Raw genomic sequence first — 69,532 nt, 5'->3', positions numbered from 1 at the left:
GGCTGCCGGTGGTGGGTGTGGGGCGCCTCGACTGCCCCCGCATGGGCTCCCGGTCCCGGCAGAGCCGTGCTTTCGGGCTCTCTGCAAACACAGGAAGGGCTGGGCACGAGCATGGCATGGCGGTAGGTTGGTGTGCGTCCTGCGGGGAAGGGGGAGCTCATCGTGCCCGGGTGGCACCGGCACTGCGGTGGCCCAGGGGTGGCCAGGTCCCCCCGGGAGCGAGGTGGGCTCTGTCCCCAAGGTGTGTGTGCTCTCGCTGACCCCCTGGGTGGCTGGCAGGGCACCTGTCCGGGCTGCTGACTTCGGGCACTGCCTGTGCCAACATGTACCAAGGCTTCTGGGACTGCGTCCTCAAGCTGGGGGCAAACATGGCCACGTATGAGGAGGCGGATGGCATGGAGCTGCAGGGCTTGCACCGAGTCTGTGGGTGAGTACGGCCCCGCGCCAGGACCCCCTGCATGTCCCATGCAGTGGGGCTGTTTCCCAGAGGATGGCGGGTTGGGGGTGTCTCTGTGTTGCACGGCCAGCATGGCTTTTGGGCACTGCCCCTGTGCCGGGTGCTGCTGTCTGACCCCTTCTCCTGCTCTCCTGGATCCCATCGGTGTGTGCAGACGCACACGTGCTCCCCACCTTGCTCTGATTTCAGACGGACCCGGTGAGTCCCCTCCCTCCATCCATCCATCCATCTGTCAGTCTGTCTGTCTGTCTGTCTGCTGCATGGCTCCAGCCAGCCTAACCCGCTGCCCCCCAGCAAAGGCTCCCCTGGACCCCTGGGCTTCAGCCCAGGATGTGCAGGTGGCCGGGCTGTCCCCGGGTCCAGCGCTGCAGGGAGCAGCCTGCACCCAGCCTGGAGTTGCGTCCTGCCGCCTAAACCCATCCTTCTCCCTCCCTGCTGAGCCCCTTCCTCCTCCCAGTGGGAATTGGCCTACCCTGTGAGTCTGTAGCCGGTGCCCCCAGATGATGGTGGTGGGAGGAGGTGACCTTGAGCAGGACTGAAATAACAGCAAGAGTTGGATCCCGAGGGCTGGTTTTGGGTGGGTTTGGGGAAAGCTCTGCTTAAAAAGGAAACGGGCGGAAGCGGCTGGTGGGGAAAAGGGGGGAGCAAGCAGAAGGGTAGAAATAAGTGTTTATGGGGATAAGTGGGGGCAGCTTCGTGTCACCAGCAGTGAATTGTGGGGAGTGGAGTTAGAAGGAAATGGAGAGAGCAATGAAGGGAAACGCCGTGTGCCTTTGGGAGGTTGAAACATGGCAGGGCAAGGCAGGGAGCTGAGTGCCCCGTGGGTCAGCCTTTCCAAGCTGCTGAACCCCTCACCGTGGGCTGGGAGGGTAAGGCATCACCCTTGGCAGTGGGGTAGAGGCTCGGGGTCCCGCTGGGGATGAATTCCACCCACCACGGCTGTATCCGACCTGGAGGACATCTGCACTGTGCAGATTGACTCTCTGGCTGCTTGTGGGACAAGGAAAGAGCGAAGGAGATGGTCCTCGCCCCATGGAGCTGTCCCTACGTCGCAGCCCTTGTGCAGCTTGGACCTGTTGGGTGCATCTGCGCTGCCATCAGGATGGGGTGGTGGGGAGTGGATGGGGTCTGGCAGGTGCCCTCTGCCCACCCCAGTGTGCTGGGCTGCCCTCTGCCCCCTTTCCCGGGCCCAGCAAAGGGCACAGTGGTGCCGGGATCTCAGGAGAAGGGAAAGCCGGATCTGCCCCTCGGGACTGCAGAGCTGGGTGCTGGGCTCAGGAGGGGGATTCCCTCTGCCAGTGGAGCCTCGAGCTGTGTCAGCCTTGATACCATAAAACTCGGTCAAAGAAAACCCTCTAAGACTTGTTGGAAGGTTTTAGAAGGCGGCATTCTTTATTGCAGCGCTGGATGCACTCCAGGAGGGATCACTCCTCCTGGCGTGCATGCCATATGTTGCTTCGGACACAGCTTCTATACCAAACGACTGTAGGAGATAAGGGTGGAACTTCTCGAGGCCTTTAGGCCTCGTGTATCAACGCGCCCCTTTTCTGGTGACTTTGGGCTTGCAAACCCAATGTCTCAATACCTAAACTTGATTCTCATATACATCCAACTACAAAAACTGCAACATTGGATCTTAATACAGGATAAAATACAGATACTAAGTTCAACAATTAATATTACAAAAAAAAATTTTTAACCCTGTCCAGTCACGTAGCCATGAGGTAAGCTTATGCCATCATTCCTCGAATCCCCACGAGGTGTTATCTTTAGTTACTTCGTGCAAGATTTTAGTCTGCTCCCAAATTTCTGCCAAATCTGTGGATATCCTGCCACTCTGGTCACATACATCCAACAGCTCGTGTTGGTTACTGCACAGACACCTCCCTGTGAAGCCAACAGTAAGTCAAGAGCCATTCCATTTTGTAATACCATTTGGGAGAAACCTAGATACTTCAATTTGTAAGGCCCACACGGCATCAACTGTTTTGGTCTCCGTGCTTTCTATTACAGCAGATATGTTTACTCTGGTGTTGTGTAATTGGCTCACTCCAAGCCAGGGGATAAACCACCTGACAAAACCATGACATTTAGATGGACGGTCAGCAATGACGTTGGTTGATCTTTTAAATATCTCCTGTTTCAGGAAGATTTTAATCCATCCACCCTGCTCATGTAATTTGTCAACTAGTGTCACATTTGGTACTAAAGCCCCTAGAGTACATGCTCCTTTCCATCTGGCAGCTAATACTTTGCGTGCATGATTCCCTCCACACAACCACTCCCAGCCTGTCCCTGTTGGAAAAGGGAGGCTCCTAAAATCCAAAACCTGTCAATGTCCTGTCAGTGTTCCAACAGGAGCTTGTCCGCTTACAACCAGGAAAACACCCTCCAACCCAAGAAAACTTTTGTTACATTAATGAAAGCTAGGAGTGGTACTGTCACATCCATCGTCCCCAGCTCTTAGGCTGGGACTCTTTCTGCCTCCTCCATAGTAACCTGTGGTAGAGTTGTGACGCTCACTTTTATTAGTGACGTCTCAAGAGTTGCTCTTATCCTTTCATCTCCCACTAAGACGGGGCTCATTGCTGGAACTGGTCCAGGAAAAACCTTGGGGAATTGGGACTCCAATAACAGACACCCCTGATCCCCCTGAGAGAGAGTGGTTTGGTAATAGAGTACAGACCCAACAATCGCTCTTATGTAGTATCTGGGTAGTATGTTGTGTTAGCGTTAGATGCAAGTTTAGATCCCACTGTACAGCGTGCCACACATGGCTCTTTGCAACCATTGTTAGCACCAACAAACCCCAGAAAATAACCATAATTTTTCTTTCTCTGCAATTTAAAAGGCGGTTGCTGCTCTATTCTCCGTGGGACTGTGGCCTTTTTGATTCTGGAGTAATGGATCCACGGTCCTCTGCCCCAAACCTTAACGGCTGTATAGGTGGTTCAGAGAACCTGGAATGGTCCTTTCCATTTTTCAGTCAGCGGTCCCAAAACCCAGGACTTAACGTAGGCCCAATCTCCAGGCAAACGGCTGTGCATCTGTATCGAGCTCCAGGGGTCTGTCTGTTGCCACGTATTTTTGCAGTTCCTGTAAAGTTTTTCCTCAAGACATCAGACAGTTATTCCCACCTATTCCTCCCCTGATGTGAGTGGTGCCTGGTATATGCGGGGCCTGGGAAGGCCATCCATACATTAACTCCTATGGACTTCTGTTGTTCTCTCCCCGAGGTTGTATTCTGACTCTTTGTAATGCTAAGGGTAACGCTTGTACCCAAGTCATCGAGGTTTCCTGACATAATGTTCCCAAGTTGCAATTTAAGTGTATAATTCATTCGTTCTCCTTTCCTGCTTGATTGCGGCCTGTAAGGGGTACGGAGGTCCCCCATTAGAGCTAGGCCTTTGCTGAGTTGTTCGCAATAAAATGGGGCCCTCTCTCTGATAACATTCCTAAAGGAACAGCAAATCTCGGAATAATGTCTTTTAGCAATATTTTAATTAGTTCCCTTGCTTTATTGGTGTGAGAGGGAAATGCCTCAGGCTATACAATAACAGTATCAACTGCATTGGCCCAGTCTACATGGGTTTGTGAGAGGCAGGTCCTGCGTGAGGGAAAAGTTGTGGTGTTGTCTAACTGGAATGGAGTTCATTGCAGTTGGCATCCGGTCACGAGTGGTGTCCCCCAGGGCTCGGTACTGGGGCCAGTCCTGTTTAATATCTTCCTCAGTGATCGGGATGAGGGGATGGAGTGCACCCTCAGTCACTTTGCAGAGGAGACCAAGCTGGGTGGGAGTGTTGATCTGCCTGAGGGTAGGGACGCTCTGCAGAGGGATTTAGACAGATGAGATGGATGGGCCAAGGCAAACTGTAGGAGTTTCACTGAGGCCACATGCTGGGTCTTACACTTTAGCCACAACAACCCCCACCAGTGCTACTGGCTTGGGGAGGAGTGGCAGGAAAGGTGCTCAGCAGAGAGGGACCTGGGGGTAGTGATTGATGGCCGGCTGAACAGGAGCCATCAGTGTGCCCAGGTGGCCAAGAAGGCCACCGGCATCCTGGCCTGCATCAGGACTAGTGTAGCCAGTAGGACCAGGGAGGTGATTTTACCCCTGTACTGGGCACTGGTGAGGCCGCTTCTTGAGTACTGTGTTCTGGTTTGGGCCCATCACCACAAGAAGGACATTGAGGCGCTGGAGCGCGTCCACAGAAAGCAATGAAGCTGTTGAGGGGTCTGGAGCACACGTCTTGTGAGGAGCGGTTGAGGGAACTGGGGGTGTGTAGCCTGGAGAAAAGGAGACTGAGGGGAGAACTAATCTCTCTCTACAACTATGTGAAAGGAGGTTGCAGAGAGGTGAGAGTTGACCTTGGGTAGCAGAGCTGGGCTGGGGAATGGAGCCACAGCCGGGCTGAGGTGCCCCTTGCAACCGCTGCAGGATGGGTGCTGGGGCAAGTGGATCAAAGGGATCTGCTGCTGACGCAGCGCTGCGGACTCCTCAGAAAACTGCTGATGGCGGCACGACTCTGCCCAACACAGTGTTCCTTCGTGAACACTCAGCGGATAAAGAACGGGCTGGACGGTCACACTCAAAGAGTTGTGGTCAACGGCTCGCTGTCCAAGTGGAGACCAGTGATGCATGGCGTTCCTCAGTGGTCGGTACTGGGACCTGTGCTGTTCAACATCTTTGTCGGAGACACGGACAGTGGGATGGAGTGCACCCTCAGCAAGTTTGCTGCTGATACCAAGCTGTGTGGCGAGGTAGACACGCTGGAGGGGAGGGATGCCATCCAGAGGGTCCTGGACAGGCTGGAGGGGTGGGCCCATGCCAACCTCATGAAGTTCAACAAGGTCAAGTGCAAGGTCCTACATCTGGGTTGGGCAACCCCAAGCACAAATACAGGCTTGGTGGTGAATGGCTGGAGAGCAGCCCTGAGGAGAGGGATCTGTGTGTGCTGATTGACAAGGTCTACATGAGCCGGCGATATGCAATCACAGCCCTTAAGGCCAACTGTATCCGGGGCTGCATCAGAAGAAGTGTGGCCAGCAGGTCGGGGAAGTGATTGTGCTCCTCTCCTCCCCTCTCGTGAGACCCCACCTGGAGTACTGCGTCCAGCTCTGGAGCCCCCAACATAAAAAGGACATGGAGCTGTTGGAGTGGGTCCAGAGGAGGGCCATGAGGATGATCTGAGGGCTCAAGAACCTCTACTGTGAGGAAAGGGTGAGAGTGTTGGGGTTGTTCAGCCTGGAGAAGAGAAGGCTGCGGGGAGACTTCCAGTCCATAAAGAGGCTACAGGAGAGCTGGGGAAGGACTATTTACTAGGGCATGTAGCGATAGGACGAGGGGGAATGGCTTTAAACTGGAAGAGGGGAGACTTAGACTAAATATTCGGAAGACATTTTTCACTTTGAGGGTGGTGAGGCACTGGTGCAGGTGGACCAGAGAAGCTGTGGCTGCCCCATCCCTGGAGGTGTTCAAGGCCAGGTTGGAGGGGGCTTGGAGCAGCCTGGTGTGGTGGGAGGTGTCCCTTGCTACAGCAGGGGGGTGGGAACTCGATGATCTTCAAGGTCCCTTCCAACCCTATCCATCCCATGATTCTATGATTTACTTTTCTATCGGTGCATGTAAGTGTGTTTCATTTGCCTCAAGGGGTACATAAAAATTTCCCCCATGTTCCCCGTGAAGCTGCAGCCCCTTCAGGGGTTGTCCCCATCGCCCACGGCGCAGGCGGCACCTTGAGCACCAGTTGCTCCTGTCCCCTGCTCCTGACACTTGGCACCCCCGACCCAGACCTTCCCACCTGCTCCCCACACCTCCTTCCCCTCTCTGCTGCCATCGAGGTGACACTGTGGAGGCCCCGAGGAAGAGGCTTGTTCTGCTGCTGGTATGGCCCCGCAGCAGGGAGGAGGGCACCCCCCAGTGCCCAGGCAGGCTGGAGCAGGCAGGCATGGGGTGGGATGGGGACCCTGCTCTGGGGAGCTCAGAGGGCTGCAAGCTTGGCTTGGCCTCTCCACACAGCCCTGCAAGGCCATGGGCTGGGAGAAGCCCTTCTGGGCTGCTGGTGCCCTGCTGCAATGGAGCATCCCTGGGTGGAAGGACCCGTCCCCAGGGGAGCCCCAGGTGCCCCGGGCTCGTGCCGCAGGGATGCTTGCCAGGAGCAGCCGGTTCCTGCCCGCAGCCTGAGCTGGTGCCTCCTCTGCCCCTTTCCAGGCTGGAGACGTGAGACCTGTGGTGGATGGCAAGAACGTGGGTTTCGGGATGGTGGAGGAGATGGAGGTGAACGAGCTGGTTGAGATGGAGGAAGAGATGGATGTGGATGTTGTGGTGGAGTCAGAGGAGGAGATGGAAGTGGAGGATGTGATGGATGAGGAGATGGAGGTTGACATGGATTGGGACGAGGAGATGGAGGTGGACATGAGGACCGAAGAGGAGATGCCAATGGAGATAGACCAGCCAGCAGCAGGACAGGCACGTTCTCCCCATCCACCTCACAAGGAGGGTGGGTGGTCTGCCACCAGGCTGGGGTGAATGATCCCTGCTTGCGGGGACAGGGCACCCGATGACCTCGTCCTGGCAGCAGAAACTCCACCACTGCGCTGCCCTGAGCACCCATCTGCTTTGGGAAGGCAGCGGTTCCTTAGGGCCGGGCAAGCCCAGTCTCCCCCGAAGCCCAGCCGGGGCTCAGTGCTGGCAGCACAGTCCCGCTCTCCCCAGCGTGTCCTGGGGTTGTGGCACAGCGAGTGCGCATCGGGGCCAACCCCGACCCAAAGCAGCTGCTGCCGCTGAGCGGGCTCGGGACCCCCCAGCTCTGCCAGGCGAGGGGCTGCTCTTTAGCCAAACGACCGTGCTGCTTGCTTTCCTTGCAGGGCCAGCAGAGATGCAGGGACCAGCAGCAGAGGAGGGGTTGTTTGAAGAGGAAGACCTGTAAATAGTTTGTGTCCACTTTGTTTTTTCCGTAAATAGTTGTTGTTTGAGGGGCTTTTTAGGTAGTTGTTGTTTGAGTTGTTTGTTTGGTTTGTTTTGGTTTTGTTGTTGTTTTTTTTTTTTGTAAACACTTGTAAATAGTTCTGTTGGAGTTGTTTTTTGTAAATAAAGCGTTTTCTTCCTGTCTCTCAGCCCCAAGCACTCGCGGCATTGGCTCGAGGCACCCGTGGCCTTTCCAGAGTGGTGGTTCCCAGCAGCTCTGGGTTCCCGGGGCTGGAGGGGGCTGGGAGTGCTGGCACGGCCGCCCCGCGGGCAGGGGGTCCCTGTGCAGAGAGGGGGTCCCGCTTACGGAGGTGAGGGCACTGGGCGGCAGCGGGGTTCCCGGGCTGCTGGAGAGCGGTGTCCCCGGGGCGCTCGTTAGCCCCGGCCCCGCCCCCTCCTTAATTAGCCGCTGCTTAGCGGCGGACGGGGAGCGCTGCCGGCCATGGGGGTGCGGGCAGCGGCGGCAGCGGCGGCAGTAGGGGCGACAGCAGCGGCGACAGCGGCGGCAGCAGCGGAGCCCGAGCCTGAGCCCGAGCCCGGGCTGGGGCGGCGGCGGGGGGCCACGGCCGTGCTGCTGCTGGCCCGGGGTGAGGCTGCCCGGGCGGGGGTCGGGGTGTGGGGTGCCCGGGCGGGGGTGGGGGGTGCCCTGTCTGGGAAGGGGCCGCTTCCCCGCTGGCACCGGGGGCGTGCAGTCTGGGGGCCGGGAGGGGTTTTCAGAATAACATAGTGGTAATGAAAGCGAAGCTAACTTCGTCGAATGCCGCCCAGCGACAGGGACCGTGCCAGCCGTGAGCACGACACGTTCCATTGCTGCGCCCGTCTCCACCCGTCTGTCGTCCTGCATTGAGCTCCGGTCCCGATCCGATAGCGGAGAGAATGCCACATCACTCGCTCCTGCCTAAAAGGCTCTTACGATAGATAGGACTCCTGGTTTTGAATTAAAGACACTTAACGGACCTTTCAGAGAAATACTTTGTAGCTGTAGAGCATTATGTTTGTTTGTGTGTGTATTTCTATATTTTAGAGCACAAATCTAACATTAACTGGAGTGTGACATATATATGGTATGAAATAAGAGGTGGGACGTTCTGGTTTGAGCGACACAGGACTAACGGTGATGGCCCTCGCCCCGTGGAGCTGTCCCTAAGTCCCGCGCCTTCTGCAGCTTGGACCTGCTGGGTGCATCTGCGCTGCCGTCAGGATGAGGTGGGGGGGAGTGGAGGGGGGACTAGCAGGTCCCCTCTCTGGTGTTTGCACCGCGCGTGAAGAGCCCCGATGTGGTTCCCCCCGATGGGGCACCCCCCGATTCGGGGCCACCTCCTCCCGCCCCGCTTCTCCCCGCGCCCCGCTCGCAGCCGGGGCCGGTCCCGCCGAAAGCCGCGGGGGGGACAGGGGCGGTGTCTCCCCCCGCGCCCGTCGGGGTTTCGCAGCGGAGCCTTCCGCAGAGCTGCGGCCCTTCCGCCGCCTTCCCCGGGCGACGGCCCCGCGGCCCGGGCCCTCTCGCCCGCTGTCCCCGGCTCCCCCCGGCACTCCCTGTCTTGTGCCCTTCCCGGGAACGTGTTCTGTGTGGCTGTGGGCAATGGAGGAGGGCAATTGTCCTGTTTCGATGTCTCCGAGTCCCAGTGGGGTTTTGGATTCCTGTTAATAAAAGCCCTTTTGCACTGTTTTGGAAGGAGAAACGGAGTGGTCGGTAAATACGTGGGAGGGGTGAGTGTGTGGGGTGCTGTGCACAGCTTCTACGGACAGAATGGGCTGAGGATAATCTTTGCATATTGTGTATTGCTTTTGGGATCAGTGTTGGTTCTTTAGTGCTTTTCATGTTATTTATCTAATCTCACTCTATTAAATCTGTTTATAATTCAACTCCTGGATTTCCTTGTTTTCTCCCAAGTCCCTTTCTAAATAATAATAAATTGTGGGTTTCTCAAACCATAACACACGCTGATCCCTTTAAGGGGAAATTGAGATTGTAACTGCTGAGGGAGTGGGGTTTGCCTTGGAGATGAGAGCAGGAACAGCCCCAGCATTGCCCTGCAGCCATCTGGGGATGCACCTTTGGGCAGCAGAGCTGGGCTGGGGGATGGAGCCACAGCCGGGCTGAGGTGCCCATGCAACCACTGCAGGATGGGTGCTGGGGCAAGTGGATGGAAGGGATGTGCTGGTAGCGTATCGCTGTGGATGGAAGGGATGTGCTGGTAGCGTATCGCTGTGGACTCCTCAGAGAACCGCTGCTGGTGGGGGGATTCTGCCCAACACAGTGTTCCTTCCTGACCACTCACTGGATAAAGAACTGGCTGGGTGGTCACACTCGGAGAGTTGCGGTCAACGGCTCGGTGCCCCAGTGGAGACCAGTGATGGGTGGTGTTCCTCAGGGGTCAGTACTGGGACCCATGCTGTTCAACATCTTTGTCGGAGACACGGACAGTGGGATGGAGTGCACCCTCAGCAAGTTTGCTGCTGATACCAAGCTGTTTGGCAAGACAGACACACTGGAGGGGAGGGATGCCATCCAGAGGGACCTGGACAGGCTGGAGGGGTGGGCCCACGCCAACCTCATGAAGTTCAACAAGGCCAAGTGTAAGGTGCTACATCAGAGTCGGGCAATCCCAAGCACTAATACAGGCTCAGTTGGGAATGGCTGGAGAGCATCCCTGAGGAGAAGGATCTGTGTGTGCTGATTGAGGAGAAGCTCAACATGAGCCGGCGATATGCAATCGCAGCCCTGAAGGCATACCATATCCTGGGCTGCATCAGAAGAAGTGTGGCCAGCAGGTCGGGGAAGTGATTGTGCTCCTCTCCTCCTGTCTCGTGAGACCCCACCTGGAGTACTGCCTCCAGCTCTGAGTCCCCAATATAAGAAGGACATGGAGCTGTTGGAGCACGTCCAGAGGAGGGCCACAAAGATGATCCGAGGGCTGGAGCCCCTCTGCTGTGAGGACAGGCTGAGAGAGTTGGGGTTGTTCAGCCTGGAGAAGAGAAGGCTGCGGGGAGACCTTATTGTGACCTTCCAGTCCATAAAGGGTCTACAGGAGAGCTGGGGAAGGACTATTTACTAGGGCATGTAGCGATAGGACGAGGGGGAATGGCTTTAAACTGGAAGAGGGGAGTTTTAGACTAAATATTAGGAAGACATTTTTCACTTTGAGGGTGCTGAAGCACTGACCCAAGTCTATCTGTGCACATAAGTCTGTTTCATTTGCCCCAAGGGAGAACATAAAAATTCCCCCATGTTCCCTGTAATGCTGCAGCCCCTTCAGGGGTCGTCCCCATCGCCCACGGCGCAGGCGGCACCCTGAGCACCTGTTGCCATGGCCCGTGTTCCATCCACAACTGCCAGTGCCGAACGAGTCCAGTGCAGCGCATCTCCCTGCTCCCCCCGCAGCCCTTCTCCCCTGCTCCTGACACCTCGCACCCCCGACCCAGCCCTTCCCGCCTGTTCCCATCCGCTCACTCCCCTCTCTCTGCTGCTATCAGGGTGGCACTGTGGAGGCCCCCAGGAAGAGGAGGCTTGTTCTGCTGCTGGTATGGCACCGCCACAGGGAAGTGGGCACCCTCTCACTGCCCGGGCAGGCTGGAGCAGGCAGGGATGAGGTGGGATGGGGACCCTGCTCTGGGGAGCTCGAGGGGCAGGAGCTTGGCTTGGCCTCTCCACACAGCCTTGCAAGGCCACGGGCTGGGAGAAGCCCTTCTGTGCTGCCGGTGCCCTGCTGCAACGGAGCATCCCTGGGTGGGGGACCTGTACACAGGGGAGCCCCAGGTGCCCAGGCTCACTCCGCAGGGATGCTCGCCAGGAGCAGCCAGGTCCTGCCTGCAGCCTGAGCTGTTGCCTCCTCTGCCCCTTTCCAGGCTGGATCCATGGGACCTGCAGTGCCTGCCAACAGCGTGGCTTTTGGAAGAGAGGAAGAGATGGAAGTGGACGTGGTGGTAGAGTTAGAGGTAGAGATGGAGGTGGACATGGAGATGGAGGAGAAGATGGAGGTGGAGGCTGAGACGGACGAGGAGATGGAGGTAGATGGGGGTACAGACGAGCAGATGGAAGTAGATGAAAAGACAGAGGAGGAGATGTCCATGGAGATAGACCAGCCAGCAGCAGGACAGGCATGTGCTCCCCATCCACTGCCCGCAGGGAGGGAGGGTCGCCTGCCACCAGGCTGGGGCTGGGGCTGGGGCTGGGGCTGGGGCTGGGGTGGGTGGTCCCTGCTTGCAGGGACGCTGTGCCCGGTGCCCTCGTCCTGGCAGCAGAAACTCCACCACTGCGCTGCTATGAGCACCCATCTGCTTTGGGAAGGCAGCGGTTCCTTAGGGCCGGGCAAGCCCAGTCTCCTCCGAAGCCCAGCCGGGGCTCAGTGCTGGTGGCACAGTCCCACTCTCCCCAGCGTGTCCTGGGGCTGTGGCACAGCGAGTGCCCATCGGCGCCAACCCCGACCCAAAGCAGCTGCTGCCGCGGAGCCGCCTCGGGACCCCCCAGCTCTGCCAGGCGAGGGGCTGCTCGTTAGCCAAACGACCGTGCCGCTTGCTTTCCTTGCAGGGCCAGCAGAGATCCGGGGACCGGCGGCAGAGGAGGGGATGTAAGAAGAGGAAGATCTGTAAATAGTTTGTGTTCGAGTTGGTTTTTTTTAAAGAGTTGTTGTTTGAGGGGCTTTTTAGGTAGTTGTTGTTTGACTTGTTTGTTTGTTTGTTTTTTTGTAAAGAGTTGTAAATAGTTCTGTTGGAGTTGTCTTTTGTAAATAAAGCGTTTTCTTCCTGTCTCTCAGCCCCAAGCTCCCGCGGCATTGGCTCGGGGCACCCGTGGCCTTTGCAGAGTGGTGGTTCCCAGCTGCTCTGGGTTCCCGGGGCTGGAGGGGGCTGGGAGTGCTGGCACGGCCGCCCCGCGGGCAGGGGGTCCCTGTGCAGAGAGGGGGTCCCGCTTACGGAGGTGAGGGCACTGGGCGGCAGCGGGGTTCCCGGGCTGCTGGAGAGCGGTGTCCCCGGGGCGCTCGTTAGCCGCGGCCCCGCCCCCTCCTTAATTAGCCGCTGCTTAGCGGCGGACGGGGAGTGCTGCGGGCCATGGGGGTGCGGGCGGCGGCAGCGGCGCCCGAGCCCGGGCTGAGGCGGCGGCGGGGGCGGTACGGCCGTGCTGCTGCTGGCCCGGGGTGAGGCTGCCGGGGCGGGGGTCGGGGTGTGGGGTGCCCGGGCGGGGGTGGGGGGTGCCCCGGCTGGGGAGGGGCCGCTTCCCCGCTGGCACCGGGGTTGTGCAGGCGGGGGGCCGGGCGGGATCCCTTCTCTACTTCTCTCCCTCCCGCCGGGGTCGGGGCTGTGCGTCTCTCCCCGGTGGGTCCTGGCTGCCGGTGCTGAGCTGGCCGGGGGAAGGAGCCGCTCTCCCGGGAAGGCTCCGCTGACTCTGCCCTTAAGCCGAAACTTGCCCCGTACTGAATGTGCTTTCTGCGTATTAATGCATTCCCGATAAATGTATTTTAGTCAATGTTTCGGTTACAGGTAAGCGGTCCCTGGCTACATAACCCTCTCTTCTACATTTATTATGGCTTACGGAGAGACAGTCCCTTCTGGGGAGGGTGTTCTTGAGAGGACAAGTGCTGCTCTGTCCGTTGGTCCGATTCCACTTCATTGCAGAGCTGCAGAAAAAGCTCCACTGGTGTTTGCATCGCGGGTGAAGAGCCCCGATGTGGTTCCCCCCGATTCGGGGCCACCTCCTCCCGCCCCGCTTCTCCCCGTGCCCCGCTCGCAGCCGGGGCCGGTCCCACCGAAAGCCGGGAGGGAAACGGGGCGGTGTCTCCCCCCGCGCCCGTCGGGGTTTCGCAGCGGAGCCTTCCGCAGAGCTGCGGCCCTTCCGCCGCCTTCCCCGGGCGACGGCCCCGCGGCCCGGGCCCTCTCGCCCGCTGTCCCCGGCTCCCCCCGGCACTCCCTGTCTTGTGTCCTTCCCGGGAACGTGTTCTGTGTGGCTGTGGGCAATGGAGGGGAACAATTGTCCTGTTTCGATGTCTCCGAGTCCCAGTGGGGTTTTGGATTCCTGTTAATAAAAGCCCTTTTGCACTGTTTTGGAAGGAGAAAGAAAGTGGTCGGTAAATACGTGGGAGGGGTGAGTGTGTGGGGTGCTGTGCACAGCTTCTACGGACAGAATGGGCTGAGGATAATCTTTGCATATTGTGTACTGCTTTTGGGATCAGTGTTGGTTCTTTAGTGCTTTTCATGTTATTTATCTAATCTCACTCTATTAAATCTGTTTATAATTCACCTCCTGGATTTTCTTGTTTTTTCCCAAGTCCCTTTCTAAATAATAATAAATTGTGGGTTTCTCAAACCATAACACACGCTGATCCCTTTAAGGGGAAATTGAGATTGTAACTGCTGAGGGAGTGGGGTTTGCCTTGGAGATGAGAGCAGGAACAGCCCCAGCATTGCCCTGCAGCCGTCTGGGGATGGGAGCGCTCAGGAGCCAACTTTGGGCAGCAGAGCTGGGCTGGAGGATGGAGCCACAGCCGGGTTGAGGTGCCCCATGCAACCGCTGCGGGATGGGTGCTGGGGCAAGTGGACGGAAGGGATGTGCTGGTAGCGTATCGCTGTGGACTCCTCAGAGAACCGCTGCTGGTGGGGGGATTCTGCCCAACACAGTGTTCCTTCCTGACCACTCAGTGGATAAAGAACTGGCTGGACGGTCACACTCGGAGTTGTGGTCAACGGCTCGCTGTCCAAGTGGAGACCAGTGATGCGTGGCATTCCTCAGGGGTCGGTAGTGGGACCCATGCTGTTCAACATCTTTGTTGGAGACATGGACAGTGGGATGGAGTGCACCCTCAGCAAGTTTGCTGCTGATACCAAGCTGTGTGGCGAGGTAGAGACGCTGGAGGGGAGGGATGCCATCCAGAGGGTCCTGGATAGGCTGGAGGGGTGGGCCCACGCCAACCTCATAAAGTTCAGCAAGGCCAAGTGCAAGGTGCTACATCTGAGTCGGGCAATCCCAAGCACTAATACAGGCTCGGTGTAGAATGGCTGGAGAGCATCCCTGAGGAGAAGGATCTGTGTGTGCTGATTGAGGAGAAGCTCAACATGAGCCGGCAATGTGCGATCGCAGCCCTGAAGGCAAACCGTATCCTGGGCTGCATGAGAAGTGTGGCCAGCAGGTCGGGGAAGTGATTGTGCCCCTCTCCTCCACTCTTGTGAGACCCGACCTGGAGTACTGCGTCGAGCTCTGGAGCCCTCAACGTAAGAAGGACATGGAGCTGTTGGAGCGGGTCCAGTGGAGGGCCACGAAGATGATCTGAGGGCTAGTGCACCTCTGCTGTGAGGACTGGCTGAGAGAGTTGGGGTTGCTCAGCCTGGTGAAGAGAAGGCTCCGGGGAGACCTTATTGTGGCCTTCCAGTCCATAAAGGGGCTACAGGAGAGCTGGGAGGACTATTTACTAGGGCATGTAGCGATAGGACGAGGGGAAATGGCTTTAAACTGGAAGAGGGGAGACTTAGACTAAATATTAGGAAGACATTTTTCACTTTGAGGGTGGTGAGGCACTGGTGCGAGTTGCCCAGAGAAGCTGTGGCTGCCCCATCCCAGGAGGTGTTCAAGGCCAGGTTGGACGGGGCTTGGAGCAGCCTGGTCTGGTGGGAGGTGTCCCTTCCTACAGCAGGGGGGTGGGAACTCGATGATCTTCAAGGTCCCTTCCGACCCCAACCATCCCATGATTCTATGATTTCTATCTGTGCACGTAAGTCTCTTTCGTTTGCCCCAAGGGGTACATAAAAATTCCCCCATGTTCCCCATGACGCTTCAGCCCCTTCAGGGGCCATCCCCAACGCCCCTGGTGCAGGCGGCACCCTAAGCACCCGTTGCCATGGCCCGTGTTCCGTCCACAACTGCCAGTGCCCAACAAGCACAGCACAGCACTTCTCTTGCTCCCCGCACAGCCCTTCTCCCCTGCTCCCCCTGCAGCCCTTCTCCCCTGCTCCTGACACTTTGCACCCCCGACCCAGCCCTTCCCACCTGCTCCCGGTACCTGCTTCCCCTCTCTGCTGCCATCAGTGTGGCACCATGGAGGCCCCCAGGAATAGCAGGCTTGTTCTGCTGCTGGTATGGCCCGGCTGCAGGGAGGTGGGCACCCCCCAGTGCCCAGGCAGGCTGGAGCAGGCGGGGATGGGGTGGGATGGGGACCCTGCTCTGGGGAGATTGGGGGGCCTCGAGCTTGGCTTGGCCTCTCCACACAGCCCTGCAAGGCCACGGTCTGGGAGAAGCCCTTCTGGGCTGTTGGTGCCCTGCTGCAACGGAGCACGCCTGGGTGGAGGGACCCGTCCCCAGGGGAGCCCTGGGTGCCCCGGGCTCGTGCCGCAGGGATGCTTGTCAGGAGCAGCCGGTTCCTGCCCATAGCCTGAGCTGGTCCCTTCTTTGCCCCTTTCCAGGCTGGAGATGTGAGACCTAAGGCAAGTGGCAAGAATGTGTGTTTGGGGACGGTGGAGGAGATGGAGGTGGATGTTGTGGTTGAGATGGCAGAAGACATGGATGTGGACGTTGTGGTAGAGTCAGAGGAGGAGATGGAGGTGGACATGGATTGGGACGAGGAGATGGAGGTGGACATGAGGACCGAAGAGGAGATGCCAATGGAGATAGACCAGCCAGCAACAGGACAGGCATGTGCTCCCCATCTAATGCCCGCAGGGAGGGAGGGTGGCCTGCCACAAGGCTGGGGCTGGTGCTGGGGTGGGTGGTCCCTGCTTGCAGGGACACTGCCCGGTGCCCTCGTCCTGGCAGCAGAACCGCCACCACTGTGCTGCCCTGAGCACCCGTCTCCTTTGGGAAGGCAGCGGTTCCTTAGGGCTGGGCAAGCCCAGTCTCCCCCAAAGACCAGTCGGGGCTCAGTGCAGACAGCACAGTCCCGCTCTCCCCAGCGTGTCCCAGGGTTGTGGCACAGCGAGTGCCCATCGGGGCCAACCCCAACCCAAAGAAGCTGCTGCCGCGGAGCCGTCTCGGGAGCCCCCAGCTCTGCCAGGCGAGGGGCTGCTCGTTAGCCAAACGACCGTGCCGCTTGCTTTCCTTGCAGGGCCAGCAGAGATCCGGGGACCGGCGGCAGAGGAGGGGAGGTTTGAAGAGGAGGAATTGTACATAGTTGGTGTTCACTTTGTTTTCATTTTTGTAAATAGTTGTTGTTCGAGTTGCTTTTTGTAAACAGTTGTTGTTGGAGTTGTTTTTTGTAAATAAAGCGTTTTCTTCCTGTCTCTCAGCCCCAAGCTCCCGCGGCATTGGCTCGGGGCACCCGTGGCCTTTGCAGAGTGGTGGTTCCCAGCTGCTCTGGGTTCCCGGGGCTGGAGGGGGCTGGGAGTGCTGGCACGGCCGCCCCGCGGGCAGGGGGTCCCTGTGCAGAGAGGGGGTCCCGCTTACGGAGGTGAGGGCACTGGGCGGCAGCGGGGTTCCCGAGCTGCTGGAGAGCGGTGTCCCCGGGGCGCTCGTTAGCCGCGGCCCCGCCCCCTCCTTAATTAGCCGCTGCTTAGCGGCGGGTGGGGAGCGCTGCCGGCCCTGGGGTTGCGGGCAGCCCGGGCTGGGGCTGGGTGCACGGCCCTGGTGCTCCCGGCCGAGGTGAGGCTGCCTGGGCGGGGGTCGGGGTGTGTGGTGCCCGGGGGTGTGCAGTCGGGGGGCCGGGAGGGGTCCGGTCCCTCTCTCCTTCCCTGCGTTCCTCGTTCCCTTCCTCCTTCCCTCCCGCCGGGGTCGAGGCTGTGCGTCTCTCCCCGGTGGGTCCTGGCTGCCGGTGCTGAGCTGGCCGGGGGAAGGAGCCGCTCTCCCGGGAAGGCTCCGGTGACTCTGTCCTTAAGCCGAAACTTGTTCTATGCTGCGTGTACTTTGTTTTTGTAAATGCATACCCGATGAATTTCAGTCAATGTTTCGGTTACAGGTAAGCGGTCCCTGGCTACAAAACCCTCTCTTCTACATTTATTATGGCTTACGGAGAGGCAGTCCCTTCTGGGGAGGGTGTTTTTGAGAGGACAAGTGCCGCTCTGCCTGGTGGTGCGACTCCACTTCATTGCAGAGCTGCAGAAAAAGTCCAACGGCTCCACGGGTGTTTGCACCGCGGGTGAAGAGCCCCGATGTGGTTCCCCCCGATTCGGGGCCACCTCCTCCCGCCCCGCTTCTCCCCGTGCCCCGCTCGCAGCCGGGGCCGGTCCGGCCGCAACCCGGGGGGTGAAAGAGGCGGTGTCCCCCCCGCGCCCGTCGGGGTTTCGCAGCGGAGCCTTCCGCAGAGCTGCGGCCCTTCCGCCGCCTTCCCCGGGCGACGGCCCCGCGGCGCCGGCCCTCTCGCGCGCCGGCCCCGACTCCCCCCGGCACTCCGCTCGCGGGGCCCGTTTGCCCCCGCGCCCCCCCTCGCGGGCCCCCAACGTCGGCCGGGGCCGGGAACGGTCTCCGAGCGGAGCTCGCCGGAGCAAAGGGCGGCCGCGGCGGCCTCTCCCCCGCGGCAGCACCCTCAGCCCGCAGCCAGGAGGGCAGCGCCCGGCGCCACAGCGCGGCCCCGAGCCAGCCCGCCTCTCCCGCCCCGCCGCCCGGCTCCCGGTGGCGCCCGGCGGGCAGGGGGAGCCGCTCCGCCCGCCCCGGCAGGCGCCGGGCCGCGGTCCGCCGGGGCCGGCCGCGGAGCAGCCCCCGCCGCGGGGCCCGTCGGGCGGCGGAGCCCGGCTGGCGAGCGGGGGCATGGCGGCGCCGAGCCGGGCCTCCCTGCAGCGCCGGCTGCAGAGCTCGCAGGAGGCGCAGCACCGGCAAGCGGTGCTGGTGCGGCAGCTGCAGGCGAAGGTGAGGAGCGGGGGCGCCCGCCCGGGGGGAGCTGCCCGGGGCCGGGCCGCGGTGGCGGGGCCCGCAGAGGGCACTCGGCGGCGGAGCCCTCGGGGGGCGAAGGCGCGGCCCCGGCGGGGCCCTCCCCGGGCCCGGGACGGCGCCGAGCCCGGAGCTCGGCGGAGGGAGGCCCCGGGAGCCGCCCCGCTCCGCCCGGCCCGGCCCGGCGTGGTGGGCGCCCGGCCCTGCCGCGGGCACCCCCGAGCCTCCCGCCGGGGCTCCGCCGTCCTGGAGGGAGGCGAAGCTTCCCGGGAGATGGGCAGCGCCGGGGCATGTGCTGGGCTGAGGGCAGAGCCGGGGCGGGAGGAGCCCGCTCGCTGCCCGGCTGCCTCCGCTCCTCTTCACGGCGGCTCTCCCTCCCTCCCTCCCTCCCTCCCTCCCTCCAGCTCCTGCGGTACCGCACTCGCTGGCGAGAGCTGGAGCAGCGGCTGGAAGGCGGCGGGGTGAGTGTGCGGGGCGCTGCGGGAAGATGGTGCGCGTGGCGTTGGGTGGCGCGGGCAGAGAGAGAAGCTCTCAGTGGGAGAGGACAGCGAGCTGCTGCGAGCGGAGGGTTCTGTCCGGCGGCCGTTGTTAGAGCAGCCGGTAGTCCCAGCGATGCCCGTCCAGCAGACGCCGAGAAGAAGGGATTTAGTCCTGTGCAGGAGTGCTGTACTGCTGGGTAACGGTTTGTGCTGGGTCTCGGGAGAGGGCCGTAGGGCCTGTGCCATCCTGTGGCTGTCTCTGAGAAAGAATGGGTTTGGGAAGGCAAGAATGGTGGCGTCCAACATACGGAGCCGGTTCTGTGCTTTCTCTAAGCTTCCCGGCTAAAGCAGACGTGGGGAACGGAGGGTGGGAGCGTAGGAGAGCGTTCCCGGGCTTGAGGTCCACGTGAGCCCTCGCGGTCGTGAGCTGAGGATCCCCCGCTGTGAGAGTGCAGCAGTGGGAGACTGGGGAGAGCTGCTCGCATGGAGGAACCCCCTTCCCCTCCCTTCCTCTCCGTAGTCGCCACCCCGTTGTTATGCCTGGCAGAAGCCACCAGCTCCTGAGACACCCCCACCGAGGGGAGGGGACAGCGATGGATGCTGGCGGTAGCGAGGAGAAGAGAAGCATTTGACTAAACATTTCCTTTCTTCTTCAGGGCTCCCTCCCAGGCAGGTGGGAAGCCACAGCAGACCACATCCTGGAGAAAACACTGCTTCAGTTGGAGGAGGAGCAGCAAAGGTACAAGGAAGAAGCGTTCCCTCATACTCGGTATCCCGGATGCTCACGCAAGTGAGGGAAAACCTGTCAGTGTTACTCCCCAGGGGACATGGTTGGGTAAACCGTTTTGAGAGGAGAAAGGTCCACAGCGTGTTCTGTGGTGCAGTCAGAGTGCTGTGTGCTGAATGGCTCTGTTTTGAGCGGAGGGCTCCTCTGGGTAACTTTCAAGGGTCCCTTTCCAGCCTGAATTGTTCCGTGGTTCAGTAGGTGAGGGACTCGGGCCAATGCTCTAGAGCAGTGATGCGTCCAGTGGTCAGGCAGCAGGAAGGGGAGGCAAGCCGTTAACTGTGAGCACCGTCAGAGTGAAGAGGAAGGGGCAACCAAAAGTGTAGACGGCAATGGAAGGCTTAAAGCAAGGAGAAGGCACCGAGTTTGCCATCAGAGTGCCTTCTGGGTTCATGCCTGAAAGCGCTTTTACTGCCGCTCAGTTTGGGAACGCCGTCAGAGCTGGGGGAGCTGGGAAATGCCGAGGATGCTGCTGGTGGATGGTGGTTGTTGAGTGACCTCCTTGTTGTTCCTCCCTTTGCAAGGTGTGAGAATCTGGCCGAAGTGAACGCTCTCCTGTGGCAGCAGCTGGAGAACGTGAGCGAGGTGAACGCAGCCCTCCAAGAAGACGTTGGCAAACTGAGGGCAGATTGGATGAGGTCCCGGGAGGAGCTGGAAGCAAAGGAGAGGGAATGGTGCGCGGAACGTGAGGTGAGGCTGGTCTGCGGGAATGTCAAAGGCGATGGCAGCGTGGCGAGAGAATGCGTTTTATTTGTGGCCTCGAGACTTTGTCAGCAAGTTGTGGTGATGGAAGTGGCCTACGTGTTGTGGCCGTGCTGCTCGGTCCTAACGGCAAACGCTGCTGTTGCTGGGCGCTGTAGGGCGGTCCCACGGGAGCGCTGGTCTTCCTGATAGGTGTTAAATCTTGGCCCAGAGCCGCAGAGACCAGAGAGAGATGATGAATGGGGATGAGCTTGCTTTGCTGAGAGCCCCTCCTGCAGGAGGAGGGTGGATGTTGCCTTCTTTGCAGTCAGGTGGCAGCTCTCCTGAGGACGCTTCTGTGGTGCCTCTTCAGTCCCTCATGCCCCTGTTGGAACGGTTCTGAAAGGAGTCCATGCCATGGTGGTTGTACTCTCTCCCGTCTGAGAGACTTGTACAGTGACAGCAAAGGCTGAACCGGCATTTCTTTTTGTCTTTGCATCTTCAGCGTTATGACAGCCACTTCAGGGATGACCGTAACTGTCTCCTCGACCTGTGGCGTCAAGTGGTGACCTTCCGCCGTCAGTTCCTGGAGATGAAGACTGCCACGGACCGGTGAGTGGAAGCTGAGGCGAGATCTCCTGCAGGACAATGTCGCTTCCCTTCTGCACCTGCTGTTTTGAGCCTGGCTGATGGGTTAGTTATGGCTCTGCAGGAGACTCCTTGCTCACTCGCCACGGTGCGTCCTGATGCCAGAGTGTCAGAGGAGTGATTCGTCCCCAAGAGAGATGCCATCTTTCCCGCCAGCTTTTACTCTTGCGCGACGCCGTGCTTCAGAAGCGAGTCAGCTGCTAACGATGGTGGTGTGAACATTGGCCCTTTCTTTGTTCTTCTGCAGAGATTTGTCGGAGCTGAAGGCAGAGCAAATGAGGCTTTCTGGCTCCGTAATTGCAAACTGCTCCCGCCTCAACTCCAGCGTGATGTGCTTACAAGCGCAGAGGGACGTGGAGAAGATGGAGCTTCAAGAGAGGTAAAGGTGTTTTCAACTTTGCTGTTACAGAATGACAGAGTACGGTGTGGGTTGGAAGGGCCCAGTGGAGCTCCCCCAGTCCCAGCCCCTGCCAGAGCAGGGTCACCTACAGCAATTGCACAGGACGGCGTCCAGGCGGGTTTGGAATGTGTGCAGAGTGGGAGACTCCCCCACCTCTCTGGGCAGCCTGTGCCAGTGCTCTGCCACCCTCCAAGGGAAGAAGTCCCTCCTTAGGTTTAGATGGAACTTCCTCTGCTCAAGTGTGTTCCCGTTACCTCTTGTCCTGTCACTGGGCACCACTGGGCAAAGAGTGTTCCCATCCCCCTGGCACCCTGCCTTTAAGTATTTATAAGCATTGATAAGATCCCCCCTCAGTGTTCTTTTTTTCTAGACTAAAAAGCCCCAAATCCCTCAGGCTTTCCTCATAAGAAAGACGCTCCAGTCCCCTCATCATCTTTTTCTGGAGCAGCTTTTTGCTGGACCCTCTCCAGCGGTTCCCTGTCCTTCTTCAAAGAGGGAGCCCAGAACTGGACACAGTACTCCAGATGTGTCCTCCTCAGGGCAGAGCAGAGGGGGAGGATGTCCTCTCTCCACCTGCTGGCCACACTCTTCTTGATGCGCCCCGGGATGCCGTTGGCCTTCTTGGCCAGCAGGGCACATTGCTGGCTCACGGTCATCCTGTTGTCCACCAGGACTCGCAGGTCCCTTTCCACAGAGCTGCTCTCCGGGAGGTCAGCCCCAACCTGTACTGGTGCATGGGGTTATTCCTCCCCAGAAGAGGAACATTCTCTTCTGTGGCTGCGTCTTGGATTCCTCGATGGGCAGCGTAAAGAGAGCTCTGTCTCTTGTGCAGGCCTTTTGCTCCCCGGGGCTGTGCTAAAGGAGTTGGGAGAGATTTGCCCATCACCGTCATAAGCACTGTGGCACCTCTGTACTGACAATTCCTCAGTCAGGAAAATTCCCGCGTTCCTTAGGTGTCAATAGAAAGGCGTTGGAAATCGGTCCAACTGCCATCTCTGGGACACAGTATGTGCTCTTGGTTTTGGAAAGAAGAATGTGTTTACATTCAACACTCGTCTGCCTTTCTCTTTGCACAGACTGAAGGACTTAGCGGCGCTTGAAGAAAAACACTCCTTCTTACAGCGTGAGTTGGTGGTCGCGAGAGAGGCACTGGAGGAATCGCACCTTCAGAGGGATCTGCTGCAGCGAGAGAAATGTGAGCTTAGCACGGCCCTGGAGAAGGTACGGTCACCTTGTGAGAGCAAGACCCCCCCAGATGCTGTTTGTGGCGTCAGAAGAGGGGGAACATGTTGTGGTCCTTCTTGGGGAGCGGTGCTGAGGCCACAGGGGCTCTTTGGGGTAGTTGTTCCCCCCGTGCTCATTGGGAGGGCTGAACTGGGGGTATGTCAGAGCCACGCAGGGGTGTGGAGCGTCCGCTGGAAGGCAGGGAATTTCTTGCCTCTGTTGTCACGTTGTTCTTTTGTCTGTGCAGGCAGAGCAGTCAGTGGCAGAGCTGAGAGGAGCTCAGAACGCGCTGAGTGCTGAACTCGCTGATCTGCGTGTGGCAACAGCCAACGTGAGCAGTAGCAATGAAGCTCTGGCACTGGATAAAGTGCGGCTGAAGAAAGTTGTGCTGCAGGTGAGCAGGGTAGGCAAAGGTCTTGGCAGATGTCTGTCTCCAGCTGCTGCTTCTTCTCGGAGCTCGTGCCCTCCGACAACGTGACTGACTGACGATGGAAATGTTGTTCCTTTTTCTGTCCAAGCCAAACCTTCTTCACAGTGAGTCTCAGCATATTTGATTTGCCGTGTGCTTCTGTGCTTGCAGCTGGAGCGAGAGAATGAAGCTCTGTCGGGTGAAGTGGAGGAGCTGGAGAGAGCCAAGATCTCTGCCCAGGAGCAGCTGAGGCTGTGTGAGAGAAGAAATGAAGAGGTGTGCGCAGAGAAAGCGCAGCTGGAGCAGCTGCTGAAGAAAGCCGAGGAGCAGCAAGAGGGGCTGCGGGTAGAGCTGAGGATGGTGGCAGAGGAGAAGGAAGAAGCCCAGGAGAAGCTCATTGAGGTGAGACCAAAAACCTGGTGCTTGTGGGCGGGCGTTTGGCTGCGTGGCTCTGTGAAGCTGTGTCTGTTGGGTTGTGCAGTGGTTTTGTCAAGGAGAGACTCGGCAGCGCTGGAGGTGAGAAGGCTTTGTTTGCTCCGTCGTGGAAAGGTGTTGGTGTGTTGCGGAGCTGTTCTGCAGCTCTGGGAGTTGTCCTGCGCTTCTGCAGCCCACAGCACAGGAGCTCTTTCTCCTGTAGGCGCTTCAGCCGCGGCAGTGGGTGGCTCTGCCCAGAGGTGCCGAGAAAGGCCTCTCACTGTGTTTTGTCCCGCTTTCAGGCTCACGGCCAGCTAGAGTGGGCGAGCAGTGGCCTGGAGCAGTTGCGGCAGGAGTCCTCTGGCCAAGGGCAGGCACTGGCCGAGGTGTGCCAAGAGAAGGACTTGCTGGTGCGTGAGAAGGCTGCCCTAGAGGTGCGACTGGCAGCCACGGAGCGGGACAGACAAGGCCTTTCCGAGCAGCTGGCAGAGGCCAGGTAAAGGCAGGGAGGAGACCCTGGGCAGGGCAGGGTGTAGTGTCTGCAGAGATCATGGTGGCAATCATTCCACGAGGATTTACTGCATCCTGTGTCCAGACAGACCCCGTGGAGGAGTTATAGAGGGAAGGAACGAGATTCTGTGCTCCTGCTGTATCAGGTTTCTGAGATCAAATGTGACAAGTTCTGCTTTTCCAAAAAAAAAAAAAAAGAGAAAGAAAACTTGAAAAAAGATAAGGAGAAAACCATGGAGATGTTTGTCCACCTGTATGGTGTTTTTTAGAAGGCTCCTGAAGTGGCAGAGCTGTCCAAATGGTGTTTTAGAGATTGTCACCTTTTTGGACTTCTACACGTTCCCGTTCCCGAGCAGGTTGTTAGCCAGGATGATAGACACCATTTGGACGCAGTGTGTTTCTTGAGAGCTGCTGCTTCTTCCGCGCTGCAGCTTCTCTTAGTTGATGCAGCTGAATTCTGTTTGGTCCATTATTGGGCTGTTCTGCAACGTTCAGCTCCAATTTTTGTCTGGAAGTCGCATCAGTTTAAAGACAAGGATACGTGTTTCTCCTCTCTGATACTTCTGGTTCCCATAAAATGGAGTTGTGGTTTCTCAGCCGTGCTGCTCAGGAGCAAGAACCTCCTTTGTCTTCCTCTTGGCCATTTGCAGGTCAGTGAAGGAGACCCTGGAATCCCGCCTGTTTGAGGCTCAGCAGCGCTTATCGCAGCTGGAGATGGCCAGGAGTCATCTGGAAATGCAGCTGCACACAGTCACGCAGGCCAGGGAGGTGATCCAAGGTGAGAGGCTGGTGTTTGTCGAGCTGCCCCTGCCTGGGGAAGGTGGTATTCAACAGCAGCATAAGGATAGGCTCAGACTTCAGGAGTCTGATCACCAAGTGGAGATGAACAAGCTCCTGCAGGACCTGGTAGGAAACAATGTGCTTCTGAATTCTTCCAACAAGCTGTGTGGGCTGGCGTTAGGAGAACAGTAGCCTGAGGGTGTGAAATGGCAGCAGTCATCTGTCGTCGGCCACGCGGTGCTGGGCCAGGCAGCAGAGCCAATGGGTCGTGCTTGAAGGCACGTGAGGACCCCCAGGACTGTGCGGGGACAGTAGGTGCAGCCACAGAGTCAGCGCGGGCGTAAGGCATGTTCAACAGCAGGTTGGGTGGTCCCCACCCAAAACACGGCAGCGAAGGGGTAGGGTCTTTCCAGACTCCCGTCTGCCCTGAAGTCGACTCCAAACATCGCTGCCAACTACAGTCACTGCAGCTGCGTTCCTTTCTTTGTGCCCTTGGAGGGCTGAGAGAGGTATTGAAGCATATGGAACAGACCCCTTGTCCTGGTACTTGAGATGGTGGCCTGTCTTGTGGGTCGGGCATCAGGGTGCGGTCTCTTTCTGACCCGGCAGTCCATCTGCACCTTTTCATTGATGAAAAGGGAGGTGAGCTTTGAAAAGAGAGACTCTGAGAGCAGAGAGAAATCCTGAGGAGAGAGGTGCTGGGAAAGAGGCAGCCATCAGAGAGGGGGAGGTACCATCTCCTTCTCTCCCACCTGCTGACCCTCCGCTGAAGTTCCTTGATAGGACCCGCTTTAGGGAGGGCCCAAAGCCACTGCTGTGCACTGTTGAGGAGGGGGGTTGTGGGACGGATGAAGCTTCACATAGTTTTGAGGAGCTTGGCTGGGACTTCATCTTGAAGTCTTTTCCCCCACTCATCAGGCGAGCGAGCGGGAAAGGCACCATTCAGAGCTGCGGGAGATGCTGGAGCGATGGCGAGAAGAGAAGGCAGAGACAGAAGAGGAGCACGCGAAGACGCTCTTTGAGATGAAGCAGAAAGTTGCTACTATGCAAGCTCAAGAGGAAGAGGAAGGAAGCAGAGCGGAAAATGCCAAGCAAGAGGTAAAGAGTGTGAAAGGAGAACTCGTGTGGTTCTTTGCAAGGCTGGAGGTGTGGGAGATGGCTGGATATGGAGCTGCGTGGAGCATGCCCTCCGTGTTTTCTGTGTGGAATTTGGTGAGGAAAAGGCGAGCAGGGCTGTCTCTGAGACTGGGAATGGGACGTCTCATGGGAAGCCACATAGGAAGGAAACAGCAGAAGAGGAGGGAGCCCCTCACCAGCAAGGCGAGACACTTGAGAAAAGCCGCACGTTTTCCTGTTAGATGACTAAGAGTTTGTGGGAGATTGAGTCCCAGACAGAGGGTGGATGGTCCGTGTTTATCCTGCCAGTCTCCCTTAGGAAGCGGTGTCTCCAAGGGGGCAGAGGAGGGGCGAGGGGACCAGCAGCAGAGTGCTTGGAGAAGGCGTGAGCCGACGCGTCTTTGAGTCTCGGCACCCAGATTTTGTAGGGGAGGTTCCCACTCGTCTTCTGTGTTTTGTGCAGGTCCTGCTGGAAAAGGAGCGTGAGAAGAGTGCTGTGTTAGAGAGGCTGCGGCAAAGGGAGGGAGAGCTGCGAGAAGCGTACCAGCAGGTGGAGCAGCTCAGGCAGGAGGTGAAAGAGCAGCAAGAGAAGGGGCAGGTGAGTGTGAGGAGTGGGGGAGGTTGCAAGAAGAGGCGGTTGGCAAGTGGCCGTAAGCTGGGAGAGGCAGGTACGCGAGTGAGGGGCAGGAGGAAGGAGAGAAACCCCAAGTCCTGGGTCCGAGGAGGCCAGGACTACTGCAGGCCCTGAAAGCCCAGAGCCTGATAAGCTCCAGAGCTGAGCAAGAGGAAGGAGGGGTTCCTGTGGCAGCAGAGCTGGAGAGCAAAGCAGAAAGAAGTGGCTGAAGGAATGTGCTTTTGAGACGGAAAGAGGAAAAAGCTGAGCCCGACGGCATGTCCCAGTAACTGCTCTGCATTTGTTTTCACAGAACATGACAGAAAAGCTGCAAGCAGAGCTGCAGGAAGCTCAGAGTGCGATGAAGGCAGTGGAGAAGAGGCACAAGGAAGATCTCAAGACCATGAGAGAGGAGATGCAGATCCTCCATCAGCAGAGGGATGCCCTAGAAAACCAGGTGACTGCCACTGGAGAGGGAGTTCAGATTTAGGATGAAACCCAAAGATAGGTAGGTGGAATTGTTGAGTCTTTTCCTCCCTGTTTTGCAGCACGAACGAGACAGACTGCAAGCAGTTAAAGAAAAACGGGATTGGGAGCTGAAACTTGTTCAGGAATCAGTGACAGGCTCTAAAACCCGAGCAAATACAGCAACAGATGTGAACCACTCCGTTTCACAAGAAGTCCACAGTACACAGTCTGTGTTAAAAATTAAACATGAGGAAGTGGAAATAAGAGGTCTTAGGGAAGACCTGCAGCATGTTGAGCAGACTCTGACAAAGAAGGATGAAGAGATCAAGTCCCAGAGAGACAGAGTCAGGTCTTTAGAGAAGACTCTGGCAAGGAGAGAACAAGAGCTGAGGAGGCAGAGTGAACTCCTGAAGCAACTGACATCGGCTTTGCGATGGAAGGGTGACGACGAGACGCTAAAGAAACAACTCCAGAAACTGCGAAAATGGGAGGAAGAGGAAGTGGAGAAGAGGAGAGTTCTCCAGGAGAGAGAGGGTCTCTTGCAAAGGCAGAAGGAGCTCACCCAGCAACTGGCAGATGAGCGGGAAGCAAAGCGGGAAGCAGTGGAGCGTGTGATTGCTGTTTTGAAGCAGACGGAAAGCAGAGAAATGGAATGGAAGGAGAAGGCACAAGCACTGACTGGTGCCCTTTCCAAGAGCGAAATGGCCAATGGGACTCTGAGGGAAGAAATCGCCATCCTGCAGAGTATGGTTTCCGAGAGGGACAGGGACCGGTTCCATCTTCAGGTAGGCACTGTGACTGCTCGTCCCTCTACTACAAAGTCTATGAAGGATTCTAAAGGTCTTTCCCATCAAGATACGGGAATGTATATTCCCATAAGTAGTTGACCGGCTTGTCAGTTGGGGGTGGGGAATGGGTTCTCTCCTCTCTCGGCAAGCAGAGTGTCATGGTTAGGGATTGGCATGAAAGGGCAGAGCTGAGCAAACTCATGTACTAAACTGAGTAGAACTTTGTAAGGACGGCTGAAGGGCAGTGACAGTGCTGGTGCTTAGAGGATGCTCTGAGAGATGGAGATGTCTGAGGTACAGCTTTTCCAGGGTATTAAAGGAATGGAATTCATACCATTGCCTGGTGAGGCTGAAGGCTTCGTTGGGCATCCAGCATGTGCTTGTGCCGCAGTCCAAAAAGCACAGAGGCAAATTTGTGTGGATTTCTCCAAGGTGATCTGAGCCAGGTACTGCTGGCAGAACTGCTGCAACAGCCCGTCCTGCAAACTTGCCTGGGACCCTGCCCGTACTTTTAGCATTTTGTTAGTATATGGGTGTATAAATAATGCTGCTAAGGAAATACCGTATTTAGGCATTATACACTTCTGCATTACTTGAGAAATATTACTACCACCCTGATACGGATGATGACAGGTATTGTGTTCTGTTGATGGGAAGCAGAGAAGTGACAAGGGCAGGAAGTGTGAATATGAAAGCAATGGGAGATTTCAGTTGCATTCATCTCAATCAGGTATGCAACAGCGTTAGATGGAGCAATGCAGTTACAGCCGTATGGATGGGTATGGTGCTGATATCAAGGCTACTTATAGAGGCTGTCAAAGATTGCTTCAAGGAGCAGCTCATCCAGAAACCCCCGAGAGGGGAGGTGCCTCTTGAGTAGGTTCAGAGCAGCGCACAGGGCTTGGCTGATAATCTGCTTTTTTCCAAAGAGCAGTTCTGTAGTGATGATGTAACGGGTAAAGGGAAGGGAGAACAAACCCAGAGTATTTTATGACTGCAGAAATACGTGTTTCGCCCACATCCTGCATGGTTGTTTGTCCAAGGACAGAGAGTGGAACTATGGCCAGGAGAGTTTATAGTGGAGGTCAAAGAGGATGACCAAAGGTGTTAAATAGCTTCCCTAAGAGGAACCTGTAAATGTGGAAGTCTTGAAGATGGAAATGAATGTTTCCGGTCTCTCTCTGAAGAGAATGGGGGACGTTAAACAAAACTAGCAGGCAGCGAGTCCAGAATAAACAACTCCAAGGTCCACAATTTCTCCAGGGTGATGAGGAGGAGGGCCCCTAGGAAGGGAGTGTGTTGTTTTGGGACGTAACACTGTCCATTCCTGAGTCCAGTCACTCCCCGAGATGTGTCGATTGTGGCCCTTCTAACCTTTCTGTGGCACCAGCTCACGTGATGTCCCCTCTGAATTCCCAGCAGCCTATTGCAGAAGGGCAGCAGCTACCATGGCCCTCGGAGAAGAGACTCCTGTCGGAGCGGGTGGAATGTCTGGAGCGAGCAGTTGCAGAGCTGGACCTGGAGAAGACGGAGCTGAAGATCTACAACGCTGACCTGAGGAGGACTCTTGAGGAGGTAAAACAGGCTTTTGCTGCCTCTGCAAAGGCTCCCGGTCCCCTGGAAGACACCGCATTTCCACCGACAGCACCTTGCAGTCCTCTGCTTGTTTCCTTCCCTCTGCCCCTTTCCCCCGTGGACACACACTTTTGTCTTTTCCCTCTCTCCTGGCACCCCGTTGCCTTCGCAGATGCACCTTCACTGCGGTACCCCCCTTCTTGCCCCATTGTCCCCCTACACACACACACTTGGCGCTCTTGTGTCGGGAAGGGGTTCCTCTTGCTCTTTCTCTTCCATGGGCTACTTGGAGTGCTCTTTGCCCCCGGCGTTGTGGGGTGCAATGAAGAGTCTGTGAGCAGACAGCTCCTTGCCCTGATGTCCAGAGGTGCCTTTGCTCGTCGTTTGGTGGCAGGTTTCTGTGACCCTTTCTGCTATGCAACGTGCAGGTGGAGCGTGAGCGGAGGAGACTGAAGAGACTTTGCAGAGGTCGGTCGCTGCCAGATGCAGGTGGAGTTTCTCTCGCTGATGCTGAGCAGCCCAAGATGCCTGCTTCCAGCCAGGTGAGAACAGACCCTTCCTTGGTGGAGGCAGCTCTGGCCGTATGGAGGAAGGATGGGAAATGCCAGTGGCAGCAGCCTCCCAGGGTAGACCTCACAGAAGTTGAAGATAGACGGTGACCCTGACCAGAGTGGAGACCAAAAATAAATCCTTGCCTTTCCTTCACAGGAGGACTTCAACGCGCGCTGCCGTCGTTGAGTAGCTGAGTTGCAGAATCAGGTGAGGAGCAGGAAGGGTCTCCTTGAAAGCCACTGTGGCTGTAGTGATGGGCACAACTTTGCTCGATGCCAGAGCCCGAGTTTGGTTTGGCTGTCAGGAAGGGAGTCCAGCAGGCAGTGGGAATACCCAGTGAGGCACGTCTGTGGGCCTCGGCCAAACAGCATCATTCCCCGAGGTGTAGTCTCTGATGTGGCCACAGGTCAGGCAGGGTGGGAGAGGGAGTGGAGGAGACTTAGACAACTGGAACTGACCGGAGAAGAGAGGCTATGCGAAGGACGTTCCCCTTGAGTGTTCCTCATCTCGATGACCCTCCCTGTTTTCCCTTTTCACACGCTCGCTGCCAAGTTTCTAAACTAGATGATGACAGAAGAGCTTTTCAGTGCCCTGTGTAAGCAGCAGCCCTCCTGCTGAGGAAGAAGCCTGTGGGACTGAGGGGGCAGCAGCGCAAATCTGTCTTTTAGAAAAAGGAGTTGGGTTACTAAATGCTGTCGGAACCTCTCTCGTTCATCTCCACCTAAGGTCTGAGTGTTGTCTGTGTGAATGGTGTGCCAGAAAGCACCTGTACTTGTTGGTAATGTGAGCTCAGGTGAGGGTGACTCTGGGAACCTGTGACTTCCATTCCAGGAGGACAAGTGTTTGTCGGGGCGGGTGTCAGTGGGTGTGTCTTCCTCAAAGCCACTACCGTGGAGCTCCATATGGCCCCAAGAGCGTGGGCTTGTCTGAGCTCGGCCTTTTGCCTCTTTCAGCTATCCCGTCTGCAGACGATGCCGGCGCACGATGACTGTGCCAAGACCAGCCCGAAGTCGAGAGACCTTCGCCGAGAGCTGCCGAGTCCTGTGCAGCCGTGGCGGGGGAGCCCAAAGCTGCTGCTGCGGCAGCAGGGACTCAGGAGCTGGACTGTACCTTATTTTCCTGCCGCGGAGCAGCTGCTGCATTGCGGGGTCTCTGTCTTGTGCCCTTCCTGGGAACGTGTTCTGTGTGGCTGTGGGCAACATGGGGGCAATTGTCCTGTTTTGGTTTGTCTCTGAGTCCTGGTGGGGTTTTATGTTGCTGTTCATAAAAGCCCTTTTGCACTGTTTTGGAAGGAGAAAAGAGTGGTTGGTAAATACTGTGGGAGGGGTGAGTGTGGGGGGCCCTGAGTGAAGATGGTGCGCGTAGCATTGGGGACTGGGAATGAGCCCTCTCATCGGAAGCCTGGCAGGAGCGTCAACTTTCAGTTGAGATTTTTGTGCTGCTGTTGTGTTATGGGGTTATTTAAGGCTTACCTCAGAGTATCTTGACAGTTGTCTTAACGGTCTGATTCTGTCAAACTTGGTCAAAGACAACCCTCTAAGACTTGTTGGAAGGTTTTAGAAGGCGGCATTCTTTACTGCAGCACTGGATGCATGTCATCATTCCTTGATGCCCTTTGAGGTGTTATCATTAGTTACTTCATGTAAGATTTTAGTCTGCTCCCAAATTTCTGCCAAGTCTGTGGAAATCCTGCCACTCTGGTCACATACATCCAACAGCTCGTGTTGGTTACTGCACAGACACCTCCCTGTGAAGCCAACAGTAAGTCAAGAGCCATTCCATTTTGTAATACCATTTGGGAGAAACCTAGATACTTCAATTTGCAAGGCCCATACGGCATCAACTGTTTTGGTCTCCGTGCTTTCTATTACAGCAGATATGTTTACTCTGGTGTTGTGTAATTGGCTCACTCCAAGCCAGGGGATAAACCACCTGACAAAACCATGACATTTAGATGACATTACATTAATGAAAGCTAGGAGTGGTATTGTCACATCCATCGTCCCCAGCTCTTAGGCTGGGACTCTTTCTGCCTCCTCCATAGTAACCTGTGGTAGAGTTGTGACGCTCACTTTTATTAGTGACGTCTCAAGAGTTGCTCTTATCCTTCCATCTCCCACTAAGACGGGGCTCATTGCTGGAACTGGTCCAGGAAAAACCTTGGGGAATTGGGACTCCAATAACAGACACCCCTGATCCCCCTGAGAGAGAGTGGTTTGGTAATAGAGAACAGACCCAACAATCGCTCTTATGTAGTATCTGGGTAGTATGTTGTGTTAGCGTTAGATGCAAGTTTTCATCCCACTGTACAGTGTGCCACACATGGCTCTTTGCAACCATTGTTAGCACCAACAAACCCCAGAAAATAACCATAATTTTTCTTTCTCTGGAATTTAAAAGGCGATTGTTGCTCTATTTTCCGTGGGACTGGGGCCTTCTTGATTCTGCGATAATGGATCCACGGTCCTCTTCCCCAAACCTTAACGGCTGTATCGGTGGTTCAGAGAACCTGGAATGGTCCTTTCCATTTTTCAGTCAGCGGTCCCGAACCCCAGGACTTAACGTAGACCCAATCTCCAGGCAAACGGCTGTGCATCTGTATCGAGCTCCAAGGGTCTGTCTGTTGCCACGTGTTTTTGCAGTTCCTGTAAAGTTTTTCCTAAAGACATCAGACAGTTATTCCCACCTATTCCTCCCCTGATGTGAGTGGTGCCTGGTATATGCGGGGCCTGGGAAGGCCGTCCATACATTAACTCCTATGGACTTCTGTTGTTCTCTCCCCGAGGTTGTATTCTGACTCTTTGTAATGCTAAGGGTAACGCTTGTACCCAAGTCATCGAGGTTTCCTGACATAATGTTCCCAAGTTGCAATTTAACTGTATAATTCATTCGTTCTCCTTTCCCGCTTGATTGCGGCCTGTAAGGGGTACGGAGGTCCCCCGTTAGAGCTAGGCCTTTGCTGAGTTGTTCGCAATAAAATGGGGCCCTCTCTCTGATGACATTCCTAAAGGAACAGCAAATCTCGGAATAATTTCTTTCAGCAATATTTTAACTAGTTCCCTTGCTTTATTGGTGCGAGAGGGAAATGCCTCAGGCCATACAATAACAGTATCAACTGCATTGGCCCAGTCTACATGGGTTTGTGAGAGGCAGGTCCTGCGTGAGGGAAAAGCTGTGGTGTTGTCTAACTGGAATGGAGTTCATTGCAGTTGGCGTCCGGTCACGAGTGTCCCCCAGGGCTCGGTACTGGGGCCAGTCCTGTTTAACATCTTCCTCAGTGATCGGGATGAGGGGATGGAGTGCACCCTCAGACAGTTTGCAGAGGAGACCAAGCTGGGTGGGAGTGTTGATCTGCCTGAGGGTAGGGAGGCTCTGCAGAGGAGATGGATGGGCCAAGGCAAAGTGTAGGAGTTTCACTAAGGCCACATGCCGGGTCTTACACTTTAGCCACAACAACCCCTGCCAGTGCTACATGCTTGGGGAGGAGTGGCTGGAAAGGTGCTCAGCAGAGAGGGATCTGGGGGTGGTGATTGATGGCCAGCTGAACAGGAGCCATCAGTGTGCCCAGGTGGCCAAGAAGGCCACTGGCATCCTGGCCTGCATCGGGACTAGTGTAGCCAGTAGGACCAGGGAGGTGATTTTACCCCTGTACTGGGCACTGGTGAGGCCGCATCTTGAGTACTGTGTTCTGGTTTGGGCCCATCACCACAAGAAGGACATTGAGGCGCTGGAGTGCGTCCACAGAAAGGCAATGAAGCTGTTGAGGGGTCTGGAGCACACGTCTTGTGAGGGGCGGTTGAGGGAACTGGGTGTGTTTAGCCTGGAGAAAAGGAGTCTGAGGGGAGACCTAATCTCTCTCTATAACTATGTGAAAGGAGGTTGCAGAGAGGTGAGAGTTGACCTTGGGTAGCAGAGCTGGGGTGGGGAATGGAGCCACAGCCGGGCTGAGGTGCCCCTTGCAACCGCTGCAGGATGGGTGCTGGGGCAAGTGGATCAAAGGGATCTGCTGCTCACGCAGCACTGCAGACTCCTCTGAGAACTGCTGATGGCGGCACAACTCTGCCCAACACAGTGTTCCTTCGTGAACACTCAGCGGATAAAGAACGGGCTGGACGGTCACACTCAAAGAGTTGTGGTCAACGGCTCGCTGTCCAAGTGGAGACCAGTGATGCATGGCGTTCCACAGTGGTCGGTACTGGGACCCGTGCTGTTCAACATCTTTGTCGGAGACACGGACAGTGGGATGGAGTGCACCCTCAGCAAGTTTGCTGCTGATACCAAGCTGTGTGGCGAGGTAGAGACGCTGGAGGGGAGTGATGCCATCCAGAGGGTCCTGGACAGGCTGGAGGGGTGGGCCCATGCCAACCTCATGAAGTTCAACAAGGCCAAGTGCAAGGTCCTACATCTGGGTTGGGCAACCCCAAGCACAAATACAGGCTTGGTGGTGAATGGCTGGAGAGCAGCCCTGAGGAGAGGGATCTGTGTGTGCTGATTGACAAGGTCTACATGAGCCGGCGATATGCAATCACAGCCCTTAAGGCCAACTGTATCCTGAGCTGCATCAGAAGAAGTGTGGCCAGCAGGTCGGGGAAGTGATTGTGCTCCTTTCCTCCCCTCTTGTGAGACCCGACCTGGAGTACTGCGTCCAGCTCTGGAGCCCCCAACATAAAAAGGACATGGAGCTGTTGGAGTGGGTCCAGAGGAGGGCCATGAGGATGATCCGAGGGCTTGAGCACCTCTACTGTGAGGAAAGGGTGAGAGTGTTGGAGTTGTTCAGCCTGGAGAAGAGAAGGCTGCGGGGAGACTTCCAGTCCATAAAGGGGCTACAGGAGAGCTGGGAGGACTATTTACTAGGGCATGTAGCGATAGGACGAGGGGGAATGGCTTTAAACTGGAAGAGGGGAGTTTTAGACTAAATATTAGGAAGAAATTTTTCACTTTGAGGGTGGTGAGGCACTGCTGCAGGTGGACCAGAGAAGCTGTGGCTGCCCCATCCCAGGAGGTGTTCAAGGCCAGGTTGGACGGGGCTTGGAGCAGCCTGGTGTGGTGGGAGGTGTCCCTTCCTACAGCAGGGGGGTGGGAACTCGATGATCTTCAAGGTCCCTTCCAACCCCAACCATCCCATGATTCTATGATTTACTTTTCTATCGGTGCATGTAAGTGTGTTTCCTTTGCCTCAAGGGGTACATAAAAATTCCCCCATGTTCCCCGTGAAGCTGCAGCCCCTTCAGGGGTTGTCCCCATCGCCCCCGGCGCAGGCGGCACCCTGAGCACCCGTTGCCATGGCCCGTCTTCCGTCCACAACTGCCAGTGCCCAACAAGCCCAGCCCAGCACTTCTCTTGCTCCCCGCACAGCCCTTCTCCCCTGCTCCCCCCGCAGCCCTTCTCCCCTGCTCCTGACACTTGGCACCCCCGACCCAGACCTTCCCACCTGCTCCCCACACCTTCTTCCCCTCTCTGCTGCCATCGAGGTGACACTGTGGAGGACCCGAGGAAGAGGCTTGTTCTGCTGCTGGTATGGCACCGCCACAGGGAGGAGGGCACCCCCCAGTGCCCAGGCAGGCTGGAGCAGGCAGGCATGGGGTGGGATGGGGACCCTGCTCTGGGGAGCTCAGAGGGCCGCGAGCTTGGCTTGGCCTCTCCACACAGCCCTGCAAGGCCATGGGCTGGGAGAAGCCCTTCTGGGCTGCTGGTGCCCTGCTGCAATGGAGCATCCCTGGGTGGAAGGACCTGTCCCCAGGGGAGCCCTGGGTGCCCCGAGCTCCTGCCGCAGGGATGCTTGCCAGGAGCAGCCGGTTCCTGCCTGCAGCCTGAGCTAATGCCTCCTCTGCCCCTTTCCAGGCTGGAGACATGAGACCTGTGGTGGATGGCAAGAATGAGGGTTTCGGGATGGTGGAGGAGATGGAGGTGAACGAGCTGGTTGAGACGGAGGAAGAGATGGATGTGGATGTTGTGGTGGAGTCAGAGGAGGAGATGGAAGTGGAGGATGTGATGGATGAGGAGATGGAGGTTGACATGGATTGGGATGAGGAGATGGAGGTGGATGTGAAGACAGAAGAGATACCAATGGAGATAGACCAGCCAGCAGCAGGACAGGCATGTTCTCCCCATCCACCACACAAGGAGGGTGGGTGGTCTGCCACCAGGCTGGGGTGGATGGTCCCTGCTTGCGGGGACAGGGCACCCAATGACCTTGTCCTGGCAGCAGAAACTCCACCACTGCGCTGCCCTGAGCACCCATCTGCTTTGGGAAGGGAGCAGGTCCTTAGGGCTGGGCAAGCCCAGTCTCCCCCGAAGCCCAGCCAGGGCTCAGTGCTGGCAGCACAGTCCCGCTCTCCCCAGTGTGTCCCAGGGTTGTGGCACAGCGAGTGCCCATCGGGGCCAACCCCATCCCAAAGCAGCTGCTGCCGCTGAGCGGGCTCGGGACCCCCTAGCTCTGCGAGGAGAGGGGCTGCTCGTTAGCCAAACGACCGTGCTGCTTGCTTTCCTTGCAGGGCCAGCAGAGATCCGGGGAACGGTGGCAGAGGAGGGGAGGTTTGAAGAGGAAGACCTGTAAATAGTTTGTGTTCACTTTGTTTTTTCTGTAAATAGTTGTTGTTTGAGGGGCTTTTTAGGTAGTTGTTGTTTGAGTTGTTTGGTGTTTTTGTTTTTGGTTTTGTTTTTTTTTTTTTTGTAAACAGTTGTAAATTGTTCTGTTGGAGTTGTCTTTTGTAAATAAAGCTTTTTCTTCCTGTCTCTCAGCCCCAAGCTCCCGCGGCATTGGCTCGGGGCACCCGTGGCCTTTGCAGAGTGGTGGTTCCCAGCTGCTCTGGGTTCCCGGGGCTGGAGGGGGCTGGGAGTGCTGGCACGGCCGCCCCGCGGGCAGGGGGTCCCTGTGCAGAGAGGGGGTCCCGCTTACGGAGGTGAGGGCACTGGGCGGCAGCGGGGTTCCCGGGCTGCTGGAGAGCGGTGTCCCCGGGGCGCTCGTTAGCCGCGGCCCCGCCTCCTCCTTAATTAGCCGCTGCTTAGCTGCGGGCGGGGAGCGCTGCGGGCCATGGGGGTGCGGGCAGCGGCAGCGGCTGAGGCGGCAGCAGCGGAGCCCGAGCCTGAGCCCGAGCCCGGGCTGGGGCGGCGGCGGGGGGCACGGCCGTGCTGCTGCTGGCCCGGGGTGAGGCTGCCCGGGCGGGGGTCGGGGTGTGGGGTGCCCGGGCGGGGGTGGGGTGTGCCCTGTCTGGGAAGGGGCCGCTTCCCCGCTGGCACCGGGGGCGTGCAGTCTGGGGGCCGGGAGGGGTTTTCAGAATAACATAGTGGTAATGAAACCGGAGCTAACTTCGTCGAATGCCGCCCAGCGACAGGGACCGTGCCAGCCGTGAGCACGACACGTTCCATTGCTGCGCCCGTCTCCACCCGTCTGTCGTCCTGCATTGAGCTCCGGTCCCGATCCGATAGCGGAGAGAATGCCACATCACTCGCTCCTGCCTAAAAGGCTCTTACGATAGATAGGACTCCTGGTTTTGAATTAAAGACACTTAACGGACCTTTCAGGGAAATACTTTGTAGCTGTAGAGCATTATGTTTGTTTGTGTGTGTATTTCTATATTTTAGAGCACAAATCTAACATTAACTGGAGTGTGACATATATATGGTATGAAATAAGAGGTGGGACGTCCTGGTTTGAGTGACACAGGACTAACGGTGATGGCCCTCGCCCCGTGGAGCTGTCCCTACGTCCCGCGCCTTCTGCAGCTTGGACCTGCTGGGTGCATCTGCGCTGCCGTCAGGATGAGGTGGGGGGGAGTGGAGGGGGGACTAGCAGGTCCCCTCTCTGGTGTTTGCACCGCCCGTGAAGAGCCCCGATGTGGTTGCCCCTGATGGGGCACCCCCCGATTCGGGGCCACCTCCTCCCGCCCCGCTTCTCCCCGCGCCCCGCTCGCAGCCGGGGCCGGTCCCGCCGAAAGCCGCCGGGGGGAGAGGGGCGGTGTCTCCCCCCGCGCCCGTCGGGGTTTCGCAGCGGAGCCTTCCGCAGAGCTGCGGCCCTTCCGCCGCCTTCCCCGGGCGACGGCCCCGCGGCCCGGGCCCTCTCGCCCGCTGTCCCCGGCTCCCCCCGGCACTCCCCCAGTGTGCACCCGGGGGGTGCTGGGGCAAGTGGAGGGAAGGGATGTGCTGGTAGCGTATCGCTGTGGACTCCTCAGAGAACCGCTGCTGGTGGGGGGATTCTGCCCAACACAGTGTTCCTTCCTGACCACTCAGTGGATAAAGAACTGGCTGGGTGGTCACACTCGGAGAGTTGTGGTCAACGGCTCGCTGTCCAAGTGGAGACCAGTGATGCGTGGCATTCCTCAGGGGTCGGTAGTGGGACCCATGCTGTTCAACATCTTTGTTGGAGACAGGGACAGTGGGATGGAGTGCACCCTCAGCAAGTTTGCTGCTGATACCAAGCTGTGTGGCGAGGTAGAGACGCTGGAGGTGAGGGATGCCATCCAGAGGGTCCTGGATAGGCTGGAGGGGTGGGCCCACGCCAACCTCATGAAGTTCAGCAAGGCCAAGAGCAAGGTGCTACATCTGAGTCGGGCAATCCCAAGCACTAATACAGGCTCGGTGTAGAATGGCTGGAGAGCATCCCTGAGGAGAAGGATCTGTGTGTGCTGATTGAGGAGAAGCTCAACATGAGCCGGCAATGTGCGATCGCAGCCCTGAAGGCAAACCGTATCCTGGGCTGCATGAGAAGTGTGGCCAGCAGGTCGGGGAAGTGATTGTGCCCCTCTCCTCCACTCTTGTGAGACCCGACCTGGAGTACTGCGTCGAGCTCTGGAGCCCTCATCGTAAGAAGGACATGGAGTTGTTGGAGCGGGTCCAGTGGAGGGCCACGAAGATGATCTGAGGGCTAGTGCACCTCTGCTGTGAGGATTGGCTGAGAGAGTTGGGGTTGCTCAGCCTGGTGAAGAGAAGGCTCCGGGGAGACCTTATTGTGGCCTTCCAGTCCATAAAGGGGCTACAGGAGAGCTGGGAGGACTATTTACTAGGGCATGTAGCGATAGGACGAGGGGAAATGGCTTTAAACTGGAAGAGGGGAGTTTTAGACTAAATATTAGGAAGACATTTTTCACTTTGAGGGTGCTGAGGCACTGGTGCGAGTTGCCCAGAGAAGCTGTGGCTGCCCCATCCCAGGAGGTGTTCAAGGCCAGGTTGGACGGGGCTTGGAGCAGCCTGGTGTGGTGGGAGGTGTCCCTTCCTACAGCAGGGGGGTGGGAACTCGATGATCTTCAAGGTCCCTTCCAACCCCAACCATCCCATGATTCTATGATTTCTATCTGTGCACGTAAGTCTCTTTCGTTTGCCCCAAGGGGTACATAAAAATTCCCCCATGTTCCCCATGGTGCTGCAGCCCCTTCAGGGGCCGTCCCCAACGGCCACGGTGCAGGCGGCACCCTAAGCACCCGTTGCCATGGCCCGTGTTCCATCCACAACTGCCAGTGCCCAACAAGCACAGCACAGCCCTTCTGCTCCCCCCGCAGACCTTCTCCCCTGCTCCCCCCGCAGCCCTTCTCCCCTGCTCCTGACACTTGGCACCCCCGACCCAGACCTTCCCACCTGCTCCCCACACCTCCTTCCCCTCTCTGCTGCCAGCAGTGTGGCACCATGGAGGCCCCCAGGAATAGCAGGCTTGTTCTGCTGCTGGTATGGCCCTGCTGCAGGGAGGTGGGAACCCCCCAGTGCCCAGGCAGGCTGGAGCAGGCGGGGATGGGGTGGGATGGGGACCCTGCTCTGGGGAGACTGGGGGGCCTCGAGCTTGGCTTGGCCTCTCCAGACAGCCCTGCAAGGCCACGGGCTGCGAGAAGCCCTTCTGGGTTGTTGGTGCCCTGCTGCAACAGAGCATGCCTGGGTGGAGGGACCCATCCCCAGGGGAGCCCCGGGTGCCCCGGGCTCGTGCCGCAGGGATGCTTGTCAGGAGCAGCCGGTTCCTGCCCGCAGCCTGAGCTGGTGCCTCCTTTTCCCCTTTCCAGGCTGGAGATGTGAGACCTAAGGCAAGTGGCAAGAATGTGTGTTTGGGGACGGTGGAGGAGATGGAGGTGGATGTTGTGGTTGAGATGGCAGAAGAGATGGATGTGGACGTTGTGGTGGAATCAGAGGAAGAGATGGAGGTTGACATGGATTGGGACGAGGAGATGGAGGTGGACATGAGGACCGAAGAGGAGATGCCAATGGAGATAGACCAGCCAGCAGCAGGACAGGCATGTGCTCCCCATCTAATGCCCGCAGGGAGGGAGGGTGGCCTGCCACAAGGCTGGGGCTGGTGCTGGGGTGGGTGGTCCCTGCTTGCAGGGACACTGCCCGGTGCCCTCGTCCTGGCAGCAGAACCGCCCCCACTGTGCTGCCCTGAGCACCCGTCTCCTTTGGGAAGGGAGCGGTTCCTTAGGGCCGGGCAAGCCCAGTCTCCCCCAAAGCCCAGCCGGGGCTCAGTGCAGGCAGCAAAGTCCCGCTCTCCCCAGCGTGTCCCGGGGTTGTGGCACAGCGAGTGCCCATCGGCGCCAACCCCGACCCAAAGCAGCTGCTGCCGCGGAGCCGCCTCGGGACCCCCCAGCTCTGCCAGGAGAGGGGCTGCTCGTTAGCCAAACGACCGTGCCGCTTGCTTTCCTTGCAGGGCCAGCAGAGATCTGGGGACCGGCGGCAGAGGAGGGGATGTAAGAAGAGGAAGATCTGTAAATAGTTGGTGTTCGAGTTGGTTTTTTTTGTAAAGAGTTGTTGTTCGAGTTCTTTGTTTTTATTTGTTTTTTGGTTTTGTTTTTTTTTTTTTTTTTTTTTTTTATACAGTTGTAAAGAGTTCTGTTGGAGTTGTCTTTTGTAAATAAAGCGTTTTCTTCCTGTCTCTCAGCCCCAAGCTCCCGCGGCATTGGCTCGGGGCACCCGTGGCCTTTGCAGAGTGGTGGTTCCCAGCTGCTCTGGGTTCCCGGGGCTGGAGGGGGCTGGGAGTGCTGGCACGGCCGCCCCGCGGGCAGGGGGTCCCTGTGCAGAGAGGGGGTCCCGCTTACGGAGGTGAGGGCACTGGGCGGCAGCGGGGTTCCCGGGCTGCTGGAGAGCGGTGTCCCCGGGGCGCTCGTTAGCCGCGGCCCCGCCCCCTCCTTAATTAGCCGCTGCTTAGCGGCGGACGGGGAGCGCTGCGGGCCATGGGGGTGCGGGCGGCGGCAGCAGCGGAGCCCGAGCCCGAGCCCGAGCCCGGGCTGAGGCGGCGGCGGGGGCGGTACGGCCGTGCTGCTGCTGGCCCGGGGTGAGGCTGCCCGGGCGGGGGTCGGGGTGTGGGGTGCCCGGGCGGGGGTGGGGGGTGCCCGGTCTGGGGAGGGGCCGCTTCCCGCCGGTATCGGGGGTGCGCAGACGGGGGGCCGGCGGGGTCTCCTCCTTCCCCCTCTCCCTCCCGCCGGGGTCGGGGCTGTGCGTCTCTCCCCGGTGGGTCCTGGCTGCCGGTGCTGAGCTGGCCGGGGGAAGGAGCCGCTTTCCAGGGAAGGCTCCGGTGAATCTGCCCTTAAACCGAAACTTGCCTCGTACTGCGTGTGATTTGTGTGTGTTAATGCATACCCGATAAATGTGTTTTATTCAATGTATCGGTTACAGGTAAGCGGTCCCTGGCTACAAAACCCTCTCTTCTACATTTATTATGGCTTACGGAGAGGCAGTCCCTTCTGGGGAGGGTGTTTTTGAGAGGACAAGTGCCGCTCTGCCTGGTGGTGCGACTCCACTTCATTGCAGAGCTGCAGAAAAAGTCCAACGGCTCCACGGGTGTTTGCACCGCGGGTGAAGAGCCCCGATGTGGTTCCCCCCGATTCGGGGCCACCTCCTCCCGCCCCGCTTCTCCCCGTGCCCCGCTCGCAGCCGGGGCCGGTCCGGCCGCAACCCGGGGGGTGAAAGAGGCGGTGTCCCCCCCGCGCCCGTCGGGGTTTCGCAGCGGAGCCTTCCGCAGAGCTGCGGCCCTTCCGCCGCCTTCCCCGGGCGACGGCCCCGCGGCGCCGGCCCTCTCGCGCGCCGGCCCCGACTCCCCCCGGCACTCCGCTCGCGGGGCCCGTTTGCCCCCGCGCCCCCCCTCGCGGGCCCCCAACGTCGGCCGGGGCCGGGAACGGTCTCCGAGCGGAGCTCGCCGGAGCAAAGGGCGGCCGCGGCGGCCTCTCCCCCGCGGCAGCACCCTCAGCCCGCAGCCAGGAGGGCAGCGCCCGGCGCCACAGCGCGGCCCCGAGCCAGCCCGCCTCTCCCGCCCCGCCGCCCGGCTCCCGGTGGCGCCCGGCGGGCAGGGGGAGCCGCTCCGCCCGCCCCGGCAGGCGCCGGGCCGCGGTCCGCCGGGGCCGGCAGCGGAGCAGCCCCCGCCGCGGGGCCCGTCGGGCGGCGGAGCCCGGCTGGCGAGCGGGGGCATGGCGGCGCCGAGCCGGGCCTCCCTGCAGCGCCGGCTGCAGAGCTCGCAGGAGGCGCAGCACCGGCAAGCGGTGCTGGTGCGGCAGCTGCAGGCGAAGGTGAGGAGCGGGGGCGCCCGCCCGGGGGGAGCTGCCCGGGGCCGGGCCGCGGTGGCGGGGCCCGCAGAGGGCACTCGGCGGCGGAGCCCTCGGGGGGCGAAGGCGCGGCCCCGGCGGGGCCCTCCCCGGGCCGGGGACGGCGCCGAGCCCGGAGCTCGGCGGAGGGAGGCCCCGGGAGCCGCCCCGCTCCGCCCGGCCCGGCCCGGCCCGGCGTGGTGGGCGCCCGGCCCTGCCGCGGGCACCCCCGAGCCTCCCGGCGGGGCTCCGCCGTCCTGGAGGGAGGCGAAGCTTCCCGGGAGATGGGCAGCGCCGGGGCATGTGCTGGGCTGAGGGTAGAGCCGGGGCGGGAGGAGCCCGCTCGCTGCCCGGCTGCCTCCGCTCCTCTTCACGGCGGCTCTCCCTCCCTCCCTCCAGCTCCTGCGGTACCGCACTCGCTGGCGAGAGCTGGAGCAGCGGCTGGAAGGCGGCGGGGTGAGTGTGCGGGGCGCTGCGGGAGGATGGTGCGCGTGGCGTTGGGTGGCGCGGGCAGAGAGAGAAGCTCTCCGTGGGAGAGGACAGCGAGCTGCTGCGAGCGGAGGGTTCTGTCCGGCGGCCGTTGTTAGAGCAGCCGGTAGTCCCAGCGATGCCCGTCCAGCAGATGCCGAGAAGAAGGGATTTAGTCCTGTGCAGGAGTGCTGTACTGCTGGGTAACGGTTTGTGCTGGATCTCGGGAGAGGGCCGTAGGGCCTGTGCCATCCTGTGGCTGTCTCTGAGAAAGAATGGGTTTGGGAAGGCAAGAATGGTGGCGTCCAACATACGGAGCCGGTTCTGTGCTTTCTCTAAGCTTCCCGGCTAAAGGAGACGTAGGGAACGGAGGGTGGGAGCGTAGGAGAGCGTTCCCGGGCTTGAGGTCCACGTGAGCCCTCGCGGTCGTGAGCTGAGGATCCCCCGCTGTGAGAGTGCAGCAGTGGGACACTGAGGAGAGCTGCTCGCATGGAGGAACCCCCTTCCCCTCCCTTCCTCTCCATAGTCACGACCCATTTGTTATGCCTGGCAGAAGCCACCAGCTCCTGAGACACCCCCACCGAGGGGAGGGGACAGCGATGGATGCTGGCGGTAGCGAGGAGAAGAGAAGCGTTTGACTAAACATTTCCTTTCTTCTTCAGGGCTCCCTCCCAGGCAGGTGGGAAGCCACAGCAGACCACATCCTGGAGAAAACACTGCTTCAGTTGGAGGAGGAGCAGCAAAGGTACAAGGAAGAAGTGTTCCCTCATACTCGGTATCCCGGATGCTCACGCAAGTGAGGGAAAACCTGTCAGTGTTACTCCCCAGGGGACGTGGTTGGGTAAACCGTTTTGAGAGGAGAAAGGTCCACAGCGTGTTCCGTGGTGCAGTCAGAGTGCTGTGTGCTGAATGGCTCTGTTTTGAGCGGAGGGCTCCTCTGGGTAACTTTCAAGGGTCCCTTTCCAGCCTGAATTATTCCGTGGTTCAGTAGGTGAGGGACTCGGGCCAATGCTCTAGAGCAGTGATGCGTCCAGTGGTCAGGCAGCAGGAAGGGGAGGCAAGCCGTTAACTGTGAGCACCGTCAGAGTGAAGAGGAAGGGGCAACCAAAAGTGTAGACGGCAATGGAAGGCTTAAAGCAAGGAGAAGGCACCGAGTTTGCCATCAGAGTGCCTTCTGGGTTGATGCCTGAAAGCGCTTTTACTGCCGCTCAGTTTGGGAACGCCGTCAGAGCTGGGGGAGCTGGGAAATGCCGAGGATGCTGCTGGTGGGCGGTGGTTGTTGAGTGACCTCACTGCTGTTCCTCCCTTTGCAAGGTGTGAGAATCTGGCCGAAGTGAACGCTCTCCTGTGGCAGCAGCTGGAGAACGCGAGCGAGGTGAACGCAGCCCTCCAAGAAGACGTTGGCAAACTGAGGGCAGATTGGATGAGGTCCCGGGAGGAGCTGGAAGCGAAGGAGAGGGAATGGTGTGCGGAACGTGAGGTGAGGCTGGTCTGCGGGAATGTCAGAGGCGATAGCAGCTTGGCGAGAGAATGCGTTTTATTTGTGGCCTCGAGACCGTGTCAGCAAGTTGTGGTGATGGAAGTGGCCTACGTGCTGTGGCCGTGCTGCTCGGTCCTAACGGCAAACGCTGCTGTTGCTGGGCGCTGTAGGGTGGTCCCACGGGAGCGCGGGTCTTCCTGATAGGTGTTAAATCTTGGCCCAGAGCCGCAGAGACCAGAGAGAGATGATGAATGGGGATGAGCTTGCTTTGCTGAGAGCCCCTCCTGCAGGAGGAGGGTGGATGTTGCCTTCTTTGCAGTCAGGTGGCAGCTCTCCTGAGGATGCTTCTGTGGTGCCTCTTCAGTCCCTCATGCCCCTGTTGGAACGGTTCTGAAAGGAGTCCATGCCGTGGTGGTTGTACTCTGTCCCGTCTGAGAGACTTGTACAGTGACAGCAAAGGCTGAACCGGCATTTCTTTTTGTCTTTGCATCTTCAGCGTTATGACAGCCACTTCAGGGATGACCGTAACTGTCTCCTCGACCTGTGGCGTCAAGTGGTGACCTTCCGCCGTCAGTTCCTGGAGATGAAGACTGCCACGGACCGGTGAGTAGAAGCTGAGGCGAGATCTCCTGCAGGACAATGTCGCTTCCCTTCTGCACCTGCTGTTTTGAGCCTGGCTGATGGGTTAGTTAAGGCTCTGCAGGAGACTCCTTGCTCGCTCGCCACGGTGCGTCCTGATGCCAGAGTGTCAGAGGAGTGATTCGTCCCCAAGAGAGATGCCATCTTTCCCGCCAGCTTTTACTCTTGCGCGACGCCGTGCTTCAGAAGCGAGTCAGCTGCTAACGATGGTGGTGTGAACATTGGCCCTTTCTTTGTTCTTCTGCAGAGATTTGTCGGAGCTGAAGGCAGAGCAAATGAGGCTTTCTGGCTCCGTAATTGCAAACTGCTCCCGCCTCAACTCCAGCGTGATGTGCTTACAAGCGCAGAGGGATGTGGAGAAGATGGAGCTTCAAGAGAGGTAAAGGTGTTTTCAACTTTGCTGTTACAGAATGACAGAATGACAGAGAACGGTGGGGGTTGGAAGGGCCCTGTGGAGCTCCCCCAGTCCCAGCCCCTGCCAGAGCAGGGTCACCTACAGCAATTGCACAGGACGGCGTCCAGGCGGGTTTGGAATGTGTGCAGAGTGGGAGACTCCCCCACCACTCTGGGCAGCCTGTGGCAGTACTCTGCCACCCTCAAAGGGAAGAAGTCCCTCCTGAGGTTTAGATGGAACTTCCTCTGCTCAAGTGTGTTCCCGTTACCTCTTGTCCTGTCACTGGGCACCACTGGGCAAAGAGTGTTCCCATCCCCCTGGCACCCTGCCTTTAAGTATTTATAAGCATTGATAAGATCCCCCCTCAGTGTTCTTTTTTTCTAGACTAAAAAGCCCCAAATCCCTCAGGCTTTCCTCATAAGAAAGACGCTCCAGTCCCCTCATCATCTTTTTCTGGAGCAGCTTTTTGCTGGACCCTCTCCAGGGGTTCCCTGTCCTTCTTCAGACAGGGAGCCCAGAACTGGACACAGTACTCCAGATGTGTCCTCCTCAGGGCAGAGCAGAGGGGGAGGTTGTCCTCTCTCCACCTGCTGGCCACACTCTTGATGCGCCCCGGGATGCCGTTGGCCTTCTTGGCCAGCAGGGCACATTGCTGGCTCACGGTCATCCTGTTGTCCACCAGGACTCGCAGGTCCCTTTCCACAGAGCTGCTCTCCGGGAGGTCAGCCCCAACCTGTACTGGTGCATGGGGTTATTCCTCCCCAGAAGAGGAACATTCCCTTCTGTGGCTGCGTCTTGGATTCCTCGATGGGCAGCGTAAAGAGAGCTCTGTCTCTTGTGCAGGCCTTTTGCTCCCCGGGGCTGTGCTAAAGGAGTTGGGAGAGATTTGCCCATCACCGTCATAAGCACTGTGGCACCTCTGTACTGACAATTCCTCAGTCAGGAAAATTCCCGCGTTCCTTAGGTGTCAATAGAAAGGCGTTGGAAATCGGTCCAACTGCCATCTCTGGGACACAGTATGTGCTCTTGGTTTTGGAAAGAAGAATGTGTTTACATTCAACACTCGTCTGCCTTTCTCTTTGCACAGACTGAAGGACTTAGCGGCGCTTGAAGAAAAACACTCCTTCTTACAGCGTGAGTTGGTGGTCGCGAGAGAGGCACTGGAGGAATCGCACCTTCAGAGGGATCTGCTGCAGCGAGAGAAACGTGAGCTTAGCACGGCCCTGGAGAAGGTACGGTCACCTTGTGAGAGCAAGACCCCCCCCAGATGCTGTTTGTGGCAGCAGAAGAGGGGGAACATGTTGTGGTCCTTCTTGGGGAGCGGTGCTGAGGCCACAGGGGCTCTTTGGGGTAGTTGTTCCCCCCGTGCTCATTGGGAGGGCTGAACTGGGGGTATGTCAGAGCCACGCAGGGGTGTGGAGCGTCCGCTGGAAGGCAGGGAATTTCTTGCCTCTGTTGTCACGTTGTTCTTTTGTCTGTGCAGGCAGAGCAGTCAGTGGCAGAGCTGAGAGGGGCTCAGAACGCGCTGAGTGCTGAACTCGCTGATCTGCGTGTGGCAACAGCCAACGTGAGCAGTAGCAATGAAGCTCTGGCACTGGATAAAGTGCGGCTGGAGAAAGTTGTGCTGCAGGTGAGCAGGGTAGGCAAAGGTCTTGGCAGATGTCTGTCTCCAGCTGCTGCTTCTTTTCAGAGCTCGTGCCCTCCGACAGTATGACTGACTGACGATGGAAATGTTGTTCCTTTTTCTGTCCAAGCCAAACCTTCTTCACAGTGAGTCTCAGCATATTTGATTTGCCGTGTGCTTCTGTGCTTGCAGCTGGAGCGAGAGAATGAAGCTCTGTCGGGTGAAGTGGAGGAGCTGGAGAGAGCCAAGATCTCTGCCCAGGAGCAGCTGAGGCTGTGTGAGAGAAGAAATGAAGAGGTGTGCGCAGAGAAAGCGCAGCTGGAGCAGCTGCTGAAGAAAGCCGAGGAGCAGCAAGAGGGGCTGCGGGTAGAGCTGAGGATGGTGGCAGAGGAGAAGGAAGAAGCCCAAGAGAAGCTCACTGAGGTGAGACCAAAAACCTGGTGCTTGTGGGCGGGTGTTTGGCTGCGTGGCTCCGTGAAGCTGTGTCTGTTGGGTTGTGCAGTGGTTTTGCCAAGGAGAGACTCGGCAGCGCTGGAGGTGAGAAGGCTTTGTTTGCTCTGTCTTGGAAAGGTGTTGGTGTGTTGCAGAGCTGTTCTACAGCTCTGGGAGTTGTCCTGCGCTTCTGCAGCCCACAGCACAGGAGGCTGTGGAGCTCTTTCTCCTGTAGGCGCTTCAGCCGCAGCAGTGGGTGGCTCTGCCCAGAGGTGCCGAGAAAGGCCTCTCACTGTGTTTTGTCCCGCTTTCAGGCTCACGGCCAGCTAGAGTGGGCGAGCAGTGGCCTGGAGCAGTTGCGGCAGGAGTCCTCTGGCCAAGGGCAGGCACTGGCCGAGGTGTGCCAAGAGAAGGACTTGCTGGTGCGTGAGAAGGCTGCCCTAGAGGTGCGATTGGCAGCCACGGAGCGGGACAGACAAGGCCTTTCCGAGCAGCTGGCAGAGGCCAGGTAAAGGCAGGGAGGAGACCCTGGGCAGGGCAGGGTGTAGTGTCTGCAGAGATCACGGTGGCAATCATTCCACGAGGATTTATTGCATCCTGTGTGGAGAAGTTATAGAGGGAAGAAACGAGATTCTGTGCTTCTGCTGTATCAGGTTTCTGAGATCAAATTTGACAACTTCTGCTTTTCAAAAAGAAAAAAAAAAAAGGGAAAGCAAAATTGAAAAAAGAAAAGGAAAAAAACATGGAGATGTTTGTCCACCTGTATGGATACGTGTTTCTCCTCTCTGATACTTCTGGTTCCCATAAAATGGAGTTGTGGTTTCTCAGCCGTGCTGCTCAGGAGCAAGAACCTCCTTTGTCTTCCTCTTGGCCATTTGCAGGTCAGTGAAGGAGACCCTGGAATCCCGCCTGTTTGAGGCTCAGCAGCGCTTATCGCAGCTGGAGATGGCCAGGAGTCATCTGGAAATGCAGCTGCACACAGTCACGCAGGCCAGGGAGGTGATCCAAGGTGAGAGGCTGGTGTTTGTGGAGCTGCCCCTGCCTGGGGAAGGTGGTATCCAACAGCTCTCTGTCCGCAGTGCTTCTGAGGAGTGAAGGAGCTGGAGAGAGATCCCTCCTACCCTGAAATCCAGATGGCTTCAGGTCAGTAAAGTCCAAAGCGTTGTTTGTGCAGGCACTGAATCTGCCGTCTGTCCTGTTTGCAGGGGAGGTGAAGTGCCTCCAATGGGAGCTGGAAGCAGAGAGAGATCTCCTGAAGCGGGAACGGGAAAAGGCGGCGCGACAGCTCTGGCAGACAGAACAGCAGCATAAGGATAGGCTCAGACTTCAGGAGTCTGATCACCAAGTGGAGATGAACAAGCTCCTGCAGGACCTGGTAGGAAACAATGTGCTTCTGAATTCTTCCAGCAAGCTGTGTGGGCTGGCGTTAGGAGAACAGTAGCCTGAGGGTGTGAAATGGCAGCAGTCATCTGTCGTCGGCCACGCGGTGCTGGGCCAGGCAGCAGAGCCAATGGGTCGTGCTTGAAGGCACGTGAGGACCCCCAGGACTGTGCTGGGACAGTAGGTGCAGCCACAGAGTCAGCGCGGGCGTAAGGCATGTTCAACAGCAGGTTGGGTGGTCCCCACCCAAAACACGGCAGCGAAGGGGTAGGGTCTTTCCAGACTCCCGTCTGCCCTGAAGTCGACCCCAAACATCGCTGCCAACTACAGTCACTGCAGCTGCGTTCCTTTCTTTGTGCCCTTGGAGGGCTGAGAGAGGTATTGAAGCATATGGAACAGACCCCTTGTCCTGGTACTTGAGATGGTGGCCTGTCTTGTGGGTCGGGCATCAGGGTGCGGTCTCTTTCTGACCCGGCAGTCCATCTGCACCTTTTCATTGATGAAAAGGGAGGTGAGCTTTGAAAAGAGAGACTCTGAGAGCAGAGAGAAATCCTGAGGAGAGAGGTGCTGGGAAAGAGGCAGCCATCAGAGAGGGGGAGGTACCATCTCCTTCTCTCCCACCTGCTGACCCTCCGCTGAAGTTCCTTGATAGGACCCGCTTTAGGGAGGGCCCAAAGCCACTGCTGTGCACTGTTGAGGAGGGGGGTTGTGGGACGGATGAAGCTTCACATAGTTTTGAGGAGCTTGGCTGGGACTTCATCTTGAAGTCTTTTCCCCCACTCATCAGGCGAGCGAGCGGGAAAGGCACCATTCAGAGCTGCGGGAGATGCTGGAGCAATGGCGGGAAGAGAAGGCAGAGACAGAAGAGGAGCACGCGAAGACGCAGTTTGAGATGAAGGAGAAAGTTGCTACTATGCAAGCTCAAGAGGAAGAGGAAGGAAGCAGTGCGGAAAATGCCAAGCAAGAGGTAAAGAGTGTGAAAGGGGAACTTGTGTGGTTCTTTGCAAGGCTGGAGGTGTGGGAGATGGCTGGATATGGGGCTGCGTGGAGCATGCCCTCGGTGTTTTCTCCGTGGAATTTGGTGAGGAGAAAGGCGAGCAGGGCTGTCTCTGAGACTGGGAATGGGACGTCTCATGGGAAGCCACATAGGAAGGAAACAGCAGAAGAGGAGGGAGCCCCTCACCAGCAAGGCGAGACACTTGAGAAAAGCCGCACGTTTTCCTGTTAGATGACTAAGAGTTTGTGGAAGATTGAGTCCCAGACGGAGGGTGGATGGACCGTGTTTATCCTGCCAGTCTCCCTTAGGAAGCGGTGTCTCCAAGGGGGCAGACGAGGAGCGAGGGGACCAGCAGCAGAGTGCCTGGAGAAGGCGTGAGCCCACGCGTCTTTGAGTCTCGGCACCCAGATTTTGTAGGGGAAGTTCCAACCCGTCTTCTGTGTGTTTTGTGCAGGTCCTGCTGGAAAAGGAGCGTGAGAAGAGTGCTGTGTTAGAGAGGCTACGGCAAAGGGAGGGAGAGCTGCGAGAAGCGTACCAGCAGGTGGAGCAGCTCAGGCAGGAGGTGAAAGAGCAGCAAGAGAAGGGGCAGGTGAGTGTGAGGAGTGGGGGAGGTTGCAAGAAGAGGCGGTTGGCAAGTGGCCGTAAGCTGGGAGAGGCAGGTACGCGAGTGAGGGGCAGGAGGAAGGAGAGAAACCCCAAGTCCTGGGTCCGAGGAGGCCAGGACTACTGCAGGCCCTGAAAGCCCAGAGCCTTGTAAGCTCCAGAGCCGAGCAAGAGGAAGGAGGGGTTCCTGTGGCAGCAGAGCTGGAGAGCAAAGCAGAAAGAAGTGGCTGAAGGAATGTGCTTTTTAGACGGAAAGAGGAAAAAGCTGAACCCGACGGCATGTCCCAGTAACTGCTCTGCATTTGTTTTCACAGAACATGACAGAAAAGCTGCAAGCAGAGCTGCAGGAAGCTCAGAGTGCGATGAAGGCAGTGGAGAAGAGGCACAAGGAAGATCTCAAGACCATGAGAGAGGAGATGCAGATCCTCCATCAGCAGAGGGATGCCCTAGAAAACCAGGTGACTGCCACTGGAGAGGGAGTTCAGATTTAGGCTGAAACCCAAAGATAGGTAGGTGGAATTGTTGAGTCTTTTCCTCCCTGTTTTGCAGCACGAACGAGACAGACTGCAAGCAGTTAAAGAAAAACGGGATTGGGAGCTAAAACGCCTTGAGCAGACTCTGACCAAGAAGGATGAAGAGATCGGGTCCCAGAGAGACAGAGTCAGGTCTTTAGAGAAGACTCTGGCAAGGAGGGAACAAGAGCTGAGGAGGCAGAGTGAACTCCTGAAGCAACTGACATCGGCTTTGCAATGGAAAGGTGACGACAAGACGCTAAAGAAACAACTCCAGAAACTCCGAAAATGGGAGGAAGAGGAAGTGGAGAAGAGGAGAGTTCTCCAGGAGAGAGAGGGTCTCTTGCAAAGGCAGAAGGAGCTCACCCAGCAACTGGCAGATGAGCGGAAAGCAAAGCGGGAAGCAGTGGAGCGTGTGATTGCTGTTTTGAAGCAGACGGAAAGCAGAGAAATGGAATGGAAGGAGAAGGCACAAGCACTGACTGGTGCCCTTTCCAAGAGCGAAATGGCCAACGGGACTCTGAGGGAAGAAATTGCCATCCTGGAGAGTCTGGTTTCTGAGAGGGACAGGGACCGGTTCCATCTTCAGGTAGGCACTGTGACTGATCATCACTCTACTACGAAGTCTATGAAGGATTCTAAAGGTCTTTCCCATCAAGATACGGGAATGTATATTGCCATAAGTAGTTGACCAGCTTGTCAGTTGGGGGTGGGGAATGGGTTCTCTCCTCTCTCGGCAAGCTCAACCACCGTGTCGTGGTTAGGGATTAGCATGGAAAGGAAAGGGCAGAGCTGAGCAAACTCATGTACTAAACTGAGTAGAACTTTGTAAGGACGGCTGAAGGGCTGCGACAGTGCTGGTGCTTAGAGGATGCTCTGAGAGATGGAGATGTCTGAGGTACAGCTTTTCCAGGGTATTAAAGGAATGGAATTCGTACCATTGCCTGGTGAGGCTGAAGGCTTCGTTGGGCATCCAGCACATGCTTGTGCCGCAGTCCAAAAAGCCCGGAGGCAAATTTATGTGGATTTCTCCAAGCTGATCTGAGCCAGGTACTGCTGGCAGAACTGCTGCAACAGCCCGTCCTGCAAACTTGCCTGGGACCCTGCCTGTACTTTTAGCATTTTGTTAGTATATGGGTGTATAAATAATGCTGCTAAGGAAATACCGTATTTAGGCATTATACACTTCTGCATTACTTGAGAAATATTACTACCAGCCTGATACGGATGATGACAGGTATTGTGTTCTGTTGATGGGAAGCAGAGAAGTGACAAGGGCAGGAAATATGAAAGCAATGGGAGATTTCAGTTGCATCCATCTCGATCAGGTATGCAACAGCATTAGATGGAGCAATGCAGTTGCAGCCGTATGGATGGGTATGGTGCTGATATCAAGGCTACTTATAGAGGCTGTCAGAGATTGCTTCAAGGAGCAGCTCATCCAGAAACCCCCGAGAGGGGAGGTGCCTCTTGAGTAGGTTCAGCAGCGCACAGGGCTTGGCTGATAACGTGCTTTTTTCCAAAGAGCAGTTCTGTAGTGATGATGTAACGGGTAAAGGGAAGGGAGAACAAACCCAGAGTATTTTATGACTGCAGAAATAGGTGTTTCACCCACATCCTGCATGGTTGTTTGTCCAAGGACAGAGAGTGGAACTATGGGAAGGAGAGTTTATAGTGGAGGTCAAAAAGGATGACCAAAGTTGTTAAATAGCTTCCCTAAGAGGAACCTGTAAATGTGGAAGTCTTGAAGATGGACAAGAATGGCTGAGAGAGGGAGCTGGAAATACTGCAGACCTTTGTAAAACCGTGAAGTGGTGGAATAGGAAATGAATGTTTCCGGTCTCTGTCTGAAGAGAATGGGGGACGTTAAACAAAACTAGCAGGCAGCGTGTCCAGAATAAACAACTCCAAGGTCCACAATTTCTCCAGGGTAATGAGGAGGAGGGCCCCTAGGAAGGGAGTGTGTTGTTTTGGGACGTAACACTGTCCATTCCTGAGTCCGGTCACTCCCCGAGATGTGTCGATTGTGGCCCTTCTAACCTTTCTGTGGCACCAGCTCACATGATGTCCCCTCTGAATTCCCAGCAGCCTATTGCAGAAGGGCAGCAGCTACCATGGGCCTCGGAGAAGAGACTCCTGTCGGAGCGGGTGGAATGTCTGGAGCGAGCAGTTGCAGAGCTGGACCTGGAGAAGACGGAGTTGAAGATCTACAATGCTGACCTGAGGAGGACTCTTGAGGAGGTAAAACAGGCTTTTGTTGCCTCTGCAAAGGCTCCCGGTCCTCTGGAACACACCGCGTTTCCACCAACAGCACTTTCACTGCGGTACCCCCCTTCTTGCCCCAGGGTCCCCGTACACACACACACTTGGCGCTCTTGTGTCAGGAAGGGGTTCCTCTTGCTCTTTCTCTTCCATGGGCTACTTGGAGTGCTCTTTGCCCCCGGCGTTGTGGGGTGCAATGAAGTCTGTGAGCAGACAGCTCCTTGCCCTGATGTCCAGAGGTGCCTTTGCTCGTCGTTTGGTGGCAGGTTTCTGTGACCCTTTCTGCTATGCAACGTGCAGGTGGAGCGTGAGCGGAGGAGACTGAAGAGACATTGCAGAGGTCGGTCGCTGCCAGATGCAGGTGGAGTTTCTCTCGCTGAGGCTGAGCAGCACGAGATGCCTGCTTCCAGCCAGGTGAGAACAGACCCTTCCTTGGTGGAGGCAGCTCTGGCCGTACGGAGGAAGGATGGGAAATGCCAGTGGCAGCAGCCCCCCAGGGTAGACCTCACAGAAGTCGAAGATAGACGGTGGCCCTGACCAAAGTGGAGACCAAAAAGAAATCCTTGCCTTTCCTTCACAGGAGGACTTGAACGCGCGCTGCCGTCGTTGAGTAGCTGAGTTGCAGAATCAGGTGAGGAGCAGGAAGGGTCTCCTCGAAAGCCGCTGTGGCTGTAGTGATGGGCACAACTTTGCCCGATGCCAGAGCCCGAGTTTGGTTTGGCTGTCAGGAAGGGAGTCCAGCAGGCAGTGGGAATACCCAGTGAGACACGTCTGTGGGCCTCAGCCAAACAGCATCATTCCCTGAGGTGTAGTCTCTGATGTGGCCACAGGTCAGGCAGGGTGGGAGAGGGAGTGGAGGAGACTCAGACAACTGGAACTGACCGGAGAAGAGAGGCTATTCGAAGGACGTTCCCCTTGAGTGTTCCTCATTTCGATGACCCTCCCTGTTTACCCTTTTCACACGCTCGCTGCCAAGTTTCTAAACTAGATGATGACAGAAGAGCTCTTCAGTGCCCTGTGTAAGCAGCAGCCCTCCTGCTGAGGAAGAAGCCTGTGGGACTGAGGGGGCAGCAGCGCAAATCTGTCTTTTAGAAAAAGGAGTTGGGTTACTAAATGCTGTCGGAACCTCTCTCGTTCATCTCCACCTAAGGTCTGAGTGTTGTCTGTGTGAATGGTGTGCCAGAAAGCACCTGTACTTGTTGGTAATGTGAGCTCAGGTGAGGGTGACTCTGGGAACCTGTGACTTCCATTCCAGGAGGACCAAGTGTTTGTCGGGGCGGGAGTCAGAGGGTGCATCTTCCTCAACAGCCGCTACCGTGGAGCTCCGGTTGGCCCCAAGCACGTGGGCTTGTCTGAGCTCAGCCTTTTGCCTCTTTCAGCTATCCCGTCTGCAGACGATGCCGGCGCACGATGACTGTGCCAAGACCAGCCCGAAGCCGAGAGACCTTTGCCGAGTGCTGGCTGAGTTCTGCGCAGCCGCGGTGGGGGAGCCCAAAGCTGCTGCGGCAGCAGCAGGGACTCGGGAGCTGGGCTGAACCTTCTTTTCCTGCTGCAGAGCAGCTGCAGCGTCGCGGGGTCCCTCTCATGTGCCCTTCCCGGGAACGTGTTCTGTGTGGCTGTGGTCAATGGGAGGGGCAGTTGTCCTGTTTTGGTTTGTCTCTGAGTCCTGGTGGGGTTTTATGTTGCTGTTCATAAAAGCCCTTTTGCACTGTTTTGGAAGGAGAAAGAGAGTGGTTGGTAAATACGTGGGAGGGGTGAGTGTGCGGGGCCCTGAGTGAAGATGGTGCGCGTAGCGTTGGGGACTGGGAATGAGACCTCTCATCAGAAGCCCGGCAGGAGCGTCACCTTTCAGTTGAGATTTTTGTGCTGCTGTTTTGTTGTGGGGTTTTCTAAGGCTTACCTCAGACTACCTTGACAGTTCTCTTAACGGTCTGATTCTGTCAAACTCGGTCAAAGAAAACCCTCTAAGACTTGTTGGAAGGTTTTAGAAGGCGGCATTCTTTACTGCAGCACTGGATGCACGGGGGATCACTCCTCTTAGCGTGCGTGCCATATGTTGCTTCAGACACAGCTTCTATACCAAACGACTGTAGAAGGTAAGGGTGGAACTTCTCAAGGCCTTTAGGCCTCGTGTATCAACTCCCCCCCCCTTTTCTGGCCACTTTGGGCTTTCAAACGCAATGTCTTAATACCCAAACTTGATTCTCCTATACATCCGACTACTCTGACTGCAACGTTGGATCATAATACAAGCTAAAATACAGACACCAATTACAACAATTATTATTACAAATAGAGTTTTTTAACCCTGTCCAGACACATAGCCATGAGGTAAGCTTATGCCATCATTCCTCGAATCCCCACGAGGTGTTATCTTTAGTTACTTCGTGCAAGATTTTAGTCTGCTCCCAAATTTGTCTTGTGTAATTGGCTCACTCCAAGCCAGGGGATAAACCACCTGACAAAACCATGACATTTAGATGGATGGTCAGCAATGGCATTGGTTGATCTTTTAGCTCTCTCTTGCTTGAGGAAGGTTCTAATCCATCCACCCTGCTCATGTAATTTGTCAACTAGTGTCACATTTGGTACTAAAGCCCCTAGAGTACATGCTCCTTTCCATCCTGCAGGTACTACTTTGCGTGCGTGATTCCCTCCACACAACCACTACCAGCCTGTCCCTGTTGGAACAGGGAGTCCCCTAAAATCTAAAACCTGTCAACGTCCTGTCAGTGTTCCAACAGGAGCTTGTCCGCTTACAACCAGGAAAACCCCCTCAAACCTGAGAAAACTTCTCTTACGGTAACGAAAACGTGGAGGGGTATTGTCACATCCATCCAGCTCTTGGGCTGGGACTCTTTCTGCCTCCTCCATTGAACCCTGTGGTAGAGTTGGGACCCGCACTTCTAATAGACACTTCTCAAGAGTCCTTCTCATCCTTCCATCTCCCACTGAGATGGGGCTCATTGCTGGGACTGGTCTAGGAAACGCCTGGGAAATTGGGACTCCAATAACACACACCCCTGATCCCCCTGAGAGAGAGTGGTTTGGTAAGAGAGTACAGACCCAACAATCGCTCTTATGTAGTATCTGGGTAGTATGTTGTGTTAGCGGTAGATGCAAGTTTTCATCCCACTGTACAGTCTGCCAAACATGACTCATGGCTACCGTTGTTAGCATCAACAAACCCCAGGAAGTGACCCTAATTCTTCTTTCTCTGGAATTTAAAAGGCGATTGCTGCTCTATTGTCCATGGGACTGGGGCCTTCTTGATTCTGCGATAAAGGATCCACGGTCCTCTTCCCCAAACCTTAATGGCTGTATCGGTGGTTCAGAGAACTTGGAATGGTCCTTTCCATTTTTCAGTCAGCGGTCCCAAAACCCAGGACTTAACGTAGACCCAATCTCCAGGCGAACGGCTGTGCATCTGTATCGAGCTCCAAGGGTCTGTCTGTTGCCACGTATTTTTGCAGTTCCTGTAAAGTTTTTCCTAAAGACATCAGACAGTTATTCCCACTTATTCTTCCCCTGATGTGAGTGGTGCCTGGTATATGCGGGGCTTGGTAAGGCCGTCCATACATTAACTCCTATGGACTTCTGTTGTTCTCTCCCCGAGGTTGTATTCTGACTCTTTGTAATGCTAAGGGTAACGCTTGTACCCAAGTCATCGAGGTTTCCTGGCATATGTTCCCAAGTTGCAATTTAAGTGTATAATTCATTCGTTCTCCTTTCCTGCTTGATTGCGGCCTGTAAGGGGTACGGAGGTCCCCCGTTAGAGCTAGGCCTTTGCTCACGTGTTTTACATACCTCTCTACAATAAAATGGGACCCCCTATCTGATGACATTCCTAAAGAAACATCAAATCTCGGAATAATTTCTTTCAGCAATATTTTAACTAGTTCCTTTGCTTTATTGGTGCAGGAGGGAAATGCCTGAGGCCATCCAGTAACAGTATCAACTGCAGTGGCCCAGTCTACATGGGTTTGTGAGAGGCAGGTTCTGCGTGACTAACCTGATCTCCTTCTACAACATGGTCACCCGCTCAGTGGATGAGGGAAAAGCTGTGGGTGTTGTCTGTCTGGACTTTAGTAAAGCCTTTGGCATTTTTTCCCCCAGCATTCCCCTGGAGAAACGAGCTGCTCACGGCTCGGATGGGCATATGCTTTACTGGGTAAAACCCTGGCTGGAAGGCTGGGCCCAGAGAGTGGTGGTGAATGGAGTTCATTGCAGTTGGCGTCCAGTCACGAGTGGTGTCCCCCAGGGCTCGGTACTGGGGCCAGTCCTGTTTAACATCTTCCTCAGTGATCGGGATGAGGGGATGGAGTGCACCCTCAGTCAGTTTGCAGAGGAGACCAAGCTGGGTGGGAGTGTTGATCTGCCTGAGGGTAGGGAGGCTCTGCAGAGGAGATGGATGGGCCAAGGCAAAGTGTAGGAGTTTCACTAAGGCCACATGCCGGGTCTTACACTTTGGCCACAACAACCCCCACCAGTGCTACAGGCTTGGGGAGGAGTGGCTGGAAAGGTGCTCAGCAGAGAGGGACGTGGGGGTGGTGACTGATGGCCGGCTGAACAGGAGCCAGCAAGTGCCCAGGTGGCCAAGAAGGCCACCGGCATCCTGGCCTGCATCAGGACTAGTGTAGCCAGTAGGACCAGGGAGGTGATTTTACCCCTGTACTGGGCACTGGTGAGGCCGCTTCTTGAATACTATGTTCTGGTTTGGGCCCTCACCACGGGAAGGAGATTGAGGCGCTGGAGCGTGTCCACAGAAGGGCAATGAAGCTGTTGAGGGGTCTGGAGCACACGTCTTTTCAGGAGCGGCTGAGGGAACTGGGGGTGTTTAGCCTGGAGAAAAGGAGTCTGAGGGGAGACCTTCTTGCTCACTACAACTATGTGAAAGGAGGTTGCAGAGAGGTGGGGGTTAACAGGGGATAGAACAAGAGGAAATGGCTTCCAGTTGTGCCAGGGCAGGTTTAGAAGGGATATTAGGAAGAATTTCTTTACTGAAAGGGTCACCAGGCATTGGAACATATTACCCAGGGTTTCAAATTCTCAGTGGTTCGAGCTCTGCAGGTGCAGGGATGAGGAGGAGCGAGATGTGAGCACTTGACCCAAGCTGCCAACAGGATTATTTCATACCATCAACGTCACATTCACTGTCAACTAGAAAGTTTGCTGCAAAGTTCTCTCTCTCCCTTGACGGCTGCCACCCTGAGAACTTTGTGCCCGGTGCCAGAGCCCTGAGCCCTTCCCTTCCTCCTGAAGCTGCAGCGCTCGCCGTGTCCCACATTTGCTGTCCACTGCTGAGGGTTAGCAGCTTCCTACGGATAGAATGGGCTGAGGATAATCTTTGCATATACTGTATTGGTATTGGGATCAGTGTTGGTTCTTTAGTGTTATTAGTGTTAATTTTCTAATCTCACTCTATTAAATCTGCTTCTACTTCAGCTCCCGGGTTCCCTTGTTTTTTTCTCTTTCCCGAGTGGGGAGGGGTCATCGGGTGATGGAATGATTGTCTAAATGACAATAAATTGTTATGGCTTTCTCAAACCAAAGCACATGCTGATCCCTGAAGGGTAAATACAGATTGTAGCTGCTTAGGAGTGGGAATTCGTGGCTGAGGAAGGACGTGACATGGAGGGCAGGACGTGGCAGCTGCAGAAGGGGTGGAGCTGGCTGGCAGCAGGAGTGCCCAAACCAGCAGGGACACCCTGCAAGGGAGTGGGGTTTGCCTTGGGGATGAGAGCAGGAACAGCCCCAGCATTGCCCTGCAGCTGTCTGGGGATGGGAGCGCTCAGGAGCCACCTTTGGGCAGCAGAGCTGGGCTGGGGGATGGAGCCCCAGCCGGGCTGAGGTGCCCCATGCAACTGCTGTGGGATGGGTGCTGGGGCAAGTGGATGGAAGGGATGTGCTGGTGATGCATCGATGCAAACTCCTTGGAGAACCGCTGCTGATGGTGCCACTCTGCTCAACACAGTGTTCCTCCATGACCACTCAGTGGATAAAGAACTGGCTGGGCCGTCGCACTCGGAGAGTTGTGGTCAAGGGCTCGATGTCCGTGTGGAGACCAGTGATGGGTGGCGTTCCTCAGGAGTCAGTACTGGGACCCGTGCTGTTCAACATCTTTGTCGGAGACATGGGCAGTGGGATGGAGTGCACCCTCAGCAAGTTTGATGATGATACCAAGCTGTTTGGCAAGACAGACACGCTGGAGTGGAGGGATGCCATCCAGAGGGTCCTGGACAGGCTGGAGGGGTGGGCCCATGCCAACCTCATGTAGTTTAACAAGGCCAAGAGCAAGGTCCTACATCTGAGTCGGGCAAATCCAAGCACTAATACAGGCTCCGTGGGGGATGGCTGGAGAGCAGCCCTGAGGAGAAGGATCTGTGTGTGCTGGTTGAGGAGAAGCTCAACATGAGCCGGCAATGTGCGATCGCAGCCCTGAAGGCAAACCATATCCTGGGCTGCATCAGAAGAAGTGTGGCCAGCAGGTCGGGGAAGTGATTGTGCTCCTCTCCTCCTGTCTCGTGAGACCCCACCTGGAGTACTGCGTCCAGCTCTGGAGCCCCCAACATAAGAAAGACATGGAGCTGTTGGAGCGGGTCCAGAGGAAGGCCACGAGGATGACCCAAGGTCTGGAGCCTCTCTGCTGTGAGGACAGGCTGAGAGAGTTGGGGTTGTTCAGCCTGGAGAAGAGAAGGCTCCGGGGAACCTTAGAGCCCCTTCCATTCCCTAAAGGGGGCCTATGAGAGAGCTGTGGAAGCACTTTTTAGAAGAGCATGTGGTGATGGGATGAGAGGGAATGGATTTAAACTGGAAAAGGGGAGATTTAGACTAAAAATTATGAAGAATTTTTTCCCTTTGAGGGTGGGGAGGCACTAGCCCAATTTGCCCAGAGAAGTTATTGAGGCCCCATCCCTGGAGGTGTTCAAGGCCAGGTTGGACAGGGCTTGGAGCCCCCTGGTCCGGTGGGAGGTGTCCCTTCCTACGGCAGGGGGGTGGGAACTTGATGATCTTCAAGTTCCCTTCCAACCCCAGCCATCCCATGATTCTATGATTTTCTTTTCTATTCGTGCATATAAATGTGTTTCATTTGCCTCAAGGGGTATATAAAAAACCCCCCATGTTCCCCTTGAAGCTGCAGCCCCTCCAGGGGTCATCCCCACCCCCCCTGGCACAGGCAACACCCTGAGCACCCGTTGCCATGGCCTGTGTTCCATCCACAACTGCCAGTGCCCAACGAGAGCAGCGCAGCACATCTCCCCACAGCCCTTCTCCCCTGCTCCTGACGCCTTGCACCCCCGACCCAGCCCTTCCCACCTGCTCCCGGCCGCTTGCTCCCCTCTCTCTGCTGCCATCGGGGTGGCACCGTGGTGGCCCCCAGGAATAGCAGGCTTGTTCTGCTGCTGGTATGGCCCTGCTGCAGGGAGGTGGGCACCCCCTCACTGCCCGGGCAGGCTGGAGCAGGCAGGGATGGGGTGGGATGGAGACCCTGCTCTGGAGAGCTCAGGGGGCCGGAGCTTGGCTTGGCCTCTCCACACAGCCCTGCAAGGCCACGGGCTGGGAGAAGCCCTTCTGGGCTGGTGCTTCTGGGTGGAGGGACCCGTCACCAGGGCACCCCGGGTGCCCCAGGCTGGTGCCGCAGGGTTGCTCGCCAGGAGCAGCTGGGTCCTGCCCACAGCCTGAGCTGGTGCCTCCTCTGCCCCTTTCCAGGCTGGAGCTGTCTGAGCTGAATTAACATTCAAGAGTGGAGCTTTGGGGATGGAAGAGAAGATGGAGGTGGATATGGTGGTGGAGGTGGACAAGGACATGGAGGTGGAGGTTGCAATGGACAACGAGATGGAGGTGGACGTGGAGATGGAAGAACAGATGGAGGTAGATGAGAATACAGAGGAGGCGACGCCAATGGAGACAGACTAACCAGCAGCAGGACAGGCATGTGCTCCTTATCCACCGCCCGCAGGGAGGGAGGGTCGCCTGCCACCGGGCTGGGGCTGGGGTGGGTGGTCCCTGCTTGCGGGTACAGGGCACCCGATGCCCTCGTCCTGGCAGCAGAACCGCCATCACAGCACTGCCCTGAGCACCCATCTGCTTTGGGAAGGGAGCGTGTCCTTAGGGCCGGGCAAGCCCAGTCTCCTCCGAAGCCCAGCCGGGGCTCAGTGCTGGCGGCACAGTCCCGCTCTCCCCAGCGTGTCCTGGGGTTGTGGCACAGCGAGTGCCCATCGGGGCCACCCCCATCCCAAAGCAGCTGCTGCCGAGGAGCTGCCTCAGGACCCCCCAGCTCCGCCAGGAGAGGGGCTGCTCGTTAGCCAAACGACCATGCTGCTTGCTTTCCTTGCAGGGCCAGCAGAGATCCGGGGACCAGCAGCAGAGGAGGGGATGTAAGAAGAGGAAGATCTGTAAATAGTTTGTGTTCGAGTTATTTTTTTGTAAAGAGTTGTTGTTCGAGTTCTTTGGTTTTGGTTGTTTTGTTGTTGTTGTTGTTGTTGTTGTTTTAAACAGTTGGAAATTTATGTTGGAGTTGTCTTTTGTAAATAAAGCGTTTTCTTCCTGTCTCTCAGCCCCAAGCTCCCGCGGCATTGGCTCGGGGCACCCGTGGCCTTTGCAGAGTGGTGGTTCCCAGCTGCTCTGGGTTCCCGGGGCTGGAGGGGGCTGGGAGTGCTGGCACGGCCGCCCCGCGGGCAGGGGGTCCCTGTGCAGAGAGGGGGTCCCGCTTACGGAGGTGAGGGCACTGGGCGGCAGCGGTGTCCCCGGGCTGCTGGAGAGCGGTGTCCCCGGGGCGCTCGTTAGCCGCGGCCCCGCCCCCTCCTTAATTAGCCGCTGCTTAGCGGCGGACGGGGAGCGCTGCGGGCCATGGGGGTGCGGGTAGCGGCGGCGCCCGAACCTGCCGAGCCCGAGCCCGAGCCCGAGCCCGAGCCCGAGCCCGAGCCCGAGCCCGAGCCCGAGCCCGAGCCCGGGCTGAGGCTGAGGCGGCGGCGGCGGGGGTCACGGCCGTGCTGCTGCTGGCCCGGGGTGAGGCTGCCCGGGCGGGGGTGTGGGGTGCCCGGGCGGGGGTGGGGTCGCTTCCCCGCTGTCCCCGGGGGTGTGCACGCGGGGGGCCGGCGGGGTCCCCTCCATCCCTCCCGCCGGGGTCGAGGCTGTGCTTCTCTCCCCGGTGGGTCCTGGCTGCCGGTGCTGAGGTGGCCGTGCCCCCCCTCTCCCCGCCTGTCGCTGCCCTCTGCCCGTCTGTCGCTGCCCTCTGCCCTGGGCCGGGGCTGCCGGTGGTGGGTGTGGGGCGCCCCGACTGCCCCCGCATGGGCTCCCGGTCCCGGCAGAGCCGTGCTTTCGGGCTCTCTGCAAACACAGGAAGGGCTGGGCACGAGCATGGCATGGCGGTAGGTTGGTGTGCGTCCTGCGGGGAAGGGGGAGCTCATCGTGCCCGGGTGGCACCGGCACTGCGGTGGCCCAGGGGTGGCCAGGTCCCCCCGGGAGCGAGGTGGGCTCTGTCCCCAAGGTGTGGGTGCTCTCGCTGACCCCCTGGGTGGCTGGCAGGGCACCTGTCCGGGCTGCTGACTTCGGGCACTGCCTGTGCCAACATGTACCAAGGCTTCTGGGACTGCGTCCTCAAGCTGGGGGCAAACATGGCCACGTATGAGGAGGCGGATGGCATGGAGCTGCAGGGCTTGCACCGAGTCTGTGGGTGAGTACGGCCCCGCGCCAGGACCCCCTGCATGTCCCATGCAGTGGGGCTGTTTCCCAGAGGATGGCGGGTTGGGGGTGTCTCTGTGTTGCACGGCCAGCATGGCTTTTGGGCACTGCCCCTGTGCCGGGTGCTGCTGTCTGACCCCTTCTCCTGCTCTCCTGGATCCCATCGGTGTGTGCAGACGCACACGTGCTCCCCACCTTGCTCTGATTTCAGACGGACCCGGTGAGTCCCCTCCCTCCATCCATCCATCCATCTGTCAGTCTGTCTGTCTGTCTGTCTGCTGCATGGCTCCAGCCAGCCTAACCCGCTGCCCCCCAGCAAAGGCTCCCCTGGACCCCTGGGCTTCAGCCCAGGATGTGCAGGTGGCCGGGCTGTCCCCGGGTCCAGCGCTGCAGGGAGCAGCCTGCACCCAGCCTGGAGTTGCGTCCTGCCGCCTAAACCCATCCTTCTCCCTCCCTGCTGAGCCCCTTCCTCCTCCCAGTGGGAATTGGCCTACCCTGTGAGTCTGTAGCCGGTGCCCCCAGATGATGGTGGTGGGAGGAGGTGACCTTGAGCAGGACTGAAATAACAGCAAGAGTTGGATCCCGAGGGCTGGTTTTGGGTGGGTTTGGGGAAAGCTCTGCTTAAAAAGGAAACGGGCGGAAGCGGCTGGTGGGGAAAAGGGGGGAGCAAGCAGAAGGGTAGAAATAAGTGTTTATGGGGATAAGTGGGGGCAGCTTCGTGTCACCAGCAGTGAATTGTGGGGAGTGGAGTTAGAAGGAAATGGAGAGAGCAATGAAGGGAAACGCCGTGTGCCTTTGGGAGGTTGAAACATGGCAGGGCAAGGCAGGGAGCTGAGTGCCCCGTGGGTCAGCCTTTCCAAGCTGCTGAACCCCTCACCGTGGGCTGGGAGGGTAAGGCATCACCCTTGGCAGTGGGGTAGAGGCTCGGGGTCCCGCTGGGGATGAATTCCACCCACCACGGCTGTATCCGACCTGGAGGACATCTGCACTGTGCAGATTGTCTCTCTGGCTGCTTGTGGGACAAGGAAAGAGCGAAGGAGATGGTCCTCGCCCCATGGAGCTGTCCCTACGTCGCAGCCCTTGTGCAGCTTGGACCTGTTGGGTGCATCTGCGCTGCCATCAGGATGGGGTGGTGGGGAGTGGATGGGGTCTGGCAGGTGCCCTCTGCCCACCCCAGTGTGCTGGGCTGCCCTCTGCCCCCTTTCCCGGGCCCAGCAAAGGGCACAGTGGTGCCGGGATCTCAGGAGAAGGGAAAGCCGGATCTGCCCCTCGGGACTGCAGGGCTGGGTGCTGGGCTCAGGAGGGGGATTCCCTCTGCCAGTGGAGCCTCGAGCTGTGTCAGCCTTGATACCATAAAACTCGGTCAAAGAAAACCCTCTAAGACTTGTTGGAAGGTTTTAGAAGGCGGCATTCTTTATTGCAGCGCTGGATGCACTCCAGGAGGGATCACTCCTCCTGGCGTGCATGCCATATGTTGCTTCGGACACAGCTTCTATACCAAACGACTGTAGGAGATAAGGGTGGAACTTCTCGAGGCCTTTAGGCCTCGTGTATCAACGCCCCCCTTTTCTGGTGACTTTGGGCTTGCAAACCCAATGTCTCAATACCTAAACTTGATTCTCATATACATCCAACTACAAAAACTGCAACATTGGATCTTAATACAGGATAAAATACAGATACTAAGTTCAACAATTAATATTACAAAAAAAAATTTTTAACCCTGTCCAGTCACGTAGCCATGAGGTAAGCTTATGCCATCATTCCTCGAATCCCCACGAGGTGTTATCTTTAGTTACTTCGTGCAAGATTTTAGTCTGCTCCCAAATTTCTGCCAAATCTGTGGATATCCTGCCACTCTGGTCACATACATCCAACAGCTCGTGTTGGTTACTGCACAGACACCTCCCTGTGAAGCCAACAGTAAGTCAAGAGCCATTCCATTTTGTAATACCATTGGGGAGAAACCTAGATACTTCAATTTGTAAGGCCCACACGGCATCAACTGTTTTGGTCTCCGTGCTTTCTATTACAGCAGATATGTTTACTCTGGTGTTGTGTAATTGGCTCACTCCAAGCCAGGGGATAAACCACCTGACAAAACCATGACATTTAGATGGACGGTCAGCAATGACGTTGGTTGATCTTTTAAATATCTCCTGTTTCAGGAAGATTTTAATCCATCCACCCTGCTCATGTAATTTGTCAACTAGTGTCACATTTGGTACTAAAGCCCCTAGAGTACATGCTCCTTTCCATCTGGCAGCTAATACTTTGCGTGCATGATTCCCTCCACACAACCACTCCCAGCCTGTCCCTGTTGGAAAAGGGAGGCTCCTAAAATCCAAAACCTGTCAATGTCCTGTCAGTGTTCCAACAGGAGCTTGTCCGCTTACAACCAGGAAAACACCCTCCAACCCAAGAAAACTTTTGTTACATTAATGAAAGCTAGGAGTGGTACTGTCACATCCATCGTCCCCAGCTCTTAGGCTGGGACTCTTTCTGCCTCCTCCATAGTAACCTGTGGTAGAGTTGTGACGCTCACTTTTATTAGTGACGTCTCAAGAGTTGCTCTTATCCTTTCATCTCCCACTAAGACGGGGCTCATTGCTGGAACTGGTCCAGGAAAAACCTTGGGGAATTGGGACTCCAATAACAGACACCCCTGATCCCCCTGAGAGAGAGTGGTTTGGTAATAGAGTACAGACCCAACAATCGCTCTTATGTAGTATCTGGGTAATATGTTGTGTTAGCGTTAGATGCAAGTTTAGATCCCACTGTACAGTGTGCCACACATGGCTCTTTGCAACCATTGTTAGCACCAACAAACCCCAGAAAATAACCATAATTTTTCTTTCTCTGCAATTTAAAAGGCGGTTGCTGCTCTATTCTCCGTGGGACTGGGGCCTTCTTGATTCTGGAGTAATGGATCCACGGTCCTCTGCCCCAAACCTTAACGGCTGTATCGGTGGTTCAGAGAACCTGGAATGGTCCTTTCCATTTTTCAGTCAGCGGTCCCAAAACCCAGGACTTAACGTAGGCCCAATCTCCAGGCAAACGGCTGTGCATCTGTATCGAGCTCCAAGGGTCTGTCTGTTGCCACGTATTTTTGCAGTTCCTGTAAAGTTTTTCCTAAAGACATCAGACAGTTATTCCCACCTATTCCTCCCCTGATGTGAGTGGTGCCTGGTATATGCGGGGCCTGGGAAGGCCATCCATACATTAACTCCTATGGACTTCTGTTGTTCTCTCCCCGAGGTTGTATTCTGACTCTTTGTAATGCTAAGGGTAACGCTTGTACCCAAGTCATCGAGGTTTCCTGACATAATGTTCCCAAGTTGCAATTTAAGTGTATAATTCATTCGTTCTCCTTTCCTGCTTGATTGCGGCCTGTAAGGGGTACGGAGGTCCCCCGTTAGAGCTAGGCCTTTGCTGAGTTGTTCGCAATAAAATGGGGCCCTCTCTCTGATGACATTCCTAAAGGAACAGCAAATCTCGGAATAATGTCTTTTAGCAATATTTTAATTAGTTCCCTTGCTTTATTGGTGTGAGAGGGAAATGCCTCAGGCTATACAATAACAGTATCAACTGCATTGGCCCAGTCTACATGGGTTTGTGAGAGGCAGGTCCTGCGTGAGGGAAAAGCTGTGGTGTTGTCTAACTGGAATGGAGTTCATTGCAGTTGGCATCCGGTCACGAGTGGTGTCCCCCAGGGCTCGGTACTGGGGCCAGTCCTGTTTAACATCTTCCTCAGTGATCGGGATGAGGGGATGGAGTGCACCCTCAGTCAGTTTGCAGAGGAGACCAAGCTGGGTGGGAGTGTTGATCTGCCTGAGGGTAGGGAGGCTCTGCAGAGGGATTTAGACAGAGGAGATGGATGGGCCAAGGCAAACTGTAGGAGTTTCACTGAGGCCACATGTCGGGTCTTACACTTTGGCCACAACAACCCCCACCAGTGCTACTGGCTTGGGGAGGAGTGGCAGGAAAGGTGCTCAGCAGAGAGGGACCTGGGTGTGGTGATTGATGGCCGGCTGAACAGGAGCCAGCAGTGTGCCCAGGTGGCCAAGAAGGCCACTGGCATCCTGGCCTGCATCAGGACTAGTGTAGCCAGTAGGACCAGGGAGGTGATTTTACCCCTGTACTGGGCACTGGTGAGGCCGCATCTTGAGTACTGTGTTCTGGTTTGGGCCCATCACCACAAGAAGGACATTGAGGCACTGGAGCGCGTCCACAGAAAGCAATGAAGCTGTTGAGGGGTCTGGAGCACACGTCTTGTGAGGAGCGGTTGAGGGAACTGGGGGTGTGTAGCCTGGAGAAAAGGAGTCTGAGGGGAGAACTAATCTCTCTCTACAACTATGTGAAAGGAGGTTGCAGAGAGGTGAGAGTTGACCTTGGGTAGCAGAGCTGGGGTGGGGAATGGAGCCACAGCCGGGCTGAGGTGCCCCTTGCAACCGCTGCAGGATGGGTGCTGGGGCAAGTGGATCAAAGGGATCTGCTGCTGACGCAGCGCTGCAGACTCCTCTGAGAACTGCTGATGGCGGCACAACTCTGCCCAACACAGTGTTCCTTCGTGAACACTCAGCGGATAAAGAACGGGCTGGACGGTCACACTCAAAGAGTTGTGGTCAACGGCTCGCTGTCCAAGTGGAGACCAGTGATGCATGGCGTTCCTCAGTGGTCGGTACTGGGACCCGTGCTGTTCAACATCTTTGTCGGAGACACGGACAGTGGGATGGAGTGCACCCTCAGCAAGTTTGCTGCTGATACCAAGCTGTGTGGCGAGGTAGACACGCTGGAGGGGAGGGATGCCATCCAGAGGGTCCTGGACAGGCTGGAGGGGTGGGCCCATGCCAACCTCATGAAGTTCAACAAGGTCAAGTGCAAGGTCCTACATCTGGGTTGGGCAACCCCAAGCACAAATACAGGCTTGGTGGTGAATGGCTGGAGAGCAGCCCTGAGGAGAGGGATCTGTGTGTGCTGATTGACAAGGTCTACATGAGCCGGCGATATGCAATCACAGCCCTTAAGGCCAACTGTATCCGGGGCTGCATCAGAAGAAGTGTGGCCAGCAGGTCGGGGAAGTGATTGTGCTCCTCTCCTCCCCTCTCGTGAGACCCCACCTGGAGTACTGCGTCCAGCTCTGGAGCCCCCAACATAAAAAGGACATGGAGCTGTTGGAGTGGGTCCAGAGCAGGGCCATGAGGATGATCTGAGGGCTCAAGAACCTCTACTGTGAGGAAAGGGTGAGAGTGTTGGGGTTGTTCAGCCTGGAGAAGAGAAGGCTGCGGGGAGACTTCCAGTCCATAAAGAGGCTACAGGAGAGCTGGGGAAGGACTATTTACTAGGGCATGTAGCGATAGGACGAGGGGGAATGGCTTTAAACTGGAAGAGGGGAGACTTAGACTAAATATTCGGAAGACATTTTTCACTTTGAGGGTGGTGAGGCACTGGTGCAGGTGGACCAGAGAAGCTGTGGCTGCCCCATCCCTGGAGGTGTTCAAGGCCAGGTTGGACGGGGCTTGGAGCAGCCTGGTGTGGTGGGAGGTGTCCCTTCCTACAGCAGGGGGGTGGGAACTCGATGATCTTCAAGGTCCCTTCCAACCCTATCCATCCCATGATTCTATGATTTACTTTTCTATCGGTGCATGTAAGTGTGTTTCATTTGCCTCAAGGGGTACATAAAAATTTCCCCCATGTTCCCTGTGAAGCTGCAGCCCCTTCAGGGGTTGTCCCCATCGCCCACGGCGCAGGCGGCACCTTGAGCACCAGTTGCCATGGCCCGTTTTCCGTCCACAACTGCCAGTGCCCAACAAGCCCAGCCCAGCACTTCTCTTGCTCCCCGCACAGCCCTTCTCCCCTGCTCCCCCCGCAGCCCTTCTCCCCTGCTCCTGACACTTGGCACCCGCGACCCAGACCTTCCCACCTGCTCCCCACACCTCCTTCCCCTCTCTGCTGCCATCGAGGTGACACTGTGGAGGCCCCGAGGAAGAGGCTTGTTCTGCTGCTGGTATGGCCCCGCAGCAGGGAGGAGGGCACCCCCCAGTGCCCAGGCAGGCTGGAGCAGGCAGGCATGGGGTGGGATGGGGACCCTGCTCTGGGGAGCTCAGAGGGCTGCAAGCTTGGCTTGGCCTCTCCACACAGCCCTGCAAGGCCATGGGCTGGGAGAAGCCCTTCTGGGCTGCTGGTGCCCTGCTGCAATGGAGCATCCCTGGGTGGAAGGACCCGTCCCCAGGGGAGCCCCGGGTGCCCCGGGCTCGTGCCGCAGGGATGCTTGCCAGGAGCAGCCGGTTCCTGCCCGCAGCCTGAGCTGGTGCCTCCTCTGCCCCTTTCCAGGCTGGAGACGTGAGACCTGTGGTGGATGGCAAGAACGTGGGTTTCGGGATGGTGGAGGAGATGGAGGTGAACGAGCTGGTTGAGATGGAGGAAGAGATGGATGTGGATGTTGTGGTGGAGTCAGAGGAGGAGATGGAAGTGGAGGATGTGAGAGGAGGGCTTGTTTGAAGAGGAAGACCTGTAAATAGTTTGTGTCCACTTTGTTTTTTCCATAAATAGTTGTTGTTTGAGGGGCTTTTTAGGTAGTTGTTGTTTGAGTTGTTTGTTTGGTTTGTTTTGGTTTTGTTGTTGTTTTTTTTTTTTTTGTAAACACTTGTAAATAGTTCTGTTGGAGTTGTTTTTTGTAAATAAAGCGTTTTCTTCCTGTCTCTCAGCCCCAAGCTCCCGCGGCATTGGCTCGGGGCACCCGTGGCCTTTGCAGAGTGGTGGTTCCCAGCTGCTCTGGGTTCCCGGGGCTGGAGGGGGCTGGGAGTGCTGGCACGGCCGCCCCGCGGGCAGGGGGTCCCTGTGCAGAGAGGGGGTCCCGCTTACGGAGGTGAGGGCACTGGGCGGCAGCGGGGTTCCCGGGCTGCTGGAGAGCGGTGTCCCCGGGGC

This window comes from Vanellus vanellus, assembly GCF_965231255.1.
Source record: "Vanellus vanellus genome assembly, chromosome: 15".
Taxonomy (NCBI): Eukaryota; Metazoa; Chordata; class Aves; order Charadriiformes; family Charadriidae; genus Vanellus; species Vanellus vanellus.
The sequence above is the reverse complement of the archived record's forward strand: the minus strand, read 5'-3'. Positions refer to the sequence as shown.